Source organism: Candoia aspera, chromosome 3 (genome assembly GCF_035149785.1).
Source record: "Candoia aspera isolate rCanAsp1 chromosome 3, rCanAsp1.hap2, whole genome shotgun sequence".
Lineage (NCBI taxonomy): Eukaryota > Metazoa > Chordata > Lepidosauria > Squamata > Boidae > Candoia > Candoia aspera.
In genome coordinates, this window is record NC_086155.1 from 115,448,252 (window position 1) to 115,520,340 (window position 72,089).

At 42.5% G+C, this 72,089-nt stretch overlaps 2 protein-coding genes and 1 long non-coding RNA gene across 3 annotated transcripts; all 3 read left to right on the forward strand.

Moving 5' to 3' along the window:
* The first annotated feature begins 2,201 nt into the window (after nt 1-2,201).
* Nucleotides 2,202-4,174, forward strand: LOC134494936 (uncharacterized). The gene is made up of 2 exons (XR_010067731.1): nt 2,202-2,456; nt 3,995-4,174. It is a non-coding gene; the product is annotated as an uncharacterized LOC134494936 (long non-coding RNA).
* A 4,529-nt stretch (nt 4,175-8,703) lies between these two features.
* On the forward strand, nt 8,704-44,721 carry DTD1 (D-aminoacyl-tRNA deacylase 1). The gene is made up of 6 exons (XM_063298690.1): nt 8,704-8,792; nt 19,322-19,412; nt 19,645-19,880; nt 21,339-21,436; nt 25,552-25,726; nt 43,329-44,721. The coding sequence occupies exons 1-5, from the start codon at nt 8,750-8,752 to the stop codon at nt 25,705-25,707; spliced, it is 624 nt and encodes a 207-aa protein (XP_063154760.1). The 5' UTR covers nt 8,704-8,749; the 3' UTR covers nt 25,708-25,726; nt 43,329-44,721.
* SCP2D1 (SCP2 sterol binding domain containing 1) lies at nt 44,368-49,682 on the forward strand. The gene is made up of 3 exons (XM_063299926.1): nt 44,368-44,396; nt 46,861-46,921; nt 49,134-49,682. Exons 1-3 carry the CDS (start codon nt 44,368-44,370, stop codon nt 49,605-49,607), a joined length of 564 nt encoding a protein of 187 aa, XP_063155996.1. The 3' UTR covers nt 49,608-49,682.
* The last annotated feature ends 22,407 nt before the right edge of the window (nt 49,683-72,089 follow it).

Consider the following 72,089-nt stretch of genomic DNA (forward strand, 5'->3'; position numbering starts at 1 on the left):
GCAATGTGCTTTATATGATCTGCCCTTGAAGACTGTGTGAAAGGTACAGCTGGTCAAGAATGCAGTGGAGCAGGAAATGTTTGGCATGCTTCGCTATGCCCATGTCAGTGGAATACCACTGTTCCACAAGCTGCACTGGTTGGCAGTGAATTTCTGGATGCAATTCAAGGTACTGGTTATCAAGTACAGGTAGTCCTTGGTTAACGACTGCCTCGTTCAGCGACTGTTTGAACTTAACAGTGGTGTTGAAAAAGTAGATTTTTGACTGGTCCTTGACCTTACTGCTGTTGCAGTGTCACCATGGTCACACAATCATGATTCAGGTGCTTGGCATCATGACCTTCACAGCCAGCTTCCAACAAGCAAAGTTAAAGGGGAAGCCAGCAGGAAGTTGCAAGTCATCATGTGATGTCATACTTAACCGCAGGTGATTTGTTTAACGACTGCAGTGGAACTGACATAAGTTGGGCACTGCCATGTGATGTTTCCCTTAGTGACAGAGTTGCTGGTCCCAATTACAGTCATTAAGTGAGGGCTACCTGTATAAAGTCCTTCATGGTAAAAGGCCAGGTTACTTGAGGGACTGCCTATCTTCCATGATTTTTGCCTGCCTGAAAAGATAGGGCAGAATTGGTACATGTCAGGTCCCCTTGATCAAACAATGCCATCTATCGGGACCTGGGAAGAGTGCCTTCTCTGTCATGGAACCTGCTCTCTGGAATGATATCTCTCAGGAGATCTGTTTGGCTTCCACCCTGATGATGATTCAGAAGCTTTTAAAAACTTGTTTGGTTCTCCCAGGCCTGCGGGGTAGGATGTTTGTGAAACCCATTTTATGCTAGAGGAAGTGTGTTCGTCTGGACACAGGATTTTATTTTTATTTTCTTGTTCTGATCCTACACTGCGTTTCTCAGGAAAAGAATTGGAACAACTAGAATAAACTGAGGTAACAAAATATGGTGTTGTAAGACATCCTGAGAGATTACACATTAACAAATCACCAAGTCCCAATGCACTAATACACATCAGCACTAATACTTGTTCTGGGCAATGTAATGGTAGTGTAATCAGAACAATTAGGTCCATAAGAAAAGCAGCATGGATTCTGCAAAGGTAAATCCTATCTTCCCAACCTTTCAGAGGTTTTTAAAAATGTTAACAGGCGTGTGATTGGAGGTGGTCCTGTTGACATTATAAATCTGATATGCTAAATGTTAATGGCATGTCACTGTTTTCTTCCAATTCCATAGTACTTGTGCTTTGTACCAGACCCCTCTCACCATTTAGAATTAAATCTCAGGTGATGTCATGAGTAAGGATGGCGAGCAGGGGGCTCCCACCCAGACTGTCAAGCGCATGCGTAGCACTGAGGAACTGTTCAGCCATTCAAAGAGACACAGATCAGGACCGCCTTAACCTTTGGGGTTTATATGGCTGGGTTTTTCCCACGCTTCCTCAGTTTGTTAGGATTCTTGTTAAGTACTAGTAATAAATATTAGAGACCAAGTCATTGTCTCAGTGTGTTTCCTGGTAGTCAGGACAGGTTGCCTTCTCTACGGTTGGTTCCAGGACTAGCTTGTCCTAGGCAGTCATTTAGACTATCAAGAATGTCTGGTTCAAAGGCTTTGGAGAACTTGAGAAAGTTCTCCCAAAGTTAATAGGGTGATCACACTTCCACAGGAATAAACTTCAATTAGTATTTTTTATTCTGTGCTTCAGTGAGTGCATTGGTATGTGGCCTTGCTGATGAATGGAAAGGTCTGCAGATTTCTCCAGCAGGTGGTATGAAAAATACAACGAATCTGTCCGCAGTAAAGTTAACGGGATGCGAACGTTGGATAGAGCACATTGCTGAACGCTAAAAAGATCTCAAGACTCTGGGATGGAAAACAATCACTGCCAGAAAATGATTTAAGTGTTCTTATCCATTGTTTAAAAGCTGACATTCAATGTATGCAGTTTTGGCCGGGAGCCATGTTGGCTGGGAAGTTCTGGAAGTTGACGTCCACACATCTTAGTCGCCAAGACTAAGAAACAGTGATTTAGCGGAACATACAAAGCCAGTTCCGTCTCGGGAATCGACTCGCGTTTCTTGAAGGGGGAGGGAAGATACCCAGGGCACGCCGCGATTGGCTTCAGGAGAGGATGTGACGTCAAGAGGAGCCGGAGAAAGCAAATCCCGAGGATAGGTAGCGGGGGAAGTGGGGAGCAAGTTCTCTGAATCGAGCGGTGTTGGTGTGGTGTCGCCTTCCCGCGCCCGCTAAAAGGGCGATTGTCCGTTTGGACACAGAGATGAAGAGTGACCACCTCAAGGCTCAGCAGGCCGCCGCGTGGTCGCGGCGGTTCGCTCTGCTGTACGCGTTCGGAGTATGGACGGTTATTGGCTTTTTCGTTAGCCGGTCGGTGCGTTTCAAGGAGAAGCCACTGAAAGAGGAGGAGAAGGGCGTCGCCACTCGGTATATCCCGAACGCCGTGTAGCTCTTTGGCCCTGGGGAGGCAGAGGCTCTCGCGTCGGCTTCTCCCCTCGGAGGGATTTCTAGGGTTGAATTCCCTCGTCGGCTAAGCTATTGTTTGTTGAAACACGGTTGACTGAATAGGTTGCAATAGTAAGAGCGTTTTAGATTTAAAGTCCATGGTTCCCAAACCGCAGTGGTTACAGTCATGTCACATTGTGGCTTAGGGCGATGGGCGTTCTTAGAGAAGATTTTGGAAGATTACACTCAGTGTGAGCTTTTTCTTCTGTTAGGCAGCAGCAGCTTTTTAAAACAGAAGTGAAATTGAGTGTTTTTTCGGAGCATCGATTGCCCTTCAGCATAGTGTGCTAAGCCGTAACTGGTGCTAACTCGCGTTATTTGAATAAGCTGTAATAACTGGCCTCAGACAATTTTGAATTGCAAGGAACTGTGTACAAAGAATGATGATGTACAACTAAGTATTACAGTTTGTGAAGCCAGTTACAAATACATTAACCCTATTATGGGTTAGCTTTAGAAATACTGTAAAGGTGTGGGAGGAGGGGAGAGTGAATCTGGAAAAATTAGGAAAAATGTGTATTTTCCCAAGGTCTTTTGCTTTTTTCCAGAAAATTGAACCATTTCAGAAAGTGTAAAAACCACAATGAAAATTTATTTTAGAATAATAGGTGAGGTGCTCAAATTTGTCTCAGTCTGAAAAACACTTCAGTTTTCAGATATCTAATTCTGAAAGTCTATTAAGAGGACAGAAATGAAGTCTCAGAAAAAGCACCAAGGGCTGATGGTGATAGCTGAAAAAATTAGAATGAATACAGTAGACAATGCCTAAAGAGCAAAATACGCAAGGAAGTATCATATGAACAAGCACTACTTATGCTTGTTTGTTCTTGTTTCCTGAAAATGCAAATGTGTGGAGGTGTCAGAGACATAACTTTTCTATAATGTTGATAATTTTTTCTGTTTTAAATTATTTTTGGCCAATTTTTCAAACTGGCAATATTAAGGGTCCGTAATATTTTTTAGAACTCTACAGCTTATAGTTTTGGTGTTAACAAATTTAAAACATTGGGGTAAATTGGTAAGCCTAATTATTTCATTGAATCATATCTCTACATTTAGTATGTTAAGCACAATACTTTTAAGCCATGGTATGCATAAGGCAATTATTCGTTTTAAGAGTACCAAAGTGAGCTTGAGTAAAGGGTTATGGGAATTAATATATTTTATTATATATTTAAATTTTTCCCAAAATTTATTTTTTCTTGGAAAATAGTTTGGTAAATAAAGATCTCTAATGCCAAATTATAGCTTATATCTCATTGGATCAAAATATGCTGATATGCAAACTTGCACACTGTACTTTTAGATCAAGCATTTTCAAGAAATATATTGAATAATTGATTTTTGTACAGTATGAATAATATGGTGGTTAATAAGACTTTGAAACTTCATTTGTTTTGTAGAACTCATTTACTCTTGTATAGTCTGACATCCTAGAATTCTTATCTTTATCCATTTAGATAACAAGGAATATTCCAGACGTGTTTGACAGGAGCAGAAGATCAAGACAGAAATTGGATTCACATTAACAGCAAAAGCTAGTTCATCAGATTTTGTGCCATGTTCTTCTCATTTGTATAATCAAGTGTTGTCACTTTTTAATGATAATACTGGGAAAGAAAAGTAAATTATGTTTAAAAAGGAGTATCACAGTGTCCATAACCTTTATTAAAGAGTTGCGTGAGATCCAATTTTGAAATAACAGTAATTGGAAAGTTCTATGTTGTATCAATCTATTATGAATCTGTAACACTGCTTCACCTTCATGGATCTGAATATACTGAATATATTTTTAAATATTTTTCTTTTATGTATAATTTATTTTTAATACTTTTTCCTGAAATTCTGCTAGTGTGTGTTTGAAACAATAGAGAAGAGTAAGTATGATTGATTCCTTATTTCCTCTTAAGGAAACCATCCATAAACATTTTCCCCATAGAGATTAATGTTTATGATAGTATCTTTTATTTATTTACTATCCCTTTATTTATAAATAACTCAAGGTGGCAAACATACCTCATACTCCTTCCTCCTCCTATTTTCCCCACAACCACCACCTTGTGAGGTGGGTTGGGATGAGAGAGAGTGCCCAAGGTCACCCAGCCACCTTTCATGCCCAAGGTGGGACTAGAACTCTCAGTCCCCTAGAACGTCTCTAGCACTTACCTCTGATGTTGAAGTTGGGTGAAAGATGTTAGATAGTTTTTGAATTTGGTGAAAGCAACTTTTGATCTTGCAGGTCTGAAATCCTCCTGGTTCCCAGAAACAATTCAGTCTAGCTTCTACACATTTCTGGTTTCATGACAAGAAATACATTTAACTTTTTTAAACAAGAGTTTATAACGGCAAATATTTTGGACTTTTTTTTAAATCCATGGAGGCATATTCCTTACCATAAGATGAGTTTGGGGAAGGCCTGTCCTCACCCCTTCCTATTTTCATTTTTTCACATACCTGTAAGGTAGTAGAACAATACAAAAAAAAAGATGCTGTAGCTTTGTGTTTTCTCTGGCTCTGAATAACACAAGGTGTATCAACAGTGCTGAGTATGAAGTATAGTTAAGCTACTCTGCCTTAATATTTTGCCCAAGGTCATCTTTAACTGGTTTAGTATGCTGTGTGCGTACCATGCATTTTGCTTGTTACTAATAGAAGAGCCGTGCTCTGGTGTGTAGGCTAATATATAAAAGAATTGAGCATAAGAAAAAGCTGAAACACATCTCTAAAGGGTCTGAACTGTGCCTAATCACGACAGATTTATGAGCTGTGTTGCCACTTCATACCTGTGAGCATGTGCTTGATTATTTGATGGAAGCTGGCATTTTAGAAATTACAGTAGATCTACCTCAAATTGAAGGTATTTAGTTTATTTTTGGTTTTAAACAACGTGTTGCTTTAAACAGTGATACAAGCAAAATGGAAATGTGAAATTGATTTTTCAGTGCTGAAAATGATTAATAAACAATATGATCTTAAAGCACTATAAAGCTATATGTTACAACACTGAAAAAAGGACAAAAAGATTGGAAACCTGTAGACAAGACAACTTCAAAATAACTATATTGCTTGCAACTGTTCATGCAGCTCTGGAGAAAAGACAATGTTCAGTGGCAGACAAATGGTACAAAATACAGCATTATAAGGCAAGCCCAAACCATGAGAGAGTTCCAATGCCCAAACTGCAGCTCCAACACCAAATTGCTCATAAGCTATCTTTCCTGAACTTTCCCTGGGGAGCTCAATGGCCTCACAACAGTTTTTCTTCTGTTGCATTAACTACAGCTTACGGTTTTAAAACTACTACCGGTTTCCAAACTCCTCTACCCCCGGACATGGAAGTTTGTTTTTCCTAAGATCTCACAAATTAGGTCCTACAAATTTGATAAATCTGTCAGGTTGGGACTGGCCCAGTTTCTTAAAGTGATTATTGCTTCCTTAAGTATTTTTGTTTTATTAGATATGTCTGTATTATATACATTTTTATATATTAAGAATATTTTATATTCTCAAGGGAGACATCTGTTTGAACTTTATTGAAAAAGCCTTCCCTGGATCCAAAAGAATTCATAGAAGTTGCCTCAAATCTTCCATACTTGAATAAAGTAAGAAAGTGGTAAACTTGTAGCTCCAAATACATCTGGATGGAAAGTGAATATATGGACCAGTTTCAGTTAGGGTTTTGCCCAGGATATAGTGCTGAGTCCACTTGGATTACCTTGATGAATGAACTGTGCAAGAAATTAGATGTGAGAAGTGCACCCCTCCTAATTCTCTTGGATTTTTCAGTGGCTTTTAATACCATTGATAATGGTGTGCTTTGAGACCACCTGGTGTGGATGTACAAAGAATACTTAACACTGGTTCTGTTCCTTTTTGCTTGGTATGCTCAGAAGATGGTGGTGTGTGGATTACTGTTTGACACCCAGGTTGTTGACCTATGGTGTCACATGGGTTTTTACCTTCTCTCCTTTGCTATTTAACATCTACATGAAGCTACTAGGTGAAGTCATTTGGAGCATTGGAATGGGTTGCCATCAGTGTGCTGGAGACACCCTCCATACTTTGTAACTCCAAGGAAGTTGTTGATATTTTGGAAGATTGCCTAAGGTTAGTTATGGGCTAAATGAGGAATAACAAGCTGAAACTAAACCAAGACAAGCCCAAGGTGCTGCTGGTAAGGAGGAAGCCTGTGTTGTTTATTCGTTTAGTCGCTTCCGACTCTTCGTGACTTCATGGACCAGCCCACGCCAGAGCTTCCTGTCGGTCGTCAACACCCCCAGCTCCCTCAGGGACGAGTCCGTCACCTCTAGAATATCATCCATCCACCTTGCCCTTGGTCGGCCCCTCTTCCTTTTGCCCTCCACTCTCCCTAGCATCAGCACCTTCTCCAAGGTGTCCTGTCTTCTCATTATGTGGCCAAAGTATTTCAGTTTTGCCTTTAATATCATTCCCTCAAGTGAGCAGTCTGGCTTTATTTCCTGGAGGATGGACTGGTTTGATCTTCGTGCAGTCCAAGGCGCTCTCAGAATTTTCCTCCAACCCCACAGTTCAAAAGCATCGATCTTCCTTCGCTCAGCCTTCCTTATGGTCCAGCTCTCGCAGCCATATGTTACTACGGGGAACACCATTGCTTTAACTATGCGGGCCTTTGTTGTCAGTGTGATGTCTCTGCTCTTAACTATTTTATCGAGATTTGTCATTGCTCTTCTTCCAAGGATTAAGCGTCTTCTGATTTCCTGACTGCAGTCAGCATCTGCAGTAATCTTCGCACCTAGGAATACAAAGTCTTTCACTGCTTCTACATTTTCTCCCTCTATTTGCCAGTTATCAATCTCCCTCTATTTGCCAGTTATCAATCAAATGAGGAATAACAAGCTGAAACTAAACCAAGACAAGCCCAAGGTGCTGCTGGTAAGGAGGAAGCCTAGGTAAAGCCTATTCTGAATGGGACTGATTATCCCAGAAGTAGCAGGTCCACAGTTTGGGAGTGTTCCTTAATCTCCAGGTATCACTAAACTGAAGTGATAGATATGGCAAGCAGCAACCCTTCCTGAGCTGATTGGCCGTAATGACAGTTATCCACACCTTGGTTATGTCTTTAAAAAAAGTTAGGGTTTTTTTTTGTAATCCTAGAGGAAGAGTTGATTTTGTAATTGTGCTTATATTTGCTGCAGAGGAAATTGGAAGCTGCTGCTTTCCCTCTCCCTCTCTCCTTACTAGTTTGTGTTAGTTTTTATGTTCTTTGTAAAACTTTTAATAATATATATATATTATTAAATTTATATATATTATTAAATGTTTTACAAAGAATATTAATAAATATAAATAAAGTTCTTCCCTGCCGATCCTTCTCGGAGAGTTGCAGCTTAGTTTCCGCGGAGCGATGCCTGCTATCTCTCGCACGATCTGGAGAGTTCGTTAATTTCCTCCTGATTCTGGTCTAGCTCAGAGTAACCTTTGGAAAGATTACAAAATTCAGGAGAATTCACACTATTATGTGGACCACGAACTTCTGGCGAGAAAGAATCGAGATCTTCCCTTAGAAACAGCGGAGTTTTCGAGTATTTTGGTAACGGATGAAATTGGAACTGGCGGATGAGCTGCGGAAAGAGGGCTTTTTCTTCAACTCGATAGTAAATTGGAAGAGAAAGTGCAATTTGTGTGACTCGTGCAAACTTTTAAAAAATCCACCTGCCAGTTCTAGTATTGATGCAACAGAATGACGGAAATTAAAAGAAATTGCAGCTCCGATCTTTCTTGCTACGTGTTGTTCCGCTTTGTGGAAAAGAGGTGCGCTCAGCTGCTGCATTAAACATCGCGGATTTCCATCGCTATTAGCTGATATTGGCGGGTCCCCAAATCCTAAGCAAGGTTGGAACGGAATAGTTATATGGAAGAGAGTCTGCCAGGCTGTGGAGTATACAGTGTTGCGAAGTCGAAAAGGCACTTCGGACGGCTAACCGCAGCATATCCCTTTGGCTCCCGAGAAAATTTGACTCAGGAGACATTACTTTTTGCGAGAAGCCTTTACTTCCACCGAATGAAATAGTGGAGGGGGAAGTTATAGGGAACTCAGAAGTGCGGGGGAAAACCCACATCTACCAGTTGTACATCCATAGCTCAGTATGGGGCGGGAAAAGAAGGAGCGTTGCTTTGCTTCCGGTCTAGCCCGGAAGTTGTGTTCAGTCGCTCCGGATTCTTCTGAGCCCGGCGTGATGAAGGCCATCATCCAACGCGTCACTCGAGCCAGTGTGTCAGGTGCGCGGATGCCGCTTTTCTTCCCTTCCTTTCTTTGTCAGCTGTCGAGCGCCAACGTGGTAGCGTCTGCCCTGTAAGCGCTGGTTTTAGAGGTCGTGTCTTCGGCTCTGGCATGCCGGCGCGGCTTCTGGTGGCCGAGCTAAGCCCCGCCATCTTCACCTCCTTCCGCCGCGGCTCCTTGAAAACCCAGCTCCTGGTTGCCCCGTTATTGAAGGGCCTTATGTTTAGTTAAGTTCTGATTTGGCATGGAATGTACCCTCACGCTGGACATTGCAGCGAATCCCAGTTCTTTGTGGCATGCCCGTGTGGTTCAAGCATCTGTTGTTCACATCCTTTATGTATTTATCTTTGTTTCTAGAGCAAATCCTCACAGATTAGCATATGATAAAAATATATAAAGCGAAATGGCTAGGGGAACATAATGGAATCAGAGGAAGTACGTACAGGTCACTAGCAATGATAAACAGTGAAATGTTTGGTAGAATAAAAACAGAAAACAGGAATTGCTTATATGCCATAAGAATTATTATAAGATTTGATACGAGTCCATATTGGGAAAACAGTTCACCAGAGACTTGCTTAGAACCCATCCGCTCCTTTAACTTGTGGACCACACTGGAATAATCTATTGAATAAAATAGGAAGGTAACCCTATGCTATAGCTTCCTTTGTCATAATTTGGTGGGATTTGATGTAATAACAGAACAAACAGCAGAACTTCAGAAAAAGATTGATTTGGGAGTATATTGTTAAAGACTCCTTTATATTTTGATTTTTCTTTTAAAAATAATAGTTGCTGATGACTTTATTTTTTTGCAGAATTGGAATGCAGAAATGATGTTTGCAGGCAAAATTAAAACGTGGAGATTAATGTCAAGTTTCAGATGAATAGGTTTAGGGTTTTTCTGTTCACTGTATTTTAAGAGCTATATCTACATTGTTAGTTGCCTAAAAAAGATGCACATCTCTCACTGTCATTTTGGAGATAATTTTTATAAATGTATCATCACCAAAAATTACCTGTGACATATCCCATGTAGTTTCCATCCATAAGCATTCTTAGAGAAAAAAGATGGCAAGTCAGAGCAGCACTATGGTGGCTTTTTGTGAATGGGCAGCCCCCCCCCCCATTTTTCTCTGAGCAGATGGACAGACCTTGTTAGGAAGTCTGTCCATCTGCCCAGAGAAAAAGATAAGGGTGGTAGCAGCACTGAATGTCCTGTAGGCAACACAGAGTGGCTTAGAACATTTTTAGTACAGGTAGTTCTTGCTTAACAACCACAATTGGGACCATTTTGGTTGCTAAGCAAAGCGGTCATTAAGCGAATCCAACCTGATTTTATGACCTTTTTTGTAGTGGTTGTTAAGCGAATCACTGTGGGCATTAAACAAACCACGTTGCTAAGCAAATCACGTGGTTCCTGATTCATTTTGCTTGCCAGAAGCTGGCTGGAAAGGTCAAAAGTGATCACATGACCACGGGATGCTGCAACAGTCATAAATATGAACTGGTTGCCAAGCACCTGAATCATAATCACGTGCCTGTGGGCACGCTGTGACAGTCGTAAATGTGAGGACTGGTCGTAAGTCAGTTTTTCCAGCACCGTTATAAGTCCACACCAACATTAAACAAACGGTTGTTAAGCGAGGACTACCTGTAGTCTAATTTTGCTAGACCCTTGTTTTTATGATTGGCCATATCTACTATGGTGGCTTTTTGTGAATGGGCAGCCCCCCCCCCCAGTGCCAGTGATTTTGTTACAGGATCTACAATGTCAGCTCAAAATTCTATGTGCGCTCATCAATCTGAAAGGTTTGGGAAGCTCTGTATCATTGTAAGTAAAGTCTCCTTTGAATGAACTGCTTGTATCAGCAAAGCATTGGAAAAGTGGTTTCAACTTACAATATAGTTGTTCTCTCCACTTGTCTCTGTTGCCTAATGGGCAACAAACCTTTAGTTTGTATGCAAGATGCAGCTCTAAATTACAATCCTGAATAAATTGTTAGTGTTGTATATGTTATGCTTTAGATAATACTGTAAGTAAAATAGAAATAGAACAAATGTCAATTTCATCATGTTTTTCACAGAGAGGAGATAAAGCACTCATTTTTCAGTAATTGTTTCAGGCATACAAAAAGCACATGCATTTATTGATGCTTAAATGTGGGTTAATTATATAATAATTTTATGGAATCAAAACTATATAGGTGCCTATTGACTAGGCTGACAAAATTGTATTGAAGTAAATGTTTAGGTACATAAACATGATTGATTTAAACAAAAATGCACTTGATTAAACTGCATCAATAAGAACAAAGTGCCAGAATATTCACTAGCCACTGTTGTCAAATGGATTTAATATAGGATTGCGTTCATGATTGTTTGCCTGGGTTTGGGGAAAGGAATCTGGTCTGAATGCAACTCTTAGTTTAATTGGTCTTCAGAATAAGGCACTAAGAGTTCCTTCTTGTTTCCTGGACTCCTTCCTGGGAATCACTACTACTAATGTTTTGTGTGTGGGAGAGGGAGAGAGAGGATAGAAAAGTGATGAACTGGTACATACAAGAAAAAGTTTTTTTCAGTGCCGCAAAACCTGCCCATTCTAACTATCGCTGCAGTCTCCAGTTGACTTTTGCTGTGAGTCAGAAATTTTCCTGGTAAAAAATCTCTCCACCTTTGTATTAAAAAAAGAATTTTGGAAGCTAGAAAAAAATTCACCTGCAAATTGTCCACCTTCTGTTCATCAATTAGACACAGGATTTTTTCCCCTGCTTTTATGAAATAGTCAAGTTGCTTTAGTAAAGCAAACCGAGTAATTGTTGAAGGTGAGTTCAAATAATCAGATTGTTGCAGAGGAGAAAGAGCAGCAAGAAATGGATGAGGAAGAAAGTGCAATTAGTTCATGGAAGACTTTTTTGCAGATAGATAAGTAGAGATTATTCGTAGACTTAGGAATTTTTTTAAAGCATTATCCATGATCTGCTCTGTTACAGAATCACTCTCATGGTTGGTTTCACCATTAACATCAGTGTGGGAGCAAAGGTTCACCAGGTGCCCTTGCTGCGTCTGACACAACGTGAGAGGTAGCCACCCCACCTCCCTTCCTGGCTTTAAGAAACTCAAGATTCCAAGATGATGTTCAAACTGAAATAGACATGGCAGTTAGTTGTGAAATAGAAGCTTCAAGTATCCTAATTAGTTCTATGGGGAGAATAATGGCTTCTTTCTTCTGACCTAAATCCAGCAGCCTTTAGCACTGTCAGGCATTGAGAAACGTCTTCGAAGAAATTACTCTTTGTTAGATCTGCATAGTGAGGGTTCCTTTGCCTTGAATTTCCTCAATGGCATAACTGAAAATCCTCTGGAAATATTCATTGCTTGCTTCTCTCAACCCCTTGGAATGCTCTTGTAGAGATAATCCTAATGAGAAACCACTGATCTACATGGACAAATAGAACCCTGAAATGTTACAGATTGGATTTCAAACAGCTTAGACATTGATGTTCTAGCATACAGTATATTTGTATATATTAGGGACCTGCTCTGTAGACCATTTGAGATAGGTGCTTTTGAATCCACCTGCTATAGCTAACTATAGGAAAAGGCAGTGCAACAGGTGGCTTCAGCCTTTTTACATCTATAAAACACAAGGCCTATGTTGCTAAATGAGTAAATCTCTCCACTAATTTGGCCTTATCGGTTTTTATCAAGCTTATGATATCCTTCTTAAGTTTTGTTTATTTACTGCATTTATATCCCTCTGCAATCCAGTGATTCACCACAGCATATATATCATACCATATAATATAATATAGAAAAAAGTTAAAATATCCACAATAGGATTAAAATACTACTATTACTAATAATAAAACTCATTAACTGAAGAATACAAAGATACAATATAACCAAAATAAAATACCAAAAAAGTAAAAGAGAATAAAAAGGAATGAAAGATAGCACAGTATATGAACTCAGTTAAAATGCTCTCTAAAATATTCTGCTTTTAACAGAAGCAGAATATTTTAGCACTTCCTCAAAACCAATAAGGAGTGGGATAGCTTGATTATGGGTTTATAAGTAGGGATATGGAATGGGAACAGGAGTGTTGGCTGTGTAATGGATTCCAGGGATATGCTTTTATCTGTCTCTAAATTCAGAGTTGTGGTTCTTTGGATGCAACCTCCCACTGGTTATTTCTCTTTGGGAGTCAGATATTGCTTGAGCTAGACATCACACCTTAGTTAAGGGCTGAATCGATTATATTCGTGTTAGTGGAGTTTGTTGGTGAAGACTCATCCCAAAATCTTCCTCGGTTCATAGCTTCACAGGTTGTTAAACTAGTGAATTTGTTCAAATCAGCAAAGCTCCCTATGGGGATTTTATCCCCTAGAACTGATTAAAGCAAAAATAGGTACCAAACTCCTTTGCTTGCAGCTTTTTTCATTGCATTGACTAATCTATCAAAACTCCTAAGATTTATGGGCAAAATAATGTACGGCTGTTGTAATCCCTATTTTTTAAAAAGGAAAAAAGATGTACTCTATTAATCATAAACTACTGTAATTAGGCTGCTCAGTATTATTGGCAAGTTACTGGAAGTTTTCTGGTTGGCTGGAGTATCAGAGCTATATAGTTGATCAGCTGGCAAAAATTTAGTGTTGGGTGAGCTACAATGAACCATTTGTTGTTTATTCGTTCAGTCTCTTCCGACTCTTTGTGACTTCATGGACCAGCCCACGCCAGAGCTTCCCGTTGGTCATCACCACCCCCAGCTCCACCAAGTCGAGTCCGTCACTTCTAGGATATCATCCATCCATCTTGCTCTTGGTCGGCCCCTCTTCCTTTTGCCTTCCACTCTCCCTAGCATCAGCATCTTCTCCAGGGTATCCTGTCTTCTCATTATGTGGTCAAAGTACTTCAGTTTTGCCTTTAATATCATTCCCTCAAGTGAGCAGTCTGGCTTTATTTCCTGGAGTATGGATTGGTTTGATCTTCTTGCAGTCCAAGGCACTCTCAGAATTTTCCTCCAACACCACAGTTCCAAAGCATCGATCTTCCTTCTCTCAGCCTTCCTTATGGTCTAGCTCTCACAGCCATATGTTACTATGGGGAACACCATTGCTTTAACTATGCGGGCCTTTGTTGTCAGTGTGATGTCTCTGTTCTTAACTATTTTATCGAGATTTGTCATTGCTCTCCTCCCAAGGATTAAACGTCTTCTGATTTCCTGACTGCAGTCAGCATCTGCAGTAATCTTTGCACCTAGAAATACAAAGTCTGTCACTGCCTCTACGTTTTCTCCCTCTATTTGCCAGTTATCAATCAAGCTGGTCGCCATAATCTTGGGTTTTTTGAGGTTTAGCTGCAAGCCAGCTTTTGCACCTTCTTCTTTCACCTTCATGATAAGGCTCCTCAGTTTCTCTTTGCTTTCAGCCATCAAAGTGGTATCATCTGCATATCTGAGATTGTTAATGTTTCTTCCAGCGATTTTAACCCCAGCCTTGGATTCCTCAAGCCCAGCATGTCGCATGATGTGTTCTGCGTACAAGTTGAATAGGTAGGGTGAGAGTATACAACCCTGCCGTACTCCTTTCCCAATCTTAAACCAGTCTGTTGTTCCGTGGTCTGTTCTTACCATTGCTACTTGGTCGTTACACAGATTCTTCAGGAGGCATACAAGATGACTTGGTATCCCCATACCACTAAGAACTTGCCACAGTTTGTTATGGTCCACACAGTCAAAGGCTTTAGAATAGTCAATAAAACAGAAATAGATGTTTTTCTGAAACTCCCTGGCTTTTTCCATTATCCAGTGGATATTGGCAATTTGGTCCCTAGTTCCTCTGCCTTTTCTAAACCCAGCTTGTACATCTGGCAATTCTCGCTCCATGAATTGCTGAAGTCTACGTTGCAGGATCTTGAGCATTACCTTACTGGCATGTGAAATGAGTGCCACTGTTCGATAGTTTGAACATTCTTTAGTGTTTCCCTTTTTGGGTATGGGGATATAAGTTGATTTTTTCCAATCTGATGGCCATTCTTGTGTTTTCCAAATTTGCTGGCATATAGCATGCATTACCTTGACAGCATCGGCTTGCAAGATTTTAAACAGTTCAGCTGGGATACCGTCGTCTCCTGCTGCCTTGTTGTTAGTAATACTTCTTAAGGCCCATTCAACCTCACTCTTCAGGATGTCTTGCTCTAGCTCACTGACCACACCGTCAAAGCTATCCCCGATATTGTTATCCTTCCTATACAGGTCTTCTGTATATTCTTGCCACCTTTTCTTGATCTCTTCTTCTTCTGTTAGGTCCTTGCCATCTTTGTTTTTGATCATACCCATTTTTGCCTGGAATTTACCTCCGATGTTTCTAATTTTCTGGAAGAGGTCTCTTGTCCTTCCTATTCTATTGTCTTCTTCCACTTCTGCGCATTGCTTGTTTAAAAATAATTCCTTGTCTCTTCTGGCTGACGTCTGGAATTTTGCATTTAATTGGGCATATCTCCCCCTATCACTGTTGCCTTTTGCTTTCCTTCTTTTTTGGGCCACTTCTAGTGTCTCAGCAAACAGCCATTTTGCCTTCTTGGTTTTCTCTTTCTTTGGGATGTATTTTGTTGCCGCCTCCTGAACAATGATGCAAACTTCTGTCCAGAGTTCTTCTGGGACCCTATCTACTAAATCCAGTCCCTTAAATCTATTCTTCACCTCCACTGCATATTCCTTAGGAATATTAGTGAGCTCATATCTAGCTGATTTGTGGGTCTTCCCTAATCTCTTTAGTCTGATCCTAAATTGTGCAATAAGAAGTTTGTGATCTGAACTACAGTCAGCTCCAGGTCTTGTTTTTACCGACTGTATAGATGTCCGCCACCTTTGGCTGCAAAGGATGTAGTCAATCTGATCTCGGTGTTGTCCATCTGGTGAAGTCCATGTATAAAGCCGTCTCTTAGGTTGTTGGAAGAGAGTGTTTGTGATGCAGAGTGAGTTGTCTTGGCAAAATTCTATCAGCCTATGTTCCCCTTCATTTTGTTCTCCCAGGCCATGCTTACCTGTAATTCCAGGTGTCATTTGACTGCCCACTTTAGCATTCCAGTCTCCTGTGATGAAAATAACATCTCTTTTAGGCATGTTGTCCAGTAGGTGCTGCAGATCCTCATAGAACTGCTCTACTTCAGCTTCTTCAGCATCTGTGGTTGGGGCGTATACTTGGATCACTGTGATGTGAGATGGCTTGCCCTGAATTCGAATTGAGATCGTTCTGTCATTTTTTGGATTGTATCCAAGCACTGCTTTAGCCACTTTACTATTAATTAGGAAGGCTACTCCATTTCTTCTGTGGTCCTCTTGTCCACAGTAGTAGATCTGGTGGTCATTTGATGTGAAGTGGCCCATTCCAGTCCATTTCAGTTCACTGACGCCCAAAATGTCTCTCTTCAATCTTGACATCTCACCAATATCCACATCCAATTTGCCCTGGCTCATAGATCTTACATTCCAGGTTCCAATGGTGTGTTGATCCTTAGAACATCGGATTCGCCGTTCACCACCAGCACCGTCAGCTGCTAGCCTTCCTTTCGGCTTTGAGCTAGCTGCGTCATCACGTCTGGGGCTAGTTGAACTCATCCTCTGTTCCTCCCCAGTAGCATTTTGACCATCTTCCGACCTGGGATTCTCATCTTCCGATGGTATACCGTCATATCTCTGATTGTACTGATCCATTTAGTTTTCACAGCAAGAATACTGGGGTGGGTTGCCATTACCTTCCCCAGGGATCACATTTAGTCTGACCTCTCTGTCATGACCTTCCCGTCTTGGGTGGCCCTTCACGGTTTAGCTCATGGCATCATTGAGGTGCTCAAGCTCCAGCATCATGACAAGGTAACAGTCCTTTGCTGAAGACAATGAATTATTACTTAATATTAAAACACTTTCTGAGAAATATGCAGACAAATCAATGTGACCTTCATGGATTTAAAGTAAATTTTTGATTTAATCCCCTGTGAAAGGCTCTAAAAATGATTGGATACCTCCATAGATAGATATTTACTTCTTATATGGGGATTGCATGATTGTTCACAATTAAGGATTAGATACTCTGAGCAAGAGCATTTTACAGAATTCATTCCCAGATAGAAGTGAAACACGATGTATATTGTGGTCCCTTTGCTGTTATTATAAACTCTCTTGTTGATGCTGTCACAGATCTGTCATTTCTCCCTGTTACCTTGGCTGTTCTATATGTGGATGATTTGTCAATCTTGTCTCTAGCTCCTGTCTCAATGTGAAGTGCCTTACTTCCATTGGGTTGTTGTTTATTCGTTTAGTCGCTTCCGACTCTTCGTGACTTCATGGACCAGCCCACGCCAGAACTTCCTGTCGGTTGTCAACACCCCCAACTCCCCCAGGGACGAGTCCGTCACCTCTAGAATATCATCTATCCATCTTGCCCTTGGTCGGCCCCTCTTCCTTTTGCCTTCCACTCTCCATAGCATCAGCATCTTCTGTCTTCTCATTATGTGGCCAAACTACTTCAGTTTTGCCTTTAATATCATTCCCTCAAGTGAGCAGTCTGGCTTTATTTCCTGGAGTATGGACTGGTTTGATCTTCTTGCAGTCCAAGGCACTCTCAGAATTTTCCTCCAACAGCACAGTTCAAAAGCATCGATCTTCCTTCGCTCAGCCTTCCTTATGGTCCAGCTCTCAGCCATATGTTACTACGGGGAACACCACTGCTTTAACTATGCGGACCTTTGTTGTCAGTGTGATGTCTCTGCTCTTAACTATTTTATCGAGATTTGTCATTGCTCTTCTCCCAAGGATTAAGCGTCTTCTGATTTCCTGACTGCAGTCAGCATCTGCAGTAATCTTTGCACCTAGAAATACAAAGTCTTTCACTGCCTCTACGTTTTCTCCCTCTATTTGCCAGTTATCAATCAAGCTGGTTGCCATAATCTTGGTTTTTTTGAGGTTTAGCTGCAAGCCAGCTTTTGCATTGGGTACCCTGGTAAAAAGGAATTCCTTAGGTAAAAGTTTTGGGGAAGATTAGGTAATTATTGATTGAAAAAGGAAGGTTCTAAATAATTTGTTTTCCCCCCAATGTTTAATAGCTATGGAAGTCATATTTAAATTATTAGCTGAAAATATTATGAGAAATGCTGCTGCCATCCAAAATTTTCCTATTCAGAATTAAGTTATTGTAAGTTTTTTTTAGGCTAGAGTAATACTGTCGTTTTTACATAGCATTCAGATTTATAGACTGAAAAAGGGTAGTCCATTAGAGCCACCTAATCCACATTTTTGATAAGATTTGGCTGTACCTAGATGTCTGCCATGTGCAGTATTGCAAACGGAAGCCAGGTTAATCTCAGTAGTGGCCCAGATATAGTTTGACTTCATTGGTTAAAATGATTTTTCTTCAGTTTAAGTCCCATAAATTTTAGCCGATAATTTCAGATCCAGATGAGTGAAAACTTTCCTAAATAAACTTAAATTCTTGGACTTTCTTTGGAATTTGTAACCTCCCTTGGTTCAGAGGAAGCAAGTTCAGTTATCAAATAGCAAATGTAGGATTCCAGTTTGCAGAGAGCTCCGCCCCCCCCCCCCCCCCATATTCCCTGCTAATGGAGGGGAAGATTGGTTACAATCTGGCTGTCCAGAATGTTATCAAAACAGCATGGGTTCCTCAAACTTCCTAGGCTTGATGCTGCTGTCTCAGTGGTGTTAAAGGATGGATATATGAAAATACCTTTTGAGTAACAACTATGCCATTGCAGCAGAGACAGTAGAACAATTTTTCTGTATAAACAATTAGGTTTTGCTTTCATTGTGCCTGTCAAAAGGCAGGGGGTAGGAGATTGATTCCCCCTTTTTAAAATCTTTTAATAGGCCAGTTTTTGTTCTCACATTAAATTTTGCATGGTTCACAATTCTGTAAGGAAACATCTGGGTTTATTTAATTGGCTGTATTTCCTAAGCATATGAAATAGTTTAGTTTATATGGTCAGGATTAAAAGCGTATACTGTGTGTGTGAAATTCCCACTGAAGAGGTTTAGTGGTAAGATGGAATTTTATCTTAAAAAGGTTCCTTTTAGGTATTAAAATATTTATATCATCCTATGATACGTAATTTGGTTACCTGTGTATTCAGGAGTGTTTTCTGTTTTTGCCTTCTATTTCCAGTTTTGTTATTGTGCTATAGTTGCTAATTGAAGGACTGTAAAAGCAACAAACCTACTATATTTTAACCTTGGGCTAAGCAGGTCGTATATTTTACATCCCAAAGGCATGTGTATGTTTCTTGTTTTTGTTTGAAAGGGGAACTATGCATACTATGTTTTGCAACAAATTGTTAAAAAAAACCTTCTCCATTGGGAAAAGAATTGACACATAAGAGGAATAAAACTCTATAGAGTAAGTTGCTTTCTTAATTTAGGAATAAGAAACCTTTATATACAGTAAGTGTGTGTATAGGAATATGACATAAAATAAATTCTATATATTTAACTTCTTTAAAATATCCCCTACAGTTGGTGGGGAACAAATAAGTTCCATTGGACAAGGCATTTGTGTGCTGCTGGGTATCTCTGTGGAAGACACGCAGAAAGAGCTTGAGCACATGTAAGTCATTAAAAGTATTTAACTTTTCTTCCACTTTGCAATTTTTTACTTAGACAAATGCTATTTCCTAAATTATTGGATCAGTTGTTATGTACAGAATCCATATCCACTGTGAACCTCTTTATATCACCTTTGCTCCCTGTTTTCTGGTATTTTTATTTCATTTTTATGTAGAATAATCAACATCTTAACTTCAGAAAAGTTCCATAAAGGCCTCTGACTTTTCATACAGGGTTCGAAAGATTTTAAATCTTCGTGTGTTTGAAGATGAAAGTGGGAAACACTGGTCTAAAAGTGTAATGGATAAGCAGTATGAAGTGCTGTGTGTTAGCCAGTTTACTCTTCAATGTATCCTGAAAGGAAATAAGCCAGATTATCATATGGCAATGCCTTCAGACCAAGCAGAATCTTTCTATAACAGTTTCTTAGAACATCTTCGCAAAACATACAAGCCAGAATTCATTAAAGGTAAGGTAAAATGAATTGATGAATTGAAAATATTTCTCAGGCAGTAAGCTAGATTCCTACAGGAATTGCTATACTTATTTTGTGATCTATTACGCTAAATTATAATTCCTCTTTTAATATAGTGGTGTGTTTGGGTGCAGGTGTATGGGAATGGAAAATAAGTGCAGATATAAGAAAGAGTCCCTGTGAATCACAGGAGAGAAAAAGATCATAAACATATGAAGAAAAAAATGGATTTCTGAAATGGCATCTTCCCCCATCTAAAAAGTCAGCTAGGATCAAGAACATGTTTGCCACCCATTGGTGCTTGGTAGACTTCAGCTCTTAGTTGGCTAGGTCTGGCAGTAGGACTGTTCTTGATTTCTTTCAGTTGGGTTTATGTGTTTTCTAAGCCTAGTTATTGTCCTGCCTTGGTTCCAGAGTAAATCAGTTCCTTTCAGTTAAAAAGTGTGGAGAGAAAAATTGCCTCTTGGAATATACTTCTTTGAGGCATTTCTTCCTTTCACCATTTTTTTTCAAATTCCCCCTCATCTTCTCACATGAGTTTGCCATAAATCAAGAGTAAGTATTGGCCACTAGAACACTGCAGTTCATGCTGCTGGAATTTTCATTGGTGCCTTTTTTCTATTTATAAGCAAAACAGGAAAGGGATGCAATGGCTCTGCGGGTTAAACCGCTGAGCTGCTGAGCTTGCTGATCGGAAGGTTGGTGGTTTGAATCCGCGTGATGGGGTGAGCTCCCGTTGCTAGTCCCAGCTCCTGCCAACCTAGCAGTTCGAAAACATGCCAATGTGAGTAGATTAATAGGTACCGCTTTGGCAGGCAGGTAATGGCGTTCCGTGTAGTCATGCCGGCCACATGACCACGGAACTGTCTACGGACAAACGCCGGCTCTTTGGCTTTGAAACGGAGATGAGCACCGCTCCCTAGAGTCGAACACGACTGGACTTAATGTCAAGGGAAACCTTTACCTTTACCTAAGCAAAACAGGATGGAATAGATGCTGCAAAGGCATCTGTTTCTACTCTTAGCTCCCCAACCCTCAAAATTCACGTAAAAGAGGTTAATGTTTTTATCCTTGCCACTTGGTGGTGTTACTATATCCTCAGACATGCCTGTAATCCCCCAGTGCCTGCTTTAGAGCCAGTCAGGACCATGCAGTAGTTAGGATCATTTTACATTTGGTTTGATATAATTATATATTTTAAAACATGATTTTCTTGGCTGGAACATGGCCAGAAAAAAAAGGTAATGCCCAGATTGATTTGATCCTCAGAGAGATATATACAAAGTTATCAATTTGAGATTTTTTTACAGTTTGAATCTGTCATAGTCATAAAGAAAGTGTTAAAAAAAAGCCAAGATTGAATTCTGTTCAGTATGATAATAGAGGTATTGTGAATGTTGCTTATGGATAAGCATCCTTTCTTTTTTTGCCATCCAACTTTCGATTTTTCAGATGGCAAATTTGGCGAATACATGCAGGTGCATATCCAGAATGATGGACCTGTGACCATTGAACTGGAGTCTCCTGCAGCCCCTGTTGACTCTAAACAAGTATGTTATAACAATTCATGCTTCCTTTTACCTACCTGTTTTGAGATAGCACATATGTTGATATGAAAAGCATTATCATGTTCTGTGGGCATCGTCTTTGTTTTCTGATCTGAGCATAGCTAGTCCTCTTCTGGATAGTGATTATTCTAAAAAGAAACGAGGTTTCTCTTTGAGAGTATTGAAAACTTGTTGTGAAAATACCCCTGCAATAACAACCATGGAGGAATGTTGTGATCTAGTTTTAATGATAAAATAGGGCTGTGGTGTGTTTGGATGTTTATTGCTGCTGCCTCTTTTCAACTGAAGTTTTATGTGTTGGCATGGCATTGTTATAAAATCATGAGTTTATTAGTTTTTTTATGTTTATGAGTTAAGAAACTTGAAGTGCTTGATAGTTTTATATCTAGGCCCAGTGATGATGCACTTTACAGACCCTGGATTATAAGAGAGGATAGCTAGCAGAATGGATGCTGACAGACGCCTGCTTGAATGGAAAAGAGCAAGTCGTTTCTATTGAATTTAAGATAGCGGGAAATGCTAGATCTGAAATGTGATGGATCCAATAGTATTTGCAGTGTACATGCATCATTACACTGATGAGTCTGAATGTTTCTAGATACTTAGTGCCGTATTTGTGGCAGCACCTGTAAACTAAAATCTGAGATATGAAGCTGATTTTTATTTATAATTTTGGAGGTAATATTCTGAGTTTATCACATTTTTTTCAAATAAAGAATTCCAGTAATTTACATATTTATCCAATAAAGAATTTACTGACAGCACATGTCAGTAAAACTCAGTTAAGTTTACTTTTCTACTTTTGCTTTTAATGGCTGTCTCTAACACAATAGAATTTTCCCCAAGCCTAGTTGCTTCCTTTTGAGTTTTCATATGTAATATTCTCATCTCATCTCATCTCATCTCATCAAATTTATATACTGCCACATGCAACCCCAGGCAATTTATAACAATAATAAAGTACAATTAAAATATCTATGGTAAAAATAATTAAATTAATTAAAACCATTATATATTCTAACATTGATTTTATATATTTACTACAAAATGTGCCCAGATCAATAAAGGATGAATAAGACCTAATTAGGGACTGATACATCATCCCAACAGCAAACGTGTGTGCCATTAATGTTATTTAATGTGCTAGGAACGGCATATCTTTCAGGTGTGACTATATTCCTGTTCCACAAAAGAAAACTGATATAGTACAGTACTTAAGAACTATAAATTGAGTAGTTTGATTAAAATCCCACTAAACTTTTTTTTTTTTTTTAAGTAGCCTTTGGCAAGCCATTTATTCCTAAACCAGCCCTTTCATTAAAAGAAAAACTATTAGCCTGCTTTTAGTATAGATTATTTGTGACTAAGATGACACATGTGAAATAGTTTGGAATACTATATGCTGTATATACTGAGATTGGCAATCTTCACAGTTACTTTAGATTTAGTCACATTAAACCCACTGGAAATTATTTCTAAGTAACCTTATAAAAATGTCAATATTAATACATCACAAATATTGACAATTAACAAGTATAAATTCTGATCAAAGTATTGAAGATGCATAATCAGAAATACCATGTTGGGTATGCTATAAACTGCATTGGCTGTTGGAGGCATGCTGTAAACCTATTCTACATGGACTAGCTGCTGCAAAAATACTTTTAATTAGATTTGATTCTTACATTCTGGTTTGTTGTGTTTTGAGTTAAGAAAAGGAAATGTAATCACACAACTCAAACAAATATATTGTCCCTGATTGCTGTTCTTTCCCCTAATATGGTGTCAGCAAGTTATTATACATCTGAAGTCCAGACCATATGATCTATACAATATTTGCAATTTGGGTTAGATATCAAACTACTCTAGCTCCTGTCTTTTGAATCCACTGAAATTCATATTTGATGTAGCTGAATTATAAATAAGCAAATACTGAAATTTTATATTTGTCCTGTTATTGGTCCTTTCATGACTAATCCACACTTTCCTGTAAAGAAACAGTTGCAAAGTTTTTGCTACTATTATTCAATCAATTTCAGCAAGCTTCAAATTGTTTAGTTCTTCCCAAACTTCTTTCTAAATAAAAGCTTTGAAATAAAATAATAGCCTCAAATTGTTTTCTTCTTCCCAAACTTCTTTCTAAATAAAATTTTTGAAAGAAAATAATAGTAAATCATCCTCTAGTCTTTTGGCTAGGGCTTGATACGTAGGAACTGTGAGGAGTTGGAGAAATAATACTAGTGATATGTCAGGAAATGTTAAACTCCCAGAGAATTACTACATTTACTAGAAAGATACTCTTTTAATGCTGTTACTAGAAAAAAGAAATTCATTTTAACATTTAATGCCCATTCTGCAATATTACTATTTTGCAAATCCCATATGTTCCTATTGCCCGTTGGAAACCAAGCTGTTCTATTTTAGACTGACATTTGGAGATATGAAGTGAGAAAGTAGGAGAATTGCCAGGGACTCTGCTCTGGAAATGTTGTTGATATACATGTAAATAAGTTCTAATAGCAATCTTGTAATGATGAGTGCATATTGCCAGTATTCTATTTAAAGATTTTCATTACTGATCACAGGATGATCTTAATTACAGGAAATCATTAAGTGAGGATCTGTCACTTACGCATCTTTTGACATGGCAGGAGTCTTAGCAATATTAGCTTCCTGTCAGATTAATTGAACTTTTTACTGAAGCGTTTTCAATATGTGGAACTTAAATTGATTCAATTTAAAGTTTAGCTATTCTGGCCATTATTATTTTTTTCCTATTACTACTGTTACTGTTATAGTTAATGTAGCAGGCAATCTTAAATATTATTAGAATTTACTTGATTTTTACTCTTTTTAGCAAAACCCCAGAAGTGTGCAGTTGCTTGTTATTCATACCAAAAAACTAGAATGCATAATCTTTCCGAGAGATATGTAAATGGTCAATTAAAAATGTTTTATGCAGTGCTGTCAAACATATCTTCGGTGATCTACAGCTGATCTTGGATAAACCTTTTTTATAGACTTTGGTGGCAAATCTTTACTTATTTAGAGACAGCTTCCTATCCTAAAGAACTACTAACTATACCATACCCAGTGAGATAGCTGAATGAGTGGCAGACCCAAATGCCAATTCTTCCACATATTTTGTCTGCTAATACTATTTCAAGAACTAATAAACATCACCCACAAAATCAAGGTACACATACTTGCTCATTATCAATGACATATGAGATACACCATCATCTGTTGCCAATTCCCCACAATGTTTTATGCTGAAGAAAATAGCTAGTCTCTGCAACAGAATCAGTGGACACCAGTTTGACATAAAAAGGGAAATTTCTAAATGTTCTTGGGAAACATGCCAGTTTCATGGGTCATTCTATCTTTGACCATAGAGTGGCGATATGTAAAAAAAAGGACCTGAAACAACAGAGCTGAAATTTGTTAGAAGGATTTCAATAGCCTTTCTCACAGAGTGATTTCTTATCAACAAGATATGTTAACTATTCACTGCAAGAATGTCTGTGTCATGCCTAATTGCTGTTTTATGTAGTTTTGTTCTGCACTTTCCCTTCAGGATTTTGTCCTGCCTCACTTTCTCCTGTCAAACTGCATTTTTCTCAGGACAATAACCTCAGTGATTTATTGATGCTTTTATTTCAACAAACCGACAGAGCTACTTCCTTAGAAACAAGAATGTTCGTTTTTTTAATTTATGGTCACTATCTCTAGCCTCCAAAATATTTAGCTCTCTGTCCCCAGCTCTCTGTCCCCAGCCTTTTTGATAAACATTCTGCCATATTCTCCCACTCCCATAAGTTTGTGCATGTAAAATGTTCCTCTTTGGGGACTATATCTCATATACTGTATCTGATGAAGAGAATCGATGTTATCTACAGAAACTTTTGCTATATAAAATAAAATGGATTGGATGTTACAGTTACACAAGACTTCCTGATCTTTACTTTTTGTCTTGTTTTGCTGCAAAAGGCTAACATGGCTAGTTCTTTGAAAACCAGGATATTGTCCATGCTCTTGCACCAATTCTGTTGCATGTTCATTCATAAACATGCTTTTTAATCTTTTCTTTGAAACAGTTAGCAAAACTTGAGAAACAACAACAGAGGAAAGAGAAAACCAGAATGAAGGTACCTTCTGAATCAAGTAGAGAGCGAAATGTTCCTAGAAGTAAAAATGATCCCAGTGCAAGCAGTGGGGCTGAAGGGGATGTTTCTTCTGAAAGGGAACCATAACTTCTCAAAGCACCTTCAGGTATGAACTTTCTGCCTGTACTTCTTCCTGTTGAAATGATCCATGTCCTGTCATTTTAACTCTTGTGTTAATCATTTATTATTTTCCTTTCAGTCCTCTTAATATATCCTTTTTCAGTAATTAAAGCTGCTTCCCCTTCATATCATATAGCTCGTTTTTGTTTTCTTTGTACAGTTTCCTCTCTCTCTCTCTTGTTCCATTTTTAGTGCTTTTTTCACTTTCCCCCCCATGCCTGGAACTGCTATACCTTCTCTAACAATTAAATGATTTCCTTTATTCCCAAACCATCCTGGACTATGGCCATGGCTATTTATATATTCCAATTTCTTAATCACTGAGAGACATTTAAGGAACATAATGTTTTAAAATATCTTATATATTCTTCAATATGAATTAGCAGACCAGGGTATGTTTGTCCCATTTGATTGTATACTTTTAGTGACATTTTTTGTGATCTGGCAGATGTCTATCTTTCCTAAAGTATAAAAATTAAAATCTGCAAAATAGGACCCAGATCCAGATCTAAAAGGTATCCATTAAAGGAGCCTTATTTCTCCTATATGTTAGCATGGGGAAAAAATGGCTGTAATGGAATGCATAATAGAGTGAAATTTACCTGGAAACTAGGGGGAGGGAGGGAGGGAGGGAGGGAAGAGAAAGAGTGTGCTATTTTTAATTGAAATCAATGCATAGATAGTGAAACCATGTATCTTGAAATTTTATTTTAATCTGGAGAGACTGTATGTTCTAGGGTGGGATAGAATACAGTGAATCATGAAAAATGAGGAAGGAGGCAGGACTAGCCAAAGGCTGATACGGCAGTTAGCGACTGAAGAAGAATCTTACAAAATGATTAACACTGGAAAAAGTTGTAATTTGCTTCTCTTTTTCTCCCCTTTTCTCTTGAGGTTGTACATGGCTCAACTTGAGAAAAAAATAATAGAAATCACTATTATGAAGCATTTTATTATTTTTTCTACCTTTGAATAATACTCCTTCTCTGGCTTTAATAACTGCTGTGTACTGCTCAGTTGATTAGAGCAACCCATAAGCCTAGTAAGTAAGCAAGCAAGCAAGTAAATAAATAAATAAATCTGCTATAATTAAATCCTTTCTTGCTTATTTGTGGAATATTTATTTATTTATATTCGACTTAGCATACTGCAGACACTGAAGCCTCCAGGCAGCTTCAGATAAAAGACATTTTAAAATCAAGACATTAAAAACAGTTTAAAGGGATTAAAACCTTTAAGCAAGTAAAATAATTAAAATGAATAGTTAGAAGCCTGTATAAAAAGATGTATTTTAGGGGCTTTTTAAAAAAGGTAGCGATGTTAGGCTCCTCAGTTCTGCAGTTCGGGCAGCGACACAGAAGTCTTGATCCTGAGTTGCCCCTAAATGAGCTCCTTGTAACTATAGGAGAACCTCCTTGGACGATATCAGTCAGCACAAGAAGCCTTCTCTTAGCGATTTGTATTTTGCCCAGAAGTGAATTAGTAGCCAGTGCAATGGCTTAAGTACAGGTGTAGCACCTTCCCTTTGCTTTCTTCTTGAGCCTAATCTGCTTGCCAAATTTTGTACCAGCTGAAATTTCCAGACTGGACACACAGGTAGCCCCCCAGAGAACACCTTTAAGACAGTATAGCTTGGAATTTACCAATGCATGAAACCGTAGTTTGAAGTTACTTTTTTTCAGAAAGGGACATCAGGTATCAACTGAAGCTGATAAAAAGATGCTCTTGGCTGTTGTCCCAATCTGGGAAACCAGAGAAAATATTTGAAGTCAGAAGCATCCTGAAGCTGTATACTGCTCCTTCTGGAGAATAACTTCATTCAGTATAGATTTGTCCCACAGGAACATTAAAAAAAAACTTAGTTTGAGAGCTTTATTCTCTGCTTCTTTTTTTGGTCCTAAAACTAGAAAAGCTGGATAAGGAGAAATTAAGAGACTAGAATGCAGAGTGCTTAGTCCCAGTAAAAGGAATTGGTTTAGAACATTAATACTTTAAAGCGGCTACTCCCTTTGTTCATTGGCAGATAATAGATAAAAAAGAAAAGAACACAAGGGAGATGATCTTAAATTAAGTCTGAAAAATCTCAGTTTCTCTCCACTATCATGTTTTACCTAAATAACACTGTATGCAATTTATGCATTGTATATAGAATCCAGCATGAGCTTTTTGAGAGAGAAACAGAAAGAGAGATAGAGAAAGAACTCACGAGTGTGTCCATCTGCTCCTATAATTTGGATTTTGTTCTGGCTAGCATCCATACTATCCTAAGTGTGTTGCAGCAAAAGTCCAGAACTTGCTTGTATCGGGGTCTTTGGCAGATTTCTTTTAAATCCCTACTCTTGAAAGGGTTGGCTTTTATTTATTTATTTATTTGATTTTTTTGACCCCGCCTTTATTATTTTTATAAATAACTTAAGGCAGGGAACATACCTAAAACTCCTTCTTCCTCCTATTTTGGCTGAATGTGCTGGATCACTGAAATGTGTTGGATCTTATAAGGGGAGAAAAACAAATGTTTGTGAATGACAATTTATAACATTAGTGTAGATGGTCACTTTTATAACTCTGTCATACTAAACGATTGTTTTGCTGTAGGCCCTGCATTTTTCCTCATGTGCTGAGACATATACCGACTTGATTTAGATGAATGCTGATGTTTACTTAAAGCATGGCACTTAGCCCAAGGCAATGATTAAAACAGACAGGCTATAATCTAGGGAGACTGCTGGCTCAGCTCTCACTTTGCCATGAAATCACTAGATGCTCCTCCATCTCCCTTTGCAACTTGTGGATAGCAATGATGTTGTTTTATTGTAGAGGAGTGAAAGAGTGGCTAAGAATATATCATTCATCTAATGCTTCAAAATAAAACCTCAACCAGCTCCGGGCTCCTTGTCTTGAGCATGGCTTCCCTTTTGGCTTTTAGTTAAGCATGAACCATTGTTTGCGAAGATGTCCAATTTGAGAAGTTGTGACTCGTAACTGCCCTCAAACCAGAATTAACCTTCTGATTCTCATTCAAGGGCAAGTGTTATCCATAATTTTCCAATTCAGACCTCACTGCACACTACGATATAATGCTAAAGAGATTTGTGCCTATGAGCACATGGTGCAGAAAATTGCCATAACGTCTCAGAAATATTTTGAACACACAAAATATTGTATAACTGCTAATCTACTATTTCCATTTTATTTCCCAAGAAAAGCAAGTTACTGCTCTAAAGGCTGATTGATGTGATCAAAAATCCGTCTAGCATCCCCAGATCAATACAGGTGACACTGCTTGCCTGGCAGAGCTGTTACCTAATTATGTCACTGGATTGCTGGAACAATTTATTTTAACCTTGAGAAGGAATTAACAAATGTGTGGGCTGAGTAATTATTTGTCCACATGATGGAGCAATTTGACAACCACTTCATGTTGAATTTGCTGTAAGACCTGAGACTATTTTTGGTGTGTCAGGGGTGAGTCTATCCTCTCAAAATGACTCGCTGAACATTTTGCACAATTTTCCTCACTGAGTTCAATGACAGTTTTATAAAATTCTGAAGGAAAGCCGTTCAGTCAAGCAGCTTTCCATGTTTTCATTTTGAAAATTGCTTTTGCTCTCTCACCTCCCACCATGAAGGTTTTTAAAACTAACATGCTGGGCAATGGTAACATAATGTCTCTTCATTTTAAATCATTCAGTGAGAGACTAAGCTTGGAACAAATGAGGGGAAAGGGGAAAAATGGTTCACATTTAGTGGCATAGGAAAGAAAAAAGGATACTTGACATGTTGAAGGAAAAGTACTCAAATATCAGAATACAGACTGCTCTGATTGAACGTGATTGACTAAGTACCATCAAGATAGTATCACCTCTTAGTGACCACATAGATAGACCTTCTCCAGAATGATTGGTCCCCAGCCTGGTCCTTCAGATCTTTCAACAGTGTATCCATCACTGCTGTAATCAAGTCCATCCACCTTGCTGCTCGTTTCCTTTCACCTTTCTCAGCATTATAAACTTCTCAAGAGAGTTGGGCCTTCACATGATGTATCCAAACTGCGAAAAACTGAGCCTCATAATTTGGGCCTTGAGTAAGAACTCTGGATTGATTTGTTCTGTGATCTATTTGTTTGTTTCCTTGGCTATCTGTGGTATTCTCAGGACTCTTCTCCAAGCTAAAAAGCATCAATACTCTATCCTACTTCTTGAAAGTCCAAATTTTGCTTCCATAGAGTACCAAGGGAAATCCATTACATGCACATTTTATGTGCACAATTCTTAAAGAACAGTTAATATATTTACAAGTAACAATAAAAGTGAAATTGTTGGTAAGTATAAAAACACTTTTAATCAATTTTATTTTTATTGTCACAATGATAGATTTAAGGCAGGGATGAGGAATTTTATTCCTCTGCAGACTGCATTTTATTTTACTTTATTTTGCCGCCAAGGTTTAGAGGGGGCGTGATTGATGATATCAATAAAGAGGATGGAAATGAAAGTTAGTCTGTCTGTTAGAGTTCTTTATGTATAGTAAGTTTTTGCAAATCCATTTCACCCTTTTTCCCTCTAAAGAACTTTGCAAATCACCTGACTGAAAATTTATGATTTGTTTATTAACAGTGTTTAAGTGACATTACGTAAGGACTGGATGGATTGGTAGAGTGCTTCTGCTTCCTGATGTTATGCTAGCCATTGCTAGGCATAACGTCAAACATAAAACTGAGGGAAGGTGGAGTTTACAGCTTCTGGGCAAGAGCATACAGGTAGTCTTCACTTAACAACCACAACTGAGCCCAGCTTTTCACTTGTAAGTCATAATGGTGGTTAAGTGAGTCCAGACTCGTTTTTACATCCTTTTTTACCGCAGTTGTTAAGCGAGTCACAGTGATCATTAAGTGATTCAAGATCGGGACTTGTGGTTTTCTTTGGTTAAGTGAATGGTGTGGTTGTTAAGTGGACCAGGAGTTACGTTGCAGTACTGTGGGGGGCGGAGTGTGATAATCATATGTTTTCCATCAAAGTATGACTATGGAAATGCTTCTGTGGCTACAGTAGTATTTTCAGTTAATATTACTGTTACTTTCAACTAATATTACTGGTTGATCATTAAAATCTTTTTCTGTAAGGTCTTCATTGGAATCTTTGTTTTATAGTATAGTACTAAACAGGTTTAAAGGTACTGTACAGTACTGTAAACTCTGCAGCATTTGTTACTGTACAAGTACTGTATATAAATCTGATTTTTATAGAACAACTGTTTTAAAAACAGTAAACCAGCATTCAGTATTGCTAAATATAATTAAAAATTAGACAGGCAGAGGATGGAACATGCATAGGTAAAGGTAAAGGTTTCCCTTGACGTAAAGTCCAGTCGAATCCGACTCTAGGGGGCGGTGCTCATCTCCGTTTCTAAGCCTTGGAGCCGGCGTTGTCATAGACACTTCCGGGTCATGTGGCCAGCATGACGACTCGGAACGCCGTTACCTTCCCGCCGAAGCGGTACCTATTGATCTACTCACATTTGCATGTTTTCGAACTGCTAGGTGAGCAGGAGCTGGGACGAGCAACGGGAGCTCACCCCGCCGCGCGGTTTCGAACCGCCGACCTTCCGATCGGCAGCTCAGCGGTTTAACCCGCAGCGCCACCGCGTCCCACCACATGCATGCATGCCACCATATAAATCTCTACTTAAATTAAACAAAAACTGGGAAAAAATTAAAGGCAGGCATACAGTACTATATGGACAAAGTACTTACCTTTCCTATACAGTAAGGCTCCCTCTGCCAGCTGCTAAATCACAGGAAGTAGTGTGACCACGTGACCGGGCCTGCTGCTTCAGAAATCCAGCATCGTAAGCCTGGAGGACTTCCTGGTACCAAAGGGCATCATAGAACCCAAAATGGCCACTGCTTCTGGGATGGCTGAAGCCGGGTCCCATGATCACGGAGACCTTGTGAGGGTCGTAATTTCGGGCCCCAGTTGGAAATCTATTTTTGGGGTACCATCGTAACTTTGAATGGCCTTTAAGTGGCTGGTCAGTAAGTGAAGATTACCTGTAGGTATATGCAATCTCCTTATCTCCTCCTAAGTTGCCTGTCCTCTCTGGAGCTGCCAGTATTGCAATTCTGTACCAATTGCTTTTTTGAAAAGGCCTGCTTCTTCAGTGCCTGGAAATCAACGAAGTCCTCCCAATGCAGAAGTCAGAGCTCCAGTACTCTGACAGCTGAGCAGGCTGTCTGGTTGTTAGGCCTTGCAAGAAGCAGCATCTTTCAGGAAATCAGCCTCTTCCTGCAAGTCCAGTGATTGTTGTGCCCTCTCATGACAGAAGTCAGAACATTAGATATTTTAGCTTCTCCTCTGAGCAATCTACACAATTGCTGGAATCAGAGCCTTCCAAAAATTAGCAGCAGCAGTAACAGTGATAAGTCAAAAGCAGGCAGGTAAATGGGGAGTAGGGCTTTAATTTTCTATCCCAAGTAATTAACAACATGACAGTGGAGAAAACATATTTCTCTGTGTGTGAACATATGTGTACATATATGTATATGCAATTTGTACTTTTTGATTGATGTGTATTCATGCTTGTGCAGTGTCTGCTCCATCATCCAGCACATTATGGTTCCCTATGAACCAAAAATATAACACCCTTCCCCTTTAGAAAATGATTAGGCAGAGAAATTACCTGAAGATAGAGAGATGATCCTTGGACAGGATCCTTGAACACAAGTATTTAACCTATGACTTTCAGGCTGATAAGTGGTCAAGAGCCACTGATTGTGTGGGTAAGGGGGCTTAGTGTTTTTGACAGTAATAATAGGATCCTTTATGCCTAAATAAGACGATACAAAAATCTGTGTATTTTTATGAACCAACTGGAGAGAAACTGGGGTTGAGTCTGCTGCTCTTGTGTTTTCCTGGGATCACTATTCTTGGAACTAACAGCAACCCTGGCTTGGATTACTGTGTATAGGCAGAAGCTGTGTTGACAACAACCATATTAGAAGGGGACTTCTGTTACTTCTCTGGACATTTCCTCTTTCAATTTTGAACAAATTATACATATTGTCCACAAGGGTAGCAGAAGAACAAAGCAGTGAAAAAAGGCACTTGGAAAGATGAATGGATTTGTGTGAAACTTTCTTTGTGTGAAAGTAATTCGTAGACATTGACCATATTTAGGAGTCTCCAGTCTGTAAATAATGTGACCCTGCAGACTAATTTTACCATAAATAGTGTATACTTGTAGTTGTAGAAGCACCTACATCTTCATTTAGGCTGCAATCAAATGGATAGTGTCAGTTCTTTATTGAATATATTGAGCCAACATTCTTTGTTGGTAAAAGTATTTGGAAGTTTTAGATTTGATAACTGGTGGCAATTCCTTTAGCGGCAACGACTTCACCCAGATGTTTCCTGTACCTGTTGATCAGTCCTGCACATTGGCTTGGAGCTATTTTGGTTCATTCCTCTTTTCAGAACAGCTTCCACTTGATGATATTTGGGGATTCTTTTGTGTCAGGCCATGCCACAACATTTCAGTTGAGCTAAGGATCATGGCTTTGACTCAGCAGTCCAAAGTGAAAAATTTCTTGTGCCTCAGCACAACTCTGTTTCAGATTTACTTTTGTGTTTTAGGATCATAATGGCATTGCCCACATTCATTTAAGCTTGAGCTCACAGGCAGATACTTGATACTCTGTTCTAGAATTTGCTGGTATGATCCAGAATTCATTGTTCCCTCAATGATTGCAAAGCATCCAGGTCCTGAGGCTGCAATGCAGTTCCAAACTATCATGTTCCCATCACGTTTCATGGGTAGGATGAGGTTTTTTTGGTTGGAATGCAATGTTTTTCTTTCTGCAAACTTTAAGAATTCCCATTAATGACAAAAAGTTCAATTTTTGCCTCATTTGTCCATAAAACAACTCCAGTAGCCTGCTGGATCAGCCAGGTAGTCTTGGCAAGCTTGGGACAGGTGGCAGTGTGCTTTCAGGAGAACAGGGTTTTCTCCTTACTATTCTCCCATGTACACTACTCTTGTTCAGTGTTTTCCTTATGATAGACTCATGAATGCAAGAGTGGCCCGCATATCCTTGGGTGTTTCTGACTTCTTAGAGTACTATATGCCTTGCTCCTGGGGTGAATTTTGTTGAACAGCCACTCTGGAAGAGTAAGAATGATGTTGCATTTTCTTCATTTGTGCACTATCTATTGACTGGATTGACTGAGGCCAAAGTCTCTGGCAATGGTTTTGTGTCCCTTTTTGGCCTTGTGAGTATCAATAAACTTTTTTCTGTCTGCAGAGAGTTCTTCTGATTCACTTCCACTAACCTGTGTTGTGAAGAGCATATTCTGATGGGGGCAACTGTGTGTGTGTGTGTGTGTGTGTGTGTCTGTGTTTTATAGGTGAGGATCCCTCAAACTCACAGTAGATCTTATTGATTGGAATGTCTGACTCATCCCTTAAGAAAGCTGATTATCTCTAAGGCTTCACATACTTCTCCAGCAAAGACAGTCAGTAAATGTTGACTGAATGTATTCAATATAGATGTAATGCAGTACACTGTTTTCATGTGTTGTTTGTTTAAGCAATATCGCCTCTTTTTATATGACTTAGATGAAGCTCTGTCAGAAATGCAGATAGTTCTTAAGGGTTTATAGACTTTCTCTCAACACTGTATAAATAGACGTTTTGTACTTGTTCGTTTGTATTGTTTTGGTAGTAACAAAAATTGAAGTTGTCAGCCACAATCACTCCCTTCTGCCCTCTATCTCAAACTAACATTATTCTTCTCCAAGAAACTTACTCACATGGCCACTCAGGTATCCTCCTTAAGCAGTCTAAATGCTTCAAGCTCCTTTCCTCTTGATTCTTACTTCTGTCTTCCTATTATAATCCCCCTTTCACCACCACGTTTTCAATCTACCCTTTCTGGATTCTACTCTATTGAATTCAGATGTTACCTACACTATCAATAAACTGTTAAGACACTGTTTAACAAAGCCTTTTCTAGTCATATATTGTCCAAATGAGCTAGGCAGGGTCTCATAATTCTCAGTCAGCATTACCTTTGTGTTGATTGGGTGTTTTGGAAGTTAAAATCTGCTACATTAACAACAAGTTGAACATGAGTCAGCAGTGGGGGACAGCTGCTAGTAGGTGTAATGATTGCCCTAGCCCCAAATACTCAGACTCACAAGAGGATGCTAAATGAAATCTGATTTATTAGAGTACTAAAAGCAAATACAGAGAAAGCTGAGAATGAGCAAAAGCGCGCCAAATACAAACTTAAACCCTTGCTTCAAACGTATCCCGCCTCCCTCGTAACAGCCCCGCCCGGCACAGGTGCTAGCAATCGTCAGAGTTGCTAGCCTGGGAAAGTAACCTTGAGCGCAGTAGATAACACAAATACATTCCAAAGCGAAGCCAAAATATAATTGTTCCCATCCTCCCTAGACCAATGAAACACGCATCCAATTAATGACATGCGAAACGTTACGATGCATCAAATACATTGAAACGGCGCACATGACATACCGCCCTCCTAAAATACCCTTAGGGACCTGGTTTCGAGGGATAAGCGGAGTGGAAACGGGCCACTAAAACCGGGGAAGCTACATCCGGTGCAGCGACCCACTCAGGATGAGGGAAATGCTTCCAACGAACTAAATATTGCAAAGTATTGCGAAGGCGTCTAGAGTCCAAAATTTCTTTAACTTCAAAGTGTTGCTGACCATCAATCATGATGGGGGTGGGAGGTGGAGGTTGCCGATGCCAGCGATCAGAAGGAATAGTCGGTTTGAGTAAGCTGCAATGAAAAACAGGGTGTAAGCGTTTAAGGTTATGAGGCAAATCAAGTTTAAAAGTCACAGGGTTAATCTGAGCGATAATTGGGAAAGGACCCACAAACTTAGGCGCAAGTTTCTTTGAAGGTTGTGATGACTTGATAAACTTGGTAGAAAGGTACACTGAGTCCCCAACTTGGAATGCCGGTTGGGGGGCCCGCTTCCGATCAGCATACAATTTATAATCCGCTTGAGCATCAGCCAATGCATTTTGAATCATTGGCCAAGAGTCAGCCAGTTGTGTTGACCAATCATCTGTAGTGACTGCACCTGCAGGAGGTTGTGGGAGATCAGTGATAGGTACAAAGTCTTTACCCTGAGCTACCCGAAACGGGGTCTGCCCAGTGCTTTGATGCACGGCATTGTTGTAAGCCACTTCAGCAAATGGTAGAAGGTCTACCCAATTGTCCTGCTGATAATTTACAAAAGCGCGCAGGTACTGCTCTAGAGTAGAGTTAACCGCCTCAGTGGCCCCGTCCGTCTGAGGATGCCAAGCCGTGGAGAGGGCTTGCTTCGTGCCCAACAGCTTGAGAAACGCCCGCCAAAACTGCGAGGTAAATTGTGTACCTCTGTCCGAAATCAAGCGGGAGGGACATCCGTGTAGCCTGTACACGTGTACAAGGAATAGGCGGGCTAATTGACGCGCTGACGGAATGGACACGCAGGGGATAAAGTGGGCTTGTTTGGAGAAATAATCTTTGACCACCCAAATGACCGTTTTGCGTTGGCTGGGTGGTAGCTCTACAATAAAATCCATGGAGATTTCTTCCCAAGGGGAAGAGGGGGCTGCTACCGGCTGCAGCAGCCCTTGGGGCTTGCCCACCTTGCGCTTGGACATTGCACAGACAGTGCAGGAAGCAATGTAGTCTTTGACATCTTTACGTAATGTGGGCCACCAGAATTGCCTCCGAATGAGGTGCAGGGTTTTTACAAACCCGAAGTGCCCTGCGAGTTTGTCATCGTGTGAACGTGTTAACACATCTTTTCGGAGGCTCTCAGGAACGTAGAGGCGGTCGGACTTCCAAGCGAAGCCTTTGTCAAAAGTAACATTGTCTTTATTCGCAAGCAACCAAGTATCCGTTTTCAATTCTTTTAAAAACTTTTGTTGCAATTGGGAGGGAATTGACAAAGTGCTTGGCTGAGCAGCGCTTGTGGTGGGCGGTTGTTGCGCGCGCGTTGTGGTGGGCGGTTGTTGCGCGCGCGTTTGGCTTCGCGTCACAGCTTGCATGCCCAATTGGGGCGCCGACCATAGGGTGCTTACCACATCTGGCGCCGCCCCAGAGTCTTGAGGTTGCCTTGACAAGGCATCAGCCAAGAAGTTCTTTTTCCTTGGAATAAATTTGAACTGAAAATTGAATCGATTGAAAAATTGAGCCCAACGAACCTGTTTGGGGCTCAGTTTTCGAGGGGTACTAAGTGCCTCCAAGTTTTTATGATCAGTCCAGACCTCAAAGGGGTGATTTGCCCCTTCCAACAGATGCCGCCAAGCTTCTAATGCAGCTTTCACTGCAAATGCCTCCTTTTCCCAAACATGCCAACGCCTCTCAGTTTCCGAGAACTTGCGGGAAAGATAAGCACAGGGCTTGAGGCATCCTGCCTCGTCTTTTTGCATCAACAATGCGCCAATAGAATAATCGGAGGCATCTGCCTGTACAACAAAAGGCTTTGAGGGATCAGGGTGTTGTAAAATGGGCTCTTTGACGAAAGCTGCTTTCAGCCGCTCAAACGCCGTTTGACAAGCAGGCGTCCACCTCAACAACGCTCCGGGATTCTTGACTCTCCTAGTATCTCCCACCCCTTTTGTTCGAAGCAGGTCCGTTAGGGGCAAGGCAATCTCAGCGAACCCTCTTATGAATAATCTGTAGTAGTTGCTGAACCCCAAGAAACTTTGAAGTTGCCTGCGGGTACGGGGACTCTCCCAGTCCATGATAGCCTGCACCTTAGCAGGGTCCATTTCTATACCTTTATCAGAAATCCTATACCCCAAGTAGTCAATTTGGGTCTGATGAAAGGCACATTTGGATAGCTTTGCATACAATTCAGCAGATCTGAGTTTACACAAGACTTTCTTTACCAGAGCTACATGCTCTTTCATGGTTTCCGTATAAATCAACACATCATCCAAATACACCAGTACACCTTTAAACAGATGTTCATGCAAAACTTCATTGATTAATTGCATAAATACCCCAGGGGCCCCAGCCAACCCAAACGGCAACACCTTATACTGGAAGGCTCCCAACGGGCAATTGAATGCAGTTTTCCACTCATCACCCTCCTTGATTCGTACACGATAGTAGGCTTCTCTTAAATCCAGTTTAGAGAAGATCTTGCCTTTGGCCAGATGTGACAACATGTCCTTTATCAATGGCAAGGGATATTTGTTGGAAATTGAGACGGCATTTAATCCGCGGAAATCCGTACAAAGTCTTAATGTCCCATCCTTTTTTGGGCGGAAAAGAACCGGCGCCCCCACGGGTGAATTCGCCGGCTCAATGAATCCGCGTGCCAAATTTTTGTCCACAAATTCCCTCAACAGAGTCAGTTCCTTTTGCGTCATGGAATAAATTTTTGGTTTAGGCAATTGAGTGTTGGGCAGTAGTTCTATAGCACAGTCCGTCTTTCGATGGGGGGGCAACTGGTCAGCTTCCTTTTCACCGAATACATCAGCAAACATCCTGTACTCGGCCGGCAAGCCCTCCAGAGGAGAGGCCGGGTAAGGCGGAGTCGCAGCTGCCGCAACCCCCACCATCTCCTCTGGGGCACCCTTCCCCTCTGCCGCTTGATAAAACCCATCCCTAAATGTGATGGTCCGGTAGACCCAGTTTATTTGGGGGTTTTGCTGTACCAACCATGGTACCCCCAACACCACCAATGGGCCCCCTACGGGAGCCACGACAAAAGACAACCCTTCCTGGTGACTGCCCAGTTGCAAGGCTACCCGCCCTGTAAAATGGGTGACCGGTTTGCCCCCTGCCATGGACCCATCCAATTGAGTAAATGCGATGGGTCTTTGTAGGGGAAAAGTGGGGAGCTCCAAAGCTGCCACCACGTCGGGGTGCATCAGACACCGGGAACACCCCGAATCAATCATGGCCCATACTTCCACCGTCTTGACTTGGGAACCCAATTTCAATTTCACCATGAGTATGCGGTAAGTGCCACTCACCGCTGGAGGCTCGCGCCCGTCCTCTACCACCTGCCCAGCGGCGCCCTTTAGAGCAGGTGGCTGGCGTTTCCCGCCGGTTGCGGGATTTCGGTCTCCCCTTCAATTTCGTAGAACATCACATCGTCTCCCTCGGTCTCAGCCACCGCAGCTTTCTGTTTCCTCGGCAACGCAGGGGACTTCGCCGGCGGTTTTCCGGGCCGTTCCTCCACCTTTGCCTTCGGGCATGCTGCCACTCGATGCCCCTCCTTACCACATCTCAGGCACAATCCTTTGGCGTACCGCTTCTCACGCTCCTCGTCCCAGGGTCGTTGTCCCGGTTTCCCCCCGGTGGTCGATGTGCGGCTGGGCTTCATCTCCCGCCCCGACTTGGCGGTCTTCCGCTGGGCAAAGACCTCTTGGGCATGTTCAGCCCTTCCTGCTAGCAGGATCCACTCATACAGCGTGTATGGGTCGTCCCTCCCCAGGGACCAGCACAGCACCTCGGTATTCAAGCCATCTTTGAAGAGCTCGATAATGGTTGCTTGGGACCAGTCATCCACCTTCCCAGCTAGCGCTTTAAACTCCAAAGCATAATCGGCCACTGATCGGGACCCCTGCTTGAGTTCCTTCAGGGCTCGCTTTGCTCTCTCCTTTGCTAAGGGGTCCTCGAAGTGTTGCTTCAACGCCCAGAGGAACTCCTCGAGATTTTCTAGTTCAGGCGCTTCCGACTGGCACATCTGGACATACCAGTCTGCCGCCCTCCCCTTCAGTTTGGTGGCAATGGTGATGATTCTTGCCTTCTCCGATTGGAAAACCGCCCCCCATTCCTCCATATAGGCTTTCGCATTCGTCAGGAAGAACGAGAGTTTGGTCGGGTCCCCATCAAACTTGACAGGGAAGTCTCGCATGCCGCCTCCCGCCGGGCTGCGCCCCACCACCGGTGCTGCTGCGGCTGGTGCTTCCCTGACTCGGGGCGGCACGGGGCCCCGGGGCGATCGCCCGGGCGATGCTCCGATTTCCATCTGGACCGACTGGTCCCCTTCGCGCCTCCGCACCACCCGTCGCCGTTCCGGGGTCAGCCCCTGGGAGGAAGGGGTTGAATGCCTCTGGCTGGATTCTTCCCGGAGCTCTCGCATCGAGGTTACATCCAAGCTCAGCTGTTTCAGAATAGCCTCCAACGAATCCATTTTCGACTCCAGCACTCTGATTCGATCCGGAGTGGGTGAGCCCTCCGTTGGCTGCGCCTGCACCACGTTGGGGGATAAGGGGTATCTCTGCCTCCAGGATGGGCCCCCCGCTGCTGTGGCATCTCCTCGGGTCTCATCCCAGGTGAGCAGCTCGCCCGGAGAATTCACGGTGGTCTCCGGGGCCGTTTTCAGCCCCCCGGCTTCGCTCTCCGACCCGGAGCTCGCCTCCTCTCTGATGGCGGACAGCTCCCCTCCTTGGGACGGTCGGCCGGACGGCCTCACGGTCGAGTCCGGTTCTCCTTCCTCCATCATCATGATTTCGGGTTCGGTCATCGCGGGCTCTCTCCCTCACAAGTTAGACGCTTGTCTTCCTTGGACAGGGGCCAGCGGAGTTAGGAACTGAGATTCTCAGCTTTATGTAATGATTGCCCTAGCCCCAAATACTCAGACTCACAAGAGGATGCTAAATGAAATCTGATTTATTAGAGTACTAAAAGCAAATACAGAGAAAGCTGAGAATGAGCAAAAGCGCGCCAAATACAAACTTAAACCCTTGCTTCAAACGTATCCCGCCTCCCTCGTAACAGCCCCGCCCGGCACAGGTGCTAGCAATCGTCAGAGTTGCTAGCCTGGGAAAGTAACCTTGAGCGCAGTAGATAACACAAATACATTCCAAAGCGAAGCCAAAATATAATTGTTCCCATCCTCCCTAGACCAATGAAACACGCATCCAATTAATGACATGCGAAACGTTACGATGCATCAAATACATTGAAACGGCGCACATGACAGTAGGGTTAATGCAGTTCTGGGCTACATTGAAGGAACATCATATCAAAGACACACAAAGTCATTATTCCTCTGTTCTTGGCGTTAGTGAGACCATGCCTGAAGTACTGTGTATGATTTAGGGCTCCCCATTTTCAGATGGATATTAACAGGCTGGAGAGGGTTCAGAGGATGGCAGCAAAGATGGTACAAGGGCTTGAGGACATGCCCTATTTAGACATGCTGAAGGAATTTGGGATATTCAATAAGCCATATACAGGTACATATAGAAACTATGGGAAGAGATCATGAGCTATTTTCCATGGCTGCAGAAAGTAAGACCAGAAATAATGAGTATAAGTTGCAGCTACCTAGATTTCATTTAAATATAAGGAGAAACTTCCTGAGAGTAAGATCTATACAACAGTGGAACAGTCTACCTATGAAGGTTGTGTGTTCTCCATCTCTGGAAATTTTAAAGAAGATTTTAGATAGCTCTCTCTCATGGATGACTTAAATGATTTTCCACACATTGCAGGTTGGAATATATGACCTTGTGGGCCATTCCAGTTCTACAATTCTATGATTCTCTTACATCAGGAGGGCACATGGTTGGGAAGATTGTCTTGGTGTATTTCTTCCTGCTAATGTTCTGCCTTTCTTGCTTTCCTTTGCTTTCAAACCCATGCTGTATGTTGTTCTTGACTTTCTTCCAGTGCCATTACTCCTACACCCTGGATTGCTTTTACAATTCAGATCATTTACTCATTGCAAAATTCAACAGTTGCTATTCTGGCATCAAGGTTGATCTATCTTCTCTGTCTTCTGTTTGTCTGCCTCAATTCTTAGTTTTCCATAAAACTTTTATTCCCCCCCCTTTTTTTTTATTCTGTTCTCTTTCCATTCTATTTTGCATTCTTGACAAAATGCATGTTTTAATCATGTCTGAATGTAAGTACAATAATTTGTTGTCTCGGCTTTGTACTGTCAGAAAATGTGACGTCCCTCTGCAGATTACCTTGATTTGTTGCTTTTTTATCAGACATGTATTTCTTGTATTATTTCAACTTAAACACTCCCCAATTCCAATCAACTGGGCAGCTCATAGCATAAAAACAGAACAAAAGATACACTATCAAGATAAAAACAGCAATAAATATATGGCAAATCTGGTCAAGACAATCACAAGAATAAGGATACTGTTCTTAACAGTCTTTCATCCTTTTAAAGACTGCATCAATGGGGTTTGGGTTTTCGTTCTGTTTTATGCACCATCCTCTTCTATTGTATACTACGGTATGAGGGATACTGGTAGTGAATGAAATTATGAACTATAGGTAGTCCTTGTTGAACGACCACTTGTTCAGCGACCATTCGATGTTACGATGGCACTGAATGAGTGGTACTTACAACTGGTCCTCGAAGTTCTGGCTGTCCCAGCATCCCTGCAGTTATGTAATTGTGATCTGGGTGCTTGGGAACTGGCTTGCACTTATGACAGCAGCAGCATCTCGCGGTCACATGATTGCCATTTGTGACCTTCCTTGTCAGCTTTCCACAAGCAAAGTCAATGGGGAAGCTGGCAGGGCAGGTCACAAGTCACTCTGGTAAGTCACTTACACCCTCCCCCACCTGGGAGCAGCCAACCGCAGCCCAGCCACACTCATACCGTGCCTTGCAGGCCTCCTGCACACCCTCCCCCACCTGGCAGCAGCCAGCCTTGGCCCTGCTGCGCTTGTGCCATGCCTTGCATTGTGCCTTGCTGGCCTGCTTGCAATCCACCTGGGACTTGCTTAATGACGGCAATGGGGATTGCCAGGATTGCCATTGCTAAGCGATGTGGTCATGTGACATCACACTTTATGACTGCATCGCTTAGTGACAGAAATTCCAGTCCCAATTACTGTTGTCCACTGAGGACTACCTGTAGGCTAATACCATATTGTAAAGATGTACCTACCGTATGTAGCAATTTCCTACAGTGATGTTTCATTTGTGTATAATTAATTCCATGGATAAAAGAATAGATGATGCATAGTGAGGAGGGGTTGGGCCCAAGTTAAAGCTTTGGTTCCCAAACATGGACCACTAGAATATACTTTGAAAAATGAAGTCCCCATGTTGGAAGGATCAACTTCCTCATGCCATTTGGGCATAAGGAAACCTATACTGTTGCTTCTCTTTCCCTTTCACCAGTATTATCGGCTGCAGCATCATCCATCTAACCCATACTGTAGCATCGTATTTGGCAATTATATCTCTGAATAAAGGGGAGGGTAGCCACAGAGGTTTCCTGGGAAGCATTAACAGTGCACAAATCCAATGAGATCACTTGCCTATTGTTCAGGGCACTGTTAAAGAAATGTATTTGTTCCTATTGAGTGGAAGGATTTTCCAGAAAAACTGTCCCAGCAATTTATACTGGGAAATGCCAAGCAAAATGCTCATAATGATATATAGGAAGATTATTTTGGAAGTTTGAACAGATGTTTAAAATGATACTCTAAATCAAAGTGTCTCATTTTTTAAACATTAAGCTGAGAGTTAAAGCCAGTGGCAACTTAACATGTATTTGGAGAATGTGAGGTTTTTTTTTCTGTATCACATTATGATTTGCTTTCTCTCTTCCCTTTTTTTTAATAGGAAAGCTCATAAAACACTGCTGGTGACCTTCTGTGCTCATAAGCTGAGGATGCTAAATTTCTAGATGAAAAATTAATTGAGGCAGAAGGAGAATTTGAATCAGAAGTAAGGATCTCCATCATGCTGTATTACAAACAACCAAAGGAATGTTATCTGTGTCCACTGTTAATAGGTTTTAAAGCAAGTTTCTATTCATTTGGGTCATTTCTTATTTGCAGTTTATGCAGTATTTTCTTTGCAGAAATTATATAACTACCCCTTCTGTATAGTTAGGTTTCATACAACTGTGAAGTACCCACATTATTTGACCAGTGTATATGGTTTTTGGCATAAATGCTCTCATCATGACAACGGTTCCCCCCTCTGCTCCTCCAGTGGGCATGATCAATCTATTAACAGCTGGAGAGGAAGGCTGGAGGAGCAGAATAGAAATGTCTCCTGCATCTTGGAAGCTCAGTACAACTGCAGGTGTTCCCCATCCCCGCCCCCCGCCCCTGACAGTCTAAATCCTCAGAGGAATCCCCAGGCTTTTTTGTGTTGTATTTTCCAAGCTGAGGAAGAGGGCAGAGGATAGCCCATCATTTGTATTTTGAGCTTTGTGATGTTTAGAATGTCTCTTAAAGCTCAACTCAATACTTGAAATTTAACTTGTCCCTCCCTCAGTAAATGATGGGTTAAATCCTGATAGTCAGAATCCTTTTCCAGCTGAAATGTGTGAATGTCTTTCATAGTCTAAGCATTGCTAGTGTGGTGGGACAACTATACCACAATTATTGTTTAAAAATCAGTCCTGTGTGTGGCGCTCTACAGATCCCCTTCTGACATTTTTCTGTGCTTCCTTTCCACACTGCCAGACAACATGAGAAGGCCCACACTAGGTGGGAGAGACTCTCCTGCATCTTCTCCTCCTGCCTTCCAGAAACTGAAGGGAGGGGTAGTCACAGCAGAAGCTCCTTCTCTGTGCACGAGACTGTGTGTACTTCCTCGGCTCCACCTGAAGGAGCTGTGCTGCATTAGCCCTCATCTCCCCCATTGTAACATGGCGGCTTCCCTTACTGATGAGGAAAGGTTTGTTATGCAAGCCCGTAGCAGCATAAATGTAATGAATCTTATGATCTATTTCATTCAAAATCATTTTTTCTCTTACATTGTCTCTTGTAAGAGCATGCTTCTACTTTTGGTCCATCTAATGTATCTTTTCAGAACAAAATGTAAAATGTATATGCATTGATTGTGTGTTGAGTGTGTCTGGCTGTACAATCTGTGGAAAAAACTGAATTCAAATTAGATTAATTTGCCAGTTATTTATCCTGTGAACTGTGTGTGTTTATATGTGTCTTTTAAATTTTTTCAAAGGGAAGAACTTTATTAATAAAGTACGGCAGCTGACCAACTTTTCTGTTTGGTAAGCCTGTTTTTTTTTTCCAAGAAATTCAGTGGGTTTTAGTGGTGCACAATGTGTTAGATATCAAAACTGTCTATTAGCGAAGTTTAATGAAATCATTCTTTTCCTTTAAATATCGCTGAGGCAGTTCTTACTTTCCTCAGGTATTTTCCATCTCTTGTGTTCACTGGCTGCTGATGACCAAACTGCACACTGCATGGGAAGGTATGTCATTGAAGCACCAGGCCCTCCCAGTCCTGCACTTTTTACCCAGTCATATGGGGAAGAGAGCTACAGGAGGAGTAGAGTTGGAGCAAAGGAGAGGTTCAGCTGTCATTTTCCTGCAAGCTGCTGTTTCTCTTTGAAAAGGACTGTTTGATTATGAACATAAATAATTTGGCCTTGAGAGTTAGTGATACTCCTCCTAATATGGTGACATTTTTGCAGAGCAGTAAAGGCAGCCTGATCTTGCCAAGCAACCCTTACCCAAAATAAAAATTAGAGACACCAGTCTGCGAAAACAACCACCCTGTTAATGTTGAAAAGCAAGGGAATTTCATACTTTTATAAATCAGGGCTAGCAAATTTATTTGCTTAATACAGGTTTTGTCAAATACAGAATTTGTTATACTCCAAATGGTGTATCTTTTGATTTTATACTAGCCTGCGATTCATGGTTATCTGTATCCTAGGAAACAACAGTCATTTAAGATGCCATTGTGATCTGCTAGTGTCACTATTTAATAGTATTGATTGTGTGATGGCAGGGTATTGTTTAATTTAATGTATGTAAATTATACATATTGCAATATATGTATTCCTTGAGCTTTCATACCAGGTTAGGCTAAACATTTGGATAAAAAAAGTATGGAAACTTGAATTTTATCTTAATTTGAAGTATCTCTTATCAGCAAGCCTGAATACTATATTTTAAATGTACACTTATAAATATATATTCAGGTATGTATGTATATTTAGTGTAGATGTTCTTGTCAATGAGCCAGAATTAGTAGAACTGCCTGTTGAACATTTGGCAGATAAATATTGTGCTAAATAATGTGTGGAGTGGTCCAGAGTTCACAATAGTAGCCCCTTGCTGTTAAAGTTATAAACTTGCTATTTTCAAATCTTTTGCTTTTGTGTATGCATTTAATTCTTTGAAAGAAGTACAGACTAGGAGTATATGAAAAATCCTGACATTGTGAATTTAGATGTAAACTGAACTGAGCTGAACCATCTGATCTGATCTGCTTTCAGAGATAAATATGTCTATTAAGTGATAGGTATCTTTCACAAGTAAGTTTTGCCTCAAAAACAGCAAGATGCATTTAACAACTGGTATTTCAAGATAAGGAAAATGTTTTTACATATACCTTTGCTGATAAATTACGTTTTAAATATTATTTAAATATATATACTAAGCAGGTTTTTCCATGCTGACAAACATGAAACTGGGAAATTATAGGCTTATGGAACAGACAGAGTGGTGAAACAGACTGAAATAACCAGATCTATCCACTCCAAGTGCAGTTTCCCTTTCTGCTACTGCAGCACTTATCTACTTAAATTGGTCATTTGTTTCTAAAGTTTACTCCCCCTCTCCCATATACTTCTTGTCAATCGAGCTTCCTTATTGATATAGCTTGAGGGTTTTAAGCAAGAAACACTAAATTTTAGGTGTAAGGTCTTCATATAAAGTACTGACTGATATGTGGCTGAGCTGGGAGAGTACTTTTTTAGAACCATAATCCTTAGCAAGCTGTTTTTCAGACAAATCTTAAACTCTCTGAAAATTTCCAGGCATTTTGCTTGCATTACAGTCAGCAATTTTAAGCCTATAATTTGGAGATGGCAGCAAATTCCAAAGTGCAAGCTGAAAATTAGAACTCAGATCACTTTGGATGCTGGTCAAGTTTGAAGTGGCTCTGGGCCAGATACTATTAAAGTACAGTGCTTTATCTTTCTTCAGTACTAGTCACACTAATTAGGATTTGAGGAGGTGTAATTCCACAACATCTGAAGGACCCTCTTTGATCTCTCAGCAGTCTGTGGTATCCTTCTGGATTGCTTACAGGGATTGGGAGTAAGAGGCACTGTTCTGGTGGTTCTGCTCCTTTTTAAGTGACCAATTCCAGTTAGTGTTGACAGGACAGGAGAGATCAAGCCCAAAGCCCCTGAATTGTCATCAACCCCACCAGGTAGACCAGAGTCTGAAAGGTGAAAGGTCCCCTGTGCAAGCACCGAGTCATGTCTGACCCTTTGGGGGGTCGCTGCTTTTGCTATGTTTTCTTGGCAGACTATAGCAGGGTGGTTTGCCATTGCCTTCCCCAGTCATCACCTTCTCCAGCAAGCTGGGTACTCATTTTACCAACCTCGGAAGAATGGAAGGCTGAGTCGACCTGAGCCAGCTACCTGAGAATCCAGCTTCTCCTGGGATCAAACTCAGGTCACGGGGAGAGTTTTGGTTGCAATACTGCCGCCTACCACTCTGCGCCGCACAAGGCTCTAATCAGACCAGAGTCTACAGGAAGGCTAAAATTACTTTTATTAAGAGTAGCTATAATAATAGAATCTTGCAAGTTCAGTTGTTCTGTACCTCCTCCCCCTTATAGTCCTGTGAATGAGGGAGGTGTCTGAGTGTCTTCCACATATTTTCTATCTGTTGTGGACTTAAGGTATGTTTCATCCCTCAGTGTTTTGTAACTGATCTTGCAAAATTCTGTCAGGGTCATCTTCCTTACTCTCTACATCTGCAGGGTGCCACAGAGTTTGATGCTCTCACCTCTCCTGTTTAATATTCAATCTGGGTGAGGTCATCCATTGGTTTCATGGTCAGGTGTCATCAGTACGCTAATGGTACCCACCAGTACATCTCGACCCCTGGCTGTCCAAGTGATGCTGATAGATCGTATCTCAGTACTTGGGGGCTGTTGGGGCTTGGATGAGGAATAAACAGATTTAGGTTCAACCCTAGCAAGAGTGAGGGATGTGGGTACCGGGAGAATCAGTGTCTGGGGACTTTCCACCTATAATTCTAGACAATATTGCACTTCCCCATTTGAGATTGGAATACAGTCTGGGGGTCCTCCTGGACGCTAAGCTCTCCTCAAAGAGCAAAAGGAAGCTATAGCCAGGAGGGCCTTTGCACAGATCCATCATGTGTACAAGTTGGCCTGTTTCTGGACTGGGAGGCCCTCCTCATTCATACTTAGTCACATCATGTATGGACTATTGCAGTGTTTTCTACATGGGGCTGCCCTGAAGATCACTCAGAAACTGCAGCTGATCCAAAATGCAGCAGCATGCTTGGTAATGGACAAGCCTTAGTATGCCCATGTAACACCTCTGCTCCACAAGTTGCACTGGTTACCACTAAGCTTCAGGTACAATTCAAGGTGCTGGTTATCATCTATAAAGCTTTACACGGCATACGGCTTAGCTATTTGAGGGACCATCTGTCCCCCATGGTTTCTGCCTGTCCTGTGCAGTCAGAGTTGGCATGTTCTGGGTCCTGTACACGATGCAACCCAGGAAACAGGTCTCCTCTGTTGTGGTGCCTGCCCTCTGGAATGGTATCCCCTGAAGTCCAAAGGATCGCCACCCTGCTGTCCTTTATACGAACCCTTAGGACCTGGCTCTTCGCAGGCTTTTTGCCTCCTTGAAAACAGGATTACATTAGAAGAAAGTGGGGTTTTCCATCTGAGTTAATCGTTGTCTTTCGTTGATTGGCTTTTATGTCTCCCATTTTTATTCCTGTTCACCTCCCAGAGCCATCTGAAGTTGGGTGGCCTTATAAATAGGTTAAATAAATATCAATATGAAATTAATTCAAAACTTAATCATATTACTAAATTTAGACCATACAAAAACACATTGTTCCATTTTTCTCATTTTTAGAATATGAAGACATTTCAAAAATTGATAACACATAATTTGAATCCATTCGTTAATATCAGAGGAGTATACATTTTTTGCATCTATATAAATATTGTTTTTGTGAAGCCCCAGGCTTAATATAGTCAAAATTCTTCAAACAATGTTAAATTCTATTGAGAATTTAGGCAAAATGCATTGCAAAAATATCTTCATTAAAAAACCAATTATTGTAGGCACAAAGTCTGTATACACACTTAAACACACTACACCCCCACACATGCACACACACACACACACCTTTAACTATTAGAAATCCTGTGTATCACAATAAAGTATATCCACCAATGAGATTACAGCATACAAATGAACTAAAACTTGATGCTGACTGGCTGTCATATCTGATTGCACAATGTGTCCACCCAACAATGATTTCTACTTCATTTTATTAATGTAAATACTGTTTGTGAAACGAGGTATGGTAACACTCGTAGCTCTTATATCCAAAGTGGGATAACAATTGCTTATTCTCCAAACGTTTATAAAAGAAGATGTGGAAAGACAGACAGAAACAGTGTCTTCAAATGAAAATCAACACAAGCAAACAAACTGCTGTCTCAGATTTGTATGCACCTCTGATGGCATCTACAGATTCTTCACCAAAACGCACTGGGCTTCAGAGTGATCTTATTTTTGAGGAAATTGGCCGCCGCATCAAAGGCGTTGGCAGTCAACTTGTAAAAAAGGTGAATGCTGTCTTTCAGTGGGACATCATGAATGGAGGAAAGATTGTGGCCCAGTGGACCCTAGATTTGAAGTCTGGTTCTGGTGAGGTCTATCCAGGAGTATCTCACAAGCCTGCCAACACTGTTTTCATTCTCTCTGATCATGATTTCATGGAGCTTGCTTTGGGCAAGATAAAGCCCCAGAACGCTTTTCTGTTTGGCAAGGTGAAGGTGAAGGGCAATATTCTGCTCAGTCATAAACTGGAGATGATTCTCAAAGAGTATGCAAAGATCTGAACTACTTCCTGGCAATTACAGATCTCTTTTTCTCTCTAGTCAAGATGTTGGTTATAGAGGAGGATGAGATTAAAATGTGGCATATTTTAATGGAAAACATAACTGTTCAAGTTTACATTTCCTTTAAAGCTATTTGAATGCTTTGGTGTGTCAGACTGATTAATAGTAATAGTCTACTATTTTTTCCCCCACAAATTCACCTCTGCAGACTTGCCATTGTTTCAGCATCAGGGAAAGTGCAGCTCAGAGCCATAGGTAGTCATGATGTGCTAGAGAAAATCCCCATCATTTCTTTATCTGAATGACCTCACATAGGTGTGTGTATGTATCTGTGTGTCATGAGTGCCGTTGAGCTGAAGTCATCAGCGCAATGGCACACATGACAATAGCAAGGAAATAGGTGAAGGGGCTCAAGATAAGTAGCCATCAACCCACAACGACTAACGGCCAACAAACAATAACTAAACGGATCACGGAGCACACCCAAGCCATCAGCGCCAATACATCGGAGATCGCCCAGCTGACAGCAATCACCAGAGGAATAGAAAACCTGATGATGGGCGACCCCGGAACCCCTCACCCACCGGCAGGGCAACGTATTGGACAAAGGGGGGTGACGTGACCGCGAGTGAGGGGGCGCTGACCGGCGCGGGGTATTTAAACCCCGCACCGGCGCGCTCCTGTCACTCTCAGCTTTTTTCTTCCGACGCTGTAACTGCGCTGTGAATAAATCAGAGCCTGATCCACGAACCAGTGTCTGAGTCTTATTCAGAGGCAGGCAGCGCATGACATAAAGCTGAGAGTCATAAACTCAGCCTCGCCGAGCCCCACCGGACGACAACGAGCCGCGGGAGGAGTAGACGGCGAGAAGACCAGCAAGATGAGGCCGGAGCGGCGCGGGCAAGGAGGGCGAGCCGCGCGGCAAGAGACAGAGGAGGACCGACCAAGGCCAGAGGCACCGCGGACTCCCGGAGCCATGGACGCCCACCCCACCCGACCCGAGCCTCAGCTCCAACCCCAAGGGGAGATGGCGACGGAGGCAACCCGACCGCGGGAGGGAGCAGCACGACTTCCGAAACCAGCGGAGGACCCCGCGCCCCACATCGCACCCCAGCAACGGGCGTGGAGCGACAGCCCAACGGCGGTCAACACGGAGGAGGACGATGGAGACACCCAGCAGACGGCGGAGGAAGCGGACCCGCGGCAGAGGGAGGAGGAACCCCGCCGGCAACCCACCCCCGAGGACGCGCCAGCGGAACCGGCCCCAGCGGCGGCGCGGGCTGTGGACGAGGAGGCACGAGCTGAACTCGCGGCCATGCGGGCTCAACTGACGGAACTCCGGACCATGCTCCAGTCGCTTATGCCCCCCGCGCCACCCAACAACGTCCCCGCACAGGCCCACACCCCGAGCGAAGCACCGAACCCCCACGGGCCAGCGGAGGGTCAGCAGACGGCACAGGCGGACGACACCACAGACCGGGAAGCGAGAGGCAGGGCCGCGCAAAACGCCCGGGCCCCAAAGGACTTCCCCATCTTCTTCGATGGGACCCCCACGAAACTCTCGTTCTTTGTCACGAACGCTAGGGAGTTCATGGGGAGGCACGGACACTCCTACGACTCCGAGGCCGACAAGATCGCCGCCGTGGCGATCAAACTCCAAGACAGGGCGGCGGACTGGTACGTCCAACTGTACGAGTCCAGCTCCCCCGCCCTCGCCACCTTCCCTGCTTTCATCAATGAGATGAAAAACTACTTCGAAGACCCCCTAGCCAAAGTAAGGGCGAAAAGCGCACTCCAAAGACTTAAACAGGGCACACGCACGGTCCCTGACTACGCCCTGGAGTTCAAAGCCCTCGCGGGGAAGGTCAGCGACTGGTCCGAGACCACCCTGCTGGAAATGTTCAAAAGGGGGCTCAACCGCGACGTTCTCCAATGGGCCCTCTACCGCGACGACCCAGAAACGCTACACGGGTGGATCCACCTCGCGGGGAAAGCCGAACACGCGCACCGCACCTTCCTCATGACAACCACGGAAGACACAAACTATGCCGGAAAAAAGGTACCCGCACCACACGTGGGGATGGCCGGCCCCATATACCCAAAAAAGAAATTCAACCGGGAGCCCTGCGGGAGGTGTGGCAAATTAGGGCACAAGACGGTGGATTGCTTCGCCAACCGACCGCCGACCAGCGCGCCCAAACCCACCCCGAAAATTAGCCCCAAACCACTCAACCTGGGGCCGCCCCCTCACCGCCGAATGACCGTGGCCACAGCGACACCAGAGGAAGGCTGGGACGCTTACTGGGGGGAAGAGGATAACGCAGACCCGAACAGCCGGCGGGAAAAGCTCCCCGCCTGCCCTGAAACGCGTGGCGAGGCAGGTGGTGGGACAGCAGCGCGGACCACCTCGACGGAACGACGAAAGCCCCGTAATAATGGCAGCAATCAAACTTTCTGCCGGCAACGGAGCCACCACGGCCGCGGCACTAGTGGACTCGGGGTGCTCAAAAAACCTCATCCACCCCGACCTAGTCGCCAAACTCGACCTCCGCTGCTTCCCCCTCCCCACGCCGCTGGCATTCCACCAGCTGGACGGCTCCACAGCGGGAGGGAAACCAGCCACACTACAAACCGAGCCGGTCACCCTGCAAATGGGCACTCACACCGAGCGCACATCGTTCGTCGTCACGCACATCGGACGGCCCATTGCAGTCCTGGGGATGCCATGGCTCGCGACAAACAACCCGCGGATCAACTGGGAGACCCGCACCTTCACATTCGGCGACGGCGAGTATCGAGCACCAGTTCCAGCGGGCAGAACCAACCCCACTGTAGGACGAGCAGAGGCGACCACACAAGACAACGCCGCTACCACCGCAGACCTACCGGAACAATACGCCGACTTCTCCGAGGTCTTCGGAGAGGCAGAAGCTGACCAACTACCCCCCCACCGCAAGACGGATTGCCGGATCGACCTACTGCCCGACGTCCCCTTACCTAGACCAAAGATCTACTCGATGACCCCGAAGGAGATGGCAACCCTCCGGGAGTTCATCGATAAAAACCTTGACAGGGGATTCATAGAGCCAGCATGCTCACCGGTCGGAGCCCCCGTCTTATTCCGGGAGAAGAAAGACGGCACCCTACGGCTCTGCACCGACTACCGGGGCCTAAACGCGGCTTCCCTGTCCAACAAATACCCCTTACCCCTGGTGAAGGACATGCTCGCCCACCTGTCCACGGGCAAAGTCTTTTCCAAACTGGACCTTCGCGAGGCGTACTATCGCATCCGAATCAGGGAGGGGGACGAATGGAAGACGGCGTTCAACTGCCCCCTAGACCCCTTCCAGTACAAAGTACTGCCCTTCGGACTCGCGGGGGCCCCTGGGGTGTTCATGCAGCTCATCAATGAGGTACTGCATGAACATCTGTTCAAAGGGGTCCTGGTCTACATCGACGACGTCCTCATTTACACAAAAACGCACGAGGAACATGTGACCCTAGTCAGGCAAGTCCTCGACAAGCTCAGAAGGGCGCAGCTCTATGCCAAGCCTACAAAGTGTGAGTTTCACAAAGAGCGCCTAGACTACCTGGGGTACCGAATCTCCGGGGACGGCATCGAAATGGACCCCGCAAAAGTCGAAGCGGTGCTAAACTGGGAGCGCCCCCGCAACAGACGCCAACTACAGAGCTTCCTCGGATTCGCGAATTTTTACAGGTCATTCGCCCGGGGGTTCGCAGAGATAGCCCTCCCCCTAACGGACCTCCTCAAAACCAAAGGGGTGGGGGACACCCGACGCGCCAAGAACCCAGGCACAGTGCTGAATTGGACTCCCGCGTGCCAGATCGCATTCAACAAGCTGAAAGCGCTGTTCACTACGGAGCCAATCCTCGCGCACCCGGACCCAGAACGGCTGTTCGTGGTCCAAGCCGACGCCTCAGACTTCTCCCTGGGAGCCATCCTGCTACAGAAAGACCCCACGGGACTCCTGAAACCATGCGCCTACCTGTCAAGGAAGTTCTCCGAGACAGAAAGGCGATGGCACGTCTGGGAGAAAGAAGCCTTCGCGGTGAAATCAGCGCTAGAGACATGGCGACACCTACTCGAGGGAGCCACCCAGCCATTCGAAGTCTGGACTGACCACCGGAACCTCGAGGCCCTACGAACGCCTAGACGCCTTAGCCCAAAACAGGTCCGATGGGCCCAATTCTTCAGCCGCTTTAATTTCCAGCTGAAGTTCATGCCGGGCAAAAAGAACTTCCTGGCCGACGCCCTCTCCCGACTGCCCCAAGACGAAGAGCCCGCCCCAGACACCATTGGGACGGTCCTATCCGCCTCGCAACTGGGGATGGCCGTGACCACCCGAAGCGGCGCGCGGAGGCAGCTCGACTTTACGGCGCAGCCGACGGCGGGACAACCGGCGACCGGAAGAAGCCAACCGCAACTACCAGGGGGAATGCGCACGGACCTCGCCGCCACCCTCAAGACCGACCCCTGGTTCCTGGCAAACCCCGACAAGGTAACGATGGCACAGGACCTGGCATGGGGGGAAGGCAGAATCTACGTCCCGGACTCGCAACGCCAGGCGATCTTGCATAGGTCACACGACGCCAAACAAGCGGGACACTTTGGGTTCCTCAAGACCCTACACCTAACACGGCGTCAATTCTGGTGGCCCGCGCTCAGGCGAGACGTAAAAGCCTACGTGGCGTCCTGCCCAACGTGCGCTAGGGCCAAACGGGCACCAGGCAAACCCGCGGGGCTATTACAACGGGTGGCAGAACCCTCCCGCCCATGGGAGGAAATCTCTATGGATTTTATAGTGGACCTCCCACCCAGCCAGAAGAAAACGGCCATTTGGGTGGTGAAGGACTACTTCTCAAAGCAGGCCCACTTCATCCCCTGCACGTCGGTCCCATCCTCACAACAGCTAGCCAAACTCTTCCTCATCCACGTGTACAGGCTACACGGATGTCCCGCACGTGTGGTGACCGACAGGGGCACACAGTTCACCTCCAAATTCTGGCGGGCCTTCCTAAAGCTGACGGGGACCCAACAGGCCCTATCTACGGCTTGGCACCCCCAGACGGACGGAGCCACAGAGGTTCTTAATGCCACCTTAGAGCAATTCATACGATCATATACTAACTACCACCAAGACGACTGGGCTGAACTGCTCCCGTTCGCCGAAGTCGCATACAACAACGCCGTCCACACGAGCACGGGGAAAACTCCGTTTGAAGTAGTCTCGGGGCGCGACTTCGTCCCCATACCGGAGCTACCTCAACCCCCGGAACCCCAGGTGGACGCTAGCGACTGGGGACGGAAGATCGCGGAAGCATGGCCAGTAATCACGGCGGCGCTGAAGGATGCACAGGCAGCCTACAAAGAGCAGGCCGACAAGCACCGGCGCCAACAACCGACGTTCCAAGCGGGGGATATGGCCTACCTATCCACCAAGTTCCTAAAGTCAACCCAACCCTCGAAAAAACTGGGGCCTAAGTACATCGGGCCGTTCCGAGTCACGCAAATAGTGAACCCGGTAGCAATACGCTTGGACCTGCCACACAACCTACGGAGACTCCACCCGGTGTTCCACACCAGCCTCCTGAAACCGGCAACCACCTCCCGATGGCACCCAAGCACGCCACAGCCCGCACCGCTGATGATCGACGGGCAACACCACTTTGAGATAAGGGACATTCTCGACTCCCGCAAGCAACGAGGAACTCTACACTATCTGGTCAGGTGGAAACACTTCCCCCACCCGGAATGGGTGGCGGCGCACAACGTTAACGCGCCTGACCTAACCAGAGCATTTCACCGGGCATACCCCGACAAGCCACAACCAAGGTCAGCAAGCCAAACCCCCCCCCCGCCTCCCGTGCCCCAAGGGAAAGGGCCCCCCCAAGCCCGCGACTTGGGTGGACCTCCCCCCCCGGGACTCACTCCCCCCGCCCCGGGCCCATGAGGTGATGACAAGCGTTCGCCAGCACCCTCCCCCCGCCCCCCCGGCCGCGGGGGAGTGGCAAGCAAGTCAACAGGGCAACCTGGGGGCAACGCCCAGGAGATACAACAAAGGCGACGCACTTTAAATTGGAAAAAGAAGGGCCCTACCTGGAGCTGATAAGCACCCGACCAGCCACGCCTCTCTCCTCGCCGAACTGAGCCAAACAAACAGGGTGTGGCTGGAGCATGCGCACGCGAGGACGGGACCCGGGCATGCGCACCATGGACACACCCTGGGAAGGCACGTGGTAGAGGGAGGAGCAAAGGGAGGGGCGACAACTACTCCGGCGGGAATTTCAAAAAAAAAAAAAAAAAAAGTGCCGTTTGACAGCTCCACCGAGAAAAAAAAAAAAAAAACCCAGAAAACCGGGGGGGAGCACTATTCGGAAAGGGGGCAGTATGTCATGAGTGCCGTTGAGCTGAAGTCATCAGCGCAATGGCACACATGACAATAGCAAGGAAATAGGTGAAGGGGCTCAAGATAAGTAGCCATCAACCCACAACGACTAACGGCCAACAAACAATAACTAAACGGATCACGGAGCACACCCAAGCCATCAGCGCCAATACATCGGAGATCGCCCAGCTGACAGCAATCACCAGAGGAATAGAAAACCTGATGATGGGCGACCCCGGAACCCCTCACCCACCGGCAGGGCAACGTATTGGACAAAGGGGGGTGACGTGACTGCGAGTGAGGGGGCGCTGACCGGCGCGGGGTATTTAAACCCCGCACCGGCGCGCTCCTGTCACTCTCAGCTTTTTTCTTCCGACGCTGTAACTGCGCTGTGAATAAATCAGAGCCTGATCCACGAACCAGTGTCTGAGTCTTATTCAGAGGCAGGCAGCGCATGACACTGTGTGTGTATCAGTATGTACCATGTATGTATACATGGACACAACATGTGTATATGCATGTATGTGGGTGTGGGTGTGACACAGAGAGAAAAAGTGGGTATAGTTTCATGCCTCTTGTAATATATAGAAGAAATTACAATGAGAAAATCCTAAATTAGAGTTCTCTTCTTTGTAATCCTAATACAAAAAATAGTGGGAAAGCAAAACATTGTGCATACATGAGAAACTGACATTACTATTCTGGCCTTGTTATGGGGAAAAGTCTCTAGCTAACCCAGTTTTGTTCACACCAAACAGTATATTTATAAAAGGATAAAATTCTGTACAGAAAAGCATCCCAGATTTCCAAGCACTTTGTGGAATTTGCCTATGGTTTGATTATATATCTAAAGATGCCCTTGAATACTAATCCAAAACAAATCCTGGCCAGGTCAGACAAAAATGGGCTTTTCAAAGTTTTCAGTAGTGCCCAATTTTATGCATTAAGCTGGGTCGTGAAAGCATCTCCAGAGTTACTGGTCAATATATTATTATCTCATGCCTTTACCCACACATTGATCAACCTATGATTTATTTATTATTTTATTTATAGCATTTATATGGCTGCCCAACTCAAACAGCATGGGCATGATGAGGAACGTCCATAACTACTCTTACTACTGTGTTCTGGAGCTGTTGAAGCTTCCAGGTGGTCTGCAGGGGCAGTGCCAAGTAGAGCACATTGCAATAATCCAGTCGGGAGGATTAGTGAGACTAAGCCATGAGTGATTGTGAGAAGTCCTTCCCTGCCAAGGAATGAGTGCAATTGGAGCATGACAAAAGTTGTGCAAAAGCCCTCTGGCCATAGCTGTCACCTGCTCTTCCAGCAGAAGCTGTGAATCTAGGAGGAGTCCCAACTTGTGCACTGAATCTGAACAGGGCAGTGCAGCTTTGCTCAGAGTTAAGGGTAGAATCTCCAGCTTCAGGACCCGTGGAACCCAAATCCCATAGACACTCAATCTTGGAAGGGTTGAGCCAAAGCCTGTTCCTCATCCAGATCCCCACAGCCTCCAGATACTAGGACAGAACTGCGACAGCTTCACTTGGGCCGCATGGGGTAGAGATATACAATTGGGTATCATTAACATGCTAATGATACCATGCCCATGCTGATGGATAAACTCTGCCAGCACTTTCATTCGTATGTTAAAAAGGAGAGGGGAGAGAGGAGAGCCCTGTGGTTCCCCATAAAACAGGCGTCTAGGACTAGATCGCTCCACCCAACATCAACTGGAACTGGCCCTAGAGGAAGGAGGTGAACTACTGCAAAACAGTGCCCCCCCCATTCAACCCCCTAAGCCGATCCAGAAGTATACTAGAGTTGATGGTACTGAAGGCCACCAAATGGTCAAGCTGGGCTAAGGATGGATCACTATCTCCATTCTGAGCTTGTCATAGGTCATCTACAAGTGTAACCACAGCTGTCTCAGTACTGTATCTTGCCTTGAAAGCTGACTGGAAGCAGGTTTAAACAGAAGCATGATGAACATGAAGGTTACAGTCCAACACAGAGTTGCATTTCAGTGGATTTAGGCATTCCTAATTTGGCAGGCTCTTAAGAGGTCGAGACAGGTAATTCTCGCTTAGCGACCACTTGTTCAGCGACTATTCAAAGTTGTGATGGTGCTGAACAAGTGGTACTTTCAACCAGTCCTTGAAGTTCCAGCTGTCATACCACCCCTGTGACCACATGATCATGATCAGGGCACTTGGCAACTGGCTCACAGTTACTGGTTCACAGTTACGATGGTTGCAGTGCCCTCTAGTCACATGATTGCCATTTGTGACCTTCCCTGCTGGCTTCCCACAAGCAAAGTCAATGGGGAAGCCAGCAGGGAAGGTTGCAAGTCACTCCAGTAAGTCTCCCCCCACTGGCAGCAGCAATTCTCGGGCCTGAAATTGCTTGTGCATGCTGCTGCGGCCACCTATCCGCCTGCCAGCCTGCTTGTGAGGCACCTGGGACTTCCAACTTCTTGCCAGCTTCCCCACAGATTTAGTTGTTGGAAGTCAGCAGAAAGTTGCGAGGAGGTCCTTGCTTAACAACCTGCAGTCCTCTCTTAACAATGGCAACGGGGACTGCCAGGATTTCTGTTGCTAAGCAATGTGGTCACATGACATTGTGTTTTAAAAGCACATTGTTTAGCGATGGAAATTCTGGTCCCAATTACCATTGTTAAGTGAGGACTACCCATAGTTACCAACTGTGAATGAAATAATCCCAAAGTTGGGATATAAAAATAAAATGAAATGAAACTACATGAATTCCAACAAATTAAAAAGAAGCAGAATAGTAACAACAACAGCCAGCTGTGAACAGATGTGTGAAACAAAGCTTACAAAACTAGTGAGCAAGGAGAGGGTTTCACAATAAGAATACCACAATTGAGAAGGCCCTTGGGCTGCTGGAAGAAAGGTGGATAGAAATTTAACAAATAACAATGAATATGTTTGTGTATTTTGTGTATAGACACAGACAGGAAAGTACTACCTGAGAGAATATTTCAGGTACCTGGTGAAGCTGGGAACTCCGCAGTACCTTATGACACAATTACCTTCCGATGAATCAGTCGCTATCAGCATAAATGTACAGCTGCAAAGGTGGTGAATGTGCTTTGGCAACAAAGTAACTGCTCCAAATTCTTGAGCTTTAACCAATGCAAAACAATATTTTGCAGAAAGACTTTATTATTATTTTCCTATTTTGTCACTTTTAAAAGGCACCAGATGGTGTCCTTGGCTTGTATTTCTTTCTGCAATTCAAAGCTAATAATATTTCACGGAAAAGGCAAATAGCGGTGGTTGAGGCTTTCTTGGGTCTATAATTCCAAGCAGCATTTGATATTTTCATGAGAACACTCCATGGGTTTGTTTCTCTAAATACAGAATTTGAACATATGGTACATCAAAACCAGAAGGCAGGCAGAGAACAATTTGCAAAAAAACAAACAAAAATTATAATAACAAACACAGGGAAATGATGAATGAAAGGAAATAATATCTCATGTATCATGACATTAATTAGCCCCACAGTTTCCACACTAGTTATTTCTTGATATTAAATATGGAGTTAATTCTTCAAGAAACTACTGATTTCCAATTTTCATACATATTTGGGTAGGTCAAGAATTCTCAAAAGTATTGTTGGTCTGGGTAATATGAATTAACTTACTGAATTAAAATCTCCCAGGAGATCCTTCCACAGTGGAAGCTGCCTGCTGTACCTCTGCAGGAATAATTGGCGCATTGTTATTATTCATGATGAGGCAGATACTTCATTACATCTGTGATCACAACATTGTTCCTGGTTCAGAGAAGCAGCAGAATGACCCACCTTCAGATCAGAATGCCTCCTTAGATGAAGCATGGCTTTGGGCATTAACTTGCAGCTTCCTCTTATTTAAACTATGGGCCCCCAAACAATAATGAACTCCAAAACTTGTAAGAGTGTGAGAATTAAGGTGCTTCTTTAATTTTAAAAACGCAGAAGCTCAAAAAACACTGAATGAAGTGCAAGTTGATTTAAAAGAAAGTAAACTGAAATGATCTGAAAGAGAAGCAAGGTGGGAGAGTGAATTTTTTTGTGCAAAGTTTAAAACCTCCCAGTTTCCCCACTAGAAATTATTTGTGTGTTATACAGCATGATTTGATAACTCTGCTGTCATTTTAATAAACTGTAGATGAAGAGATGAAGGAATCTTAACCTACCAGTGGTTTTAAAATATTGATGATATAGCTGGAATTTTCTCTTAACTCCTGTAGGATTGTGTACTGAGGAATGCTTTAATATATGTTACGATCATAGGATTTTTTTTTAGATTGGCTGTAGATAATGGGGGCAGAAAGATTTTCTGGTTAATTCACACACACACACACACAGGGAAAAGAGTTCCCCTTTTCATGGGCAGATGGGCAGTGATAGAAATTGGAATAATAAATAAATTATACACACATATATACAGTACACACATACATACAGTATATATTAATTTCAGATGTATATTTATGACATTTACATGTGTTTATATGTGAATGTGTGTGTGTGTATATACATATACATATATACATAATGTAAGGCTGCCTTGAAATGTTATATTCCCCTTCACTGGAGATCTTCAAACAAACACTGGTAACCATCTGTCCAAAATGCTTTAGTAGATCCTGCATCAAACAGGAAATTAGACTAGATGATCTCCAAGGGATCTTCCAATTCTTCAATTCTATGATTCTCCTCATGTAATATATACTGAAACAGAGTTTAAATACTGTATCTTTCATTGTCAAAACCTCCTATTTCCCATAAACAAAAACTATATATTTGCTGGGTTGATATTTTGGATACACGTAGAATAGTTGCTTATCTCCAGAAAAACTTTAATAATAATAACAATAACAATAATTTTATTTGATTATTTATTATTTAAATTAGTATGCTGTAGAATCCTTCCAGACTCACACTGGTTTCAACAACATAATAAAATACAATAAAATGTCCATGGTAGGAAATGAGAAAATTAACAAGATAAATTCGTAACTCAAAACCAAAACCAGCAGTTACAAAACACAATGCACCCAAATGCTGATGGCAAGCAATCATTACCTTAAGGCCCTCTAGAAAAGTTCAGTCTTCTCAAACTTCTGAAAGGCTGCCACCAAGGGAGCAGCCTTGTTTCTACGGGAGGCACTGTCAGACTTCCCAGGTAGACCAGGCAGGGAACACAGCCAGATGAGCTAATTCTACTTTATTGTAAAGTTACATTAACAGAATCTTGCAAGTCTGAAAGTACAATTCTCCCACTGTCTCCTCTATAACCAGGGAAACTAGGGAGAGTCCCTTCTGAGCTTCTTTCTTTGCCTGTTATGCAGTTCTGGGCTATCCCATCCCTTATCTGACTGTTCCCTAGACAGCATCTCTTTGCCCTGTCTTTCAAGGTCTTTCTCACATACCATTACAGGCACATCCCAAATGTTAGTGCCACGAAAGAAAAACAGCACTTTCTGGCCTCTGGCCTCCTCACCTTCTAAAACTGGGTACCATGAATAGTTTCTCCCAGGAGGACTTTTATGGTGGGTTTGATTCTGGTAGGAGTAGGCAATTCCTGGTTAGTGCTAAACCATATATGGCTTTACAAATCAAACTAGCTTTTTAATTTCAGCTGGAAGCTTGATGATAACCAATGCAGGGTCCACAAGATAGGTGTAATGTGATCTTAATAAGTGCCAGTCAACAAGTGGGCTGCTGCATTTTGTATCAGCCACAATTTCCAAGTGGACTTGGGGGGCAGTTCAGTGAAGAGAGCATTGTAGAAGTCTAACTTGAGTGATAAGGCGTGCATCAGTATAGCTGGGTCCTTCTGCTCCAGGAAGTGTCACAAATGACATATCAGCTGGAGCTAAGCAAACGGCCCCTGGCTACAACCTGATCCTGCAATAATGTATCTAAGAGGACTCAGGTCATGGATCTGCTCCCTTAGGGGTAGTGCCACCCCTTTGAAAGGCAACACTGGAGTTAATAGTAGTACATTGAAAAAAGAGTAATTCCATCTTGCTGGGGTTTAACTAATTTATCTCATCCAGACACCAACAGCCTCCAGGCACCAATGGTAGCTTTAGCTAGAGCCTGGGTGACAGTCTAAAGCTAAATACCATCAGCATATTGATGCCACTGCATCCCAAACCACTGGATGATCTGTCCCAGTGGTTTGTATAGATATTAAACAGCAAGTGGGAGAGGATCAACCCCTATGTCATCACGGAAGAAACTGGCCATTGGACTAACCTCTTCTTATCCACTAGCACTGACTGAACTCACCCATTTGCATAGGAAGAGAATAGGGTTACAGCAGAACTGTAGCCCCAACTCCTAGCACCTTCAGGCCACCCAGGTGGCCATCATAGTCAGTGGTATCAAAAACTACCAAAGGTGTCTAATGGTGTTAGCCCTTCAAGGTAGGCCAGACTAGGAAACCAAAGTTATGAATGCTAATACTACTTTTATTATAAGTAACAGAATCTTGCAAGTCTGAATACACTTCCCTCCTCCCTCCCTTCATCTTTGTGAGAACTAGGGAGAGTCAAGTCTAAGACACTTTCCCAAATTATATCTCTGCCCCGGACTCAAATTTCATTTATCTGACCATTGTATGGGTTGTGGCTCTTCCTCCCATTCCTCAAGATTATTCCTACTGCCTATTGCAAATGGATATATTACTCCTATCAAGGTGCCAACAAAAGTAATCTACTAGCATGACCAGTGACAACTCCATTCCATCCCAGTCTTGAATCCTGACTGAAAAATGGCCAGAAAATCCACTCCGTCTAAAGCGGTCTGCAGCTGAATCCCCACCAAGAAACTGCTGAATCCATGGAAGGCCTCTTAAGGGTGGAATGCACCACGCTTCAGAGCTGTTGAAATCCCCCCTCCCAAAGAGAGGCATTGATAATCTCTTGCATCCATCACACACACACACACACACACACACACACACACAGCCTTGCATAGGAGACAGGTGCCCTCCCCCCCACCCCAAATTAGGGATTATACCAGAGAGTATCCTGTCTACTTCCTTGGAGTCCACAGGCCAAGAGGAGTCCCTGGTAACAGAGTTGGATGATGCCAGAGTCACCACATGGCCTCTGCCCAGGACTCAAGGCTTCTGGGAATCAGAGCAATTTTGTTGGTAAGATGTTGCATAAACTGGAGTCAGGCATCTGCTCATCCCTCCCTCAGAGGGAATTTACTAACGTAAATAAGGCCAACAGCCTGCCAGCACATAAAGGAGAAGTGTCAGCGCTTTGCCTCCTTCATCAATACGGTATGGGCTCAGAAGTATGCTTGTACCTGTGCTTGACCAGGTTCACTTTTGCTCTTTCTCCCCTGGTGCTCCAGGCCTTATTTCTGTTACTTTACCTCCCAAAGCTCCTCAGTAAACAAAAACACACCATGGAATTGGCACAAAGAAACAGGTTGCGCAATTTCATCAAGAGCCCTAGTGACCTCCTATTGGCAGAGGCTAACCGGGAAATAATCAGAACTGCTTGTCAGCTCATCAGGAATCCTTCCAAGCAGCCTCCAGAAATCCGCCAGATCCATCAGGCCTGCGGAGCGGACCCTCTTAGTGGTTTCTGCCCTGCAGAGGTGTAAAGGGATTTAGAGATGAGCTTGGTATGAAAGCACCACTAAGGAGGGATGCGGAGAAGCAATTACACAGTCCAGAGGTTGAAGCAAGTGTGAGAAAGAAACTCAGAATAACCCCGCCTTGATTCTGCTAATATCAGAGGGGACAAAGTAAAATTTGGACAGGCTTTCAAGACTCTGTTGTTATACCCTGTAACAATCAAGTAGTATTCCTGAAGTCCCAGCCGTTTCTGCTTCTTCTCCTGGCCTACCTTAAAGGGCTGCCATAAATCCTGAAAGCTTCTCAAGGCCTTAAGACAAATGGGGATGGAGAGAGAGAAGCTTACAGATTCTGTGCAAGAAGAGAGGGGTTGGTGAAATGAAGTATACAACGTGACATTTGTACAGCATTTGCAGAAGTGGACTTCCAATATATATTGTTTGTCAACATTTGAATTAGTCTTTTTCAACAGAGGGGAACAAGTCAACATTTCTGAGGTTCTTTCTTTATAAGGTTGTTGACATTTTTTTATTGTTACTTTTTTTATTATAGATGGATTGCTTATACAGTTAATGGTTAATTTAGACCATATAACTTGCCAATAGTTGGAGATGAATTAACAGGCCAATTTGCTGTTTCTGCTCTTTTTGTTTGCTCCACTATGTTATCACTGTTATTCTTTTTGTTCCTTTTATATATGTACGTCCATATCACCCCTTCCATCATGATATGATGTAAGATGTGAAAGAGAAAAGTAGCCTTTAATCACTTCTGCTGACTTCTGCTATAGTCACAGGAATAAAATACAGTTACATCAAAGGACATGCAAAAATCCATTCCTTTCCTCTCTGTCTTCAAGAAATATTAAATCAACAAAGTCATATTTGGCAGAAATGCTGTAATAAACTGATTTTAGGTGCTTTTTGATTTTTAGCTTTCTACGGTCACATATACACAAAGGCTTGAACTAGTAACTTGTTAATACAGACCATAAATTTAGTACTGCACTTTAGCAGGTTTCCAGCTCATTTGCAAGTGTTAATGACACACGGCTTTAATTACATGGCTGGATTTTAGCTTTATAAATATTGTGTTTTACACATGAGTATCAAACTGATATTGTTAGGACTAATTTAAAATGTGCTGTGATTAGCCGGCATGAAAGCAATGAGAAGGTTTCTCCCCCAAATAAATTATCTTTGAAGTGGAGAATTCTTGCATTCCCATACATAGTCATTGAGAGGGAAGATTTTGGAAAGATACGTAGTCCATAGAGGTACTGTATAGACTCCTCTATCCACAACTCCACACATTTCTCCAAAGACATCCTTCACTGGGAACCGAAAGTGAAGGGGTGACTGTGAAGCTAACGTATTGTCCTCCTGTTCCCCCTTCAGTCAGAGAAGACTGTTTTAGGGTTCCATGATGCCTGAATGGGACCAGAAATCCTCTCTCTGTATGAATAAGAGTCACTGAACTCGGAGAGACTTACAGCAAAAGTTTAAGACTGCTGAGCTCAGACCCAAACTTGCCACAAACTCCCCCCCTCCTAATTCCCCTTGTTTCGCCTCCTTACTGTTTCATTCCCTCATTTCACCTATCCTTCTAAGTACAACTCTTCCTTCTCCCCATCTCCACTGTTTTTTTTTTCCTCTTTTGCTGTTTCGTTAAAGGGTGGGGGAGGATGGTAGTGTGTGTGTTGCCATGTTTTACAGACAATTAATTTTAATCAACAGTTATCCACAAAGTTAATTTTTGTCTTAGCTCTGCATCTTTCTGAAGTTCAGCATCTGATCAGTGTTGTATATATAGATACATATATTTGTGATTAAGTTGCTGGACTAATAGGAGGAAGATCCAAATTCTACAGCTCGTCCTCACTTAACGACCACTCACTCAGCAACCATTTAAAGTTACAACGGTGCTGAATAAAGAGACTTACAACTGGTCCTCCTCGCTGTGGCCATCGCAGTGTCCCTGTGGTCACACAATCTCTATTTGGGTGATTGGCAACCAGCTTGCAATTACAATAGTCACCGCCTCCTGTGGTCACATGATCACCATTTGTGACCTTTACTGCCAGCTTCTGACAAGCAAAGTCAATGGGAAAGCCAATAGGAGGTCACAAATGGAGATTATGTGACATCACACCTAACAACCACATGAGATTCACTTAACAACAGCAACCAGAACTGCCACAACTGCTGTCATAAGTTGGCACAGTCACATGATGTGCTTTATGACTGCATCACTTAGTGATGGAGTTGCTGGTCCCAATTACCACTGTTAAGTGAGGACTACCTGTCGTCCCTCCTTAGATATGGAAGCTGGCTGGGCGACTTTGGGCCAGTCTTTCTCTTTCAGCCCTAGACTGGGAAGTAAAAAAATTATCTATCTACTGACCCACACTGGACCAGCTTGGTAGATTATGGTCCCTATGCTTCAATGAAGAAGACTTCATCATGCAATGAATTGAGATGATGATGATGATGATGATGATACAGCAACAACACACCCACATTGTTAAATGCATATTTTTTATCAGGAGGAATGTATTGTGCAACTTGGTATGCACAAACTGGAAATACATTTTATTTCAAGCTAGGAACAGAATACTCCACCTGTTCAAATCTTCTGGGCTGGCCACATTATACAGGAACAAAACTCAAAACGTTCTAAATGGCCAAAAGAAACAATGGGAACTTGAAACTGGGCCCTCCCTCCCTTGCTGTTGAACAGTGAAAGTTAAGGTGGAATCAGGACAAGGTTTTGAGCGATGTGCTCTTTTTGCCTTAAGAAATTCTCCATCACACTATACTACATCAAAATGCAAGGGGGGCTTGGGGGGGATCATAACTTCAAATGCTCCCAAAGAAAATACCCTCCAACATTTTGTGGAAAAGGCTATGTCACACATTTATTTCTGATACGTTAATTTATTATTTCACTTTTTTTTCCTCCCCTGATAGGGAAAAAGTAGGATTTTGTATGGAACAGAAAAGATACTTTGTTTTTTGCTTAGAAGAAAGCATTCCACCTAGAACTTCCTGAGCATCCTCCATTGGAATGTTCTGAGTTGGCTGTGGTGCAACAGAACGCACTTTAAATAGTTTGAGTATTCTGCTGGAGCAAAACTTGTGTGTCCTGGGATAGGAAATAACATTAACTGGGGTGAAGCCCACTGTTCTCTTGTTTTGTCCTTCAGAGTCACAAAAAGAGTTAGAGGGCAGTCTCTGCTGACTGATACTATTCAGCCAACCTGCAGAAAAATTGATGAAAAGGACAGTAATAAAAATTGAGACAGGCAGTCCCAACTGATTAAAGATCAAAGAAAAAACTATCCTGAGGTGCTGAAGCCAACATGGAGGACCAATGGCTAGTCCCTCTTCACTATTCTTCAATTAACAGCTTGTTCGCATGTGCACCTCCTAGCATGAAAGCCCTAGTTAGGCAGGCACACTGCCACTGAAAGGGGCAGCCACGTGCTTCAGAGTAGGTGGGGCCACATGCTGGCAGCACCTGCTTTACTCAGCAGGTTGTCCTGGGACTGTGTGGCGACTGTGCCAGTAATATGACTTGCACATCCACACCTACTCTAAAGTAGCTTTTCAGGTTTGGATTAGAACAGGTGCTAATTTATTATTTATTTATACATTTACATACCACCCCTTCCCTTAATAGGTTGATAAGATAGGAAAGCTAGGCACTGCACAGGATATTTATAGATATTTATAATTCTTTTTCTGTGTAGTTTTCCTTTTTCTGGAGGACACAAAGTTCAGAGTCATCCTTCCTTTCAATAAATTGTTTGTTTGTTTTAAATTGTGGAAGGATTTCTCAGCTGTTCCTGCCCTGTCCCTGAAGAAGCACAGTCTCTGTCACTGCTAAAATTCACACTGGCTGCAAAGGAGGCATCTTATTCACTTTGGGGCACAGTTCACTGGATCAAGGGTGACTAACTGGCAGGCTATAGCTGGATATAGCACTCAAAGTTATTATATGTGGCTGCTGGTAGCTTTGATTTCAAGTTGTAAGGGAAGAATATTATCTAAATGTGCTCTATCGACTTTGGATGCAATACATAAATATACATGTTGGCATATGTGGTGCCGTGACTGAGCACACATACTACATACTGGGAATCTCCTGCGGCAGGAGTGGACCAGTGATAGTCCATTTGCTCCTTGTTTACTCCTGAAACTCTTTCCCTCAAAGGTTGATCTATCAAAACTTAACTTCAAAACACTGATTAAGAGATGCACCATTTCCTATTGACCTTCAGTGATGTTAAGAAAATTAGCAGCAGATGTAGATAGGACAAAAGGCAGTGACACTTTTATTTTAAAGTTCTGGAATAGGGAGAAGCATAACACAGGCATTTCTCTCTTTACCTTACTATAACCTCAACACCTTAGAGCATTTTGATACGGGCTTTAAATACATTTCTTATACATAGATAAGCTTAAAGGCAATAGGACAATGCAAACAAAGGAGATGGATTTATAGTGCTAGTTGGTCCAATCGTGTCTTCAGACTGCTAGCTGGTCTGACTGCTAGTCGGTCAACTAGCAGTCAGAAGATACAATGAAAACCCCTTAATCCCACAACACATGGACACACTCATCCATAGTTTAAACAGGGAAACTGTCAGCATCCTAGACCACCCAAACAAGCTAGGGAATTCCTGGAAGCTTGGCATTCAGACAAATCAGCCATCAATAGACACATAGAGATAAACGACATTTAATACACCATTCAAAAGAGACAATGAAAAAGCTAAGAAGGAAACCAAAAGATCAAAACACATCCTCTCCAGCAGCCAACACCCAAATAAGCAGGGATCAACACCAGACAAACAATCAAGCAGAAAACAATGCCCTAATCAGGAACTACCAAGGAGGAAACCACACCCCCACCAAAGCTGGCAGGGCAAGCTACTGTGTATAAACTGGGGAGCAAACCCCACACTCACTCGCACTGAAGATGTTGCCTAGTCTGGCAATGAAACGTCTGCAAGAAAACAACAAGGCTCAGAGAGCACCAAGGCCTCCACAGTCCAACCCTGAGCTACTATATTCTCTTTTACTGGAACATAGAAATATAAAATTTCTACAACAAATGGCAATGAAAAAAAAGTTTGAGAGGTTTAACACACCTATAAAACATTTAAATCTCCCTTGTAAAAAACTCTAAAGAAATGGTGGGGGGGATTCAACCTCTGTTGCTGCAAAAGGTTGACCTCCCTGACTGTGTCCATGATCAAACTACCTCCTCTGGATCCCTAGCTAATATTCTAGCCTGTGAGAACATAGATACTGGCTCTTTGGGCACTGAGTTAAGAGTCTGCTTCACTGATGTGAATAACAACTGGGCAGCAGCTCTGCTGTGCTCTTCTGTAGCTCCTGTTTATTTCTTTGGAGGCTGAGCATGAGAAGGGCCCAGTGAGCTGGATCTGGACTTTGGGCGTGTGAGCATCCTGATTTTGTGAGAGCTGCAGTTATCACCAGGTCTTACAAAAGGGGTCAGCAGTGTTGGAGCTATAGCAGTATGGCATCCAAAATCCTACAAGGGGGTATCTACTGACCTTAATATTATTAATAATATTATAATTTTATTAATAACAATAAAAGAACTCAAAATGCCCCAAAATCTCATCCTGAGATGTTGAGCGTATTGACAGTATTCTTAAATTTAATTTTCAATTTTTGAAATTAATTTTATTATGATAATTTTAATAATTTGATTATTATTATTTTGGTGCCTGAAAAGTCACTATCAGTAAATTGATAGCATCTACTATCATGCTTTTGGCTATTGGCTGCTGGTTATTACATGATTGTTCCATAGTTTTATGTGCAGAAAATGAGAAGGGGACAACGTGGATTAGAAGTCTCCCTAAGATTGGCAAGGGGACTGCTGCTTATGCATGATGACCTACCAAAGAAGATTGTTGTTGCAGTTAAAGCTAAGTGATAGGTTTATAAAAGCAAACAAATGCAGTTGTTCCTTCTCAAAAGCCAGTGAGATAATTTAGTATCATCCCAAAAAGAATGACTTACTGTGTGTTCCTTATATTATTCTTTATGAGCCTTAGACAGGGTATAATGTCAGTACTAATACTAATACCACCAGGGTTCTATAGTTTTTAGTTTGATCAAGCACACTTTGTGTTGTTGAATCAGCAGGTGGCACCATGTGGTTGATCTTCTCTGGGAGTTAAGCCAGATCAGGCCTGTGAGTACTTGAGATGGGACGCTCCTGGGAAACTTCAGTTATAGGCTAGACTGGAGAGTGAAAAAGAATGGAAGAACCCAGTGGCAAACCATTTCTGTACTATTGCAAAGAAAAGAGCATAGCTATGTCTATGTAGTCACTAGCAGTCGAGCTTGACTTGAAGTTATCTTTGCCTATATCCATTTTTAATCAATCAGATGCATGTTTATGATAAACTAATGAGAGCATATAACTTTATTATTTACCAATTAATTAAACAGGTATTTAAAATCTACATACAAATTGTCATAATTCTGTCTTGTTTGCCTTAGACCTGCCCTGTGACAACACTTCCAAAGTAGCAGAAGCAACTGCATGTGCTGACTGTGGTTGATCTCCTAGGTTTTACAGTTATGACACCATGAAAAGGGAAATAATTCAGCGGGTGGAGTGTTCTGCTTTTTCACAACTAGGGTGGTGCAGTAAGCAAGTGAGAGTAGCCCTGCAAGGACTGGGACTTGAATACTTGTTCAGCAGCAAAGCTCACAAACTGACCTTGAGCCAGTCATTAATTTTCAACCTAAATTATCCCACATAGTTGTTGTGAAGAAAAAAATCTTAGTGGCAGGGAGAGGGAAGAAACAGCACATTCTAGCCCTGACCTCACTGAAGAAATACTAGTGAAAATAATACTAAAAATATAATAACTTACTTCTAACAGGCACTGAACTGAGAAAGCAACACAATATATTACCTAACCTGTCTACAGAATTCAGTATTGTTGAATTGAATAAATTGTATAGTTATGTGATAAATTACATATCTATTACTGAATCTGTCCAGTTCAATAATATATAATTTATTATATATTTAGTTTTACAATTTATATACTGTCTTTCCATCTACTCAGGGCACTCAGAATCCTGGAAGCCTAGAGCTGGGAAGGACTTGGAGATCATATAGCTGTACCCTTGCTCAATGGAAGATCTGCAGTGCAAAATGCAAAGACAGAATCTGCCCAGTTACTGATTAATTATCTCCAACAAATGAGAGACCATTCCCTTCCAAGGCCATCTGTTCCACCAATGAGCTACTAATTTTACCTGAAATCTGCTTCCTTGCAATTACCATTCATTGGAGGACTCATTTGAGGCCTCCATATCTGAGTTTTACCTTTTATTTTCATGGAAAATATATCCAGTCTCTTTCAATCCTTCCTAACAGAATTTGGAATTTTATCACATTCAGGTTTTTCAAGTACCTTTCATACCTTTTAATTTTTGCAAGTGAGGAAATTCCATGACTCAGTGGCACCCACATACATACACAAACCCCTTCACCCAAAATGAGCTTGTTAACAAGCAAGCTAGTCAGAGCTCTCCTCCCTGGTATGGCAGCCCTCAGAATGTCCATGTTGGTCACAAAGGCTGACCAGATGTGATGGATGATGCATTCCTACCTTCTGCTTGTAAAATGAAGTTAAGAGAATACCAGGACTTGCACTGCTTCAGATTTAATTCTGAAAATCTGTTTCTTTTGAAGGTGCTACATTCATGCTCCTACATACTCCAAAGCATCTTTTCTGAATTATTCCCAAAGTGCCAAGATCCCTAGACAGATTTTTAATGTTAATGTGCATTTCTCAGTATACGTTTCCCTACTGTGTACTATAGAATTGCTATGATGCCATGGATTGAAAGAGGAACCTCTCTAGGCGTTTTTTGTAGTTACCAGCCCTGCTGTTACAGCCATACCATTTTCTAATCCCCACTAGAATAATGCAAAAGACAACTATTTATTTATTTAGAAACTTAGATGATCACCTATCTTATGCAAGATAATCCTAGGTGCTCGCAATAGCATTAAATAAAAACAGAAAAAATAAAACCAACCAACCCCACGACAACACATATCCCAAACACAGCACCACAACATCACATAAGCTCCCCATGCTCTTATATTTGCTGGGCTCACTTCTATACTAGCCCAAACCTGGGTGAGTAATAATATATATTGTGAATTGAATTTTCTTAATACTAACAGCACTGATCAATATAGACAACTGAATAAGCAACTGCTTTTTTCCTCCTATTCTTACATAACATCAGTTGGTACTACTTTGAAACAAGTTTCTAAAAACAAAAACATTTGCCTGATCATTTGTGATGACAGGGTTTTTTTTCCCCAACAAATGACTGGCCCAGGATTTCCTGGCAGACAAGTAAAAATATTTCTGAGCTGGTAACT

Excerpts from the sequence above, each read along its gene's own strand:
- SCP2D1 (XM_063299926.1), top strand. The coding sequence starts at position 44,368 with ATGGCGGCTTCCCTTACTGATGAGGAAAG. Across the intron at positions 44,397-46,860 it reads TCCCTTACTGATGAGGAAAG|GACAGGAGAGATCAAGCCCA; the intron begins GTTTGTTATGCA and ends TAGTGTTGACAG. Across the intron at positions 46,922-49,133 it reads CCCCACCAGGTAGACCAGAG|AAGATGTGGAAAGACAGACA; the intron begins TCTGAAAGGTGA and ends CGTTTATAAAAG.
- DTD1 (XM_063298690.1), top strand. The coding sequence starts at position 8,750 with ATGAAGGCCATCATCCAACGCGTCACTCGAGCCAGTGTGTCAG. Across the intron at positions 8,793-19,321 it reads CACTCGAGCCAGTGTGTCAG|TTGGTGGGGAACAAATAAGT; the intron begins GTGCGCGGATGC and ends TATCCCCTACAG. Across the intron at positions 19,413-19,644 it reads CAGAAAGAGCTTGAGCACAT|GGTTCGAAAGATTTTAAATC; the intron begins GTAAGTCATTAA and ends CTTTTCATACAG.